Raw genomic sequence first — 70,573 nt, 5'->3', positions numbered from 1 at the left:
GTCTGGGATAGGTAAAACAGGGTGGGGACTAGAGAAGGAGGGTTGCTCTGTCACCAAGGCTGTGCCTGAGAGCAGAAGCCTGGGGGAGGCCAGGCGGAGCTCAGCACCGGAGGACGGGCATTGTACCCACAGTGAGAGAATGGCATTTGCAAGTGCTTCTCTGCCATCATCGGCCCCTGCTTCTGCAAAGGTCTAAGGGAGGTGTAGGTGCCTGGAGCGGGAAGTTCGTGTTAATGTGCACAGGTAGAGGGGGGAGGTCGGATCACGTGGGCCTTGCCCTGAGTGAGGCCTGGCCCTGAGAGCCCTGGAAATGGATCTGGGTCCGTGTGCCCTCTGGTGGCCGTATGGGGGACAGCCGGAGGCGAGGACTTGAAGCTAAAGCCCCCGCTACAGCATTTGTGTCCCATCACAGAGGCTGCCTGCTTACTATCCTGTCTTCCCCAGGGCCACGGGTCCCCTTCCCAACTCCACTCATTTCCAGGAAAACGGCAGTCACCTGCTAATCTCCACCGTGGATGACCTCAATAACACGATCTTTGTGTGCAAAGCCATCAATGCCCTAGGGTCTGGGCAGGGCCAAGTGACCATCCTAGTTAAAGGTGAGCAGTCCTCGGACAAGGAGGGGAGGTACGCGAGGATGGCCCCTTAGCAGTGGGATCTGGGTGGGGTGGCCAAGAATGATAGCAGTCACATACTTCACCAGCCCGGACTGGGGCAGGTGCGGGACACCTCTGACCAAGGAATGTAATAAGAAGTTTTCTGTAAGTCCGTCTTTTTCCTCTCAGCCCCAAACTCCTGTAAATAATGACTCAGAGACTCAAATATATTTACAAATGCCTAGGCCATATAGCTAGGCATGTTCCCCGACAGCTTTATAATTTAATAACCCCACTATTCTATTGTAAATTCTGCCGCGTGGCTGTTTACCTGGTCCTTAGTTACATACGCCATCGTCCTCTATGTCTGGGCCAATCCTCCCACACTTGGCTCTATCCCTGCTGGATGCCCCGCCTTCTAGTTCCTGCCTCAGCTCATTGGCCATAAGCTTGTTTATTGACAGGGGATGTTTATAAGAGATTCTCTCTACAGAGGGACTCAGAAGTCCAAGGGTCTTGGACATATTAAGCAAAGAAAATCTGAAAGGGCAGGAGGCACAGAAGCGGCTCAGCGGCTAAAGGGGCTTGCTGCCAAGCCTGATGGTCTGAGTTCGATCCCTGGCACATTCATCGGAAGGAGAGACCCAACTTCCACAAGTCGCCTTCCAACCTCCACTTACCTACTATGGCAAGGCACATGTACACACATCTGCAAACACATGCACATGAATAATTGTAATTCTTACTTGAAAAATAAGTTGGTGAAGGTGCAGCTTCAGGTATGGTTGGATCCGGGTGCCAGTCCAGGAATTTCTTTACATCTCTTATCTTGGAAGCCAGGCGTAGGGGCACACACCTCTCGGCCCCTGGCAGGGCTGACGAAGAAGGTCCAAAAGCCTGAGCGACCAGGGCCAAGGATACAGTTTATTTGGTAGAGTGCTTGCTTAACAGGCATGAGGCCCGGGTCCAAACCCTAGCATGTTATCTGCTGGGTGCTGTGGTACACACCTGTGATCACAGTGCTTGGGAGACAGAGAGGGAGGAGAAATGGGGTGGAAGGTTATCCCTGGCTACATAAAACGTTTGTGGTCAGCCTGGGCTACACGAGCCCCTATCTCAAAACAGAAAACTAAAACGAACAGTCCCGCTGTAATGACCAGAAAGGGTGGTCAACACCTAGACACTGTAAACTGAGCGAGGTGGAATTCGGGGAGTTGTTTCAAAGATGCAGAGGCAACATGAAAGCTCAATAACTGTCCTCACCTGCTTGCCCATTTTCCAGAGGCATCTGAGATTCTGCCGCCAAAGACAAGCTTAGGCACTGGCTACATCATTGCCATCGTCTTTTGTGTCCTGATCATCGGAGTAGTAGCAGGCATTGTATTCTGGAAATACAGGCGTGGTAAGTCTTTTCGTCCTTAGGACATTCCTTTACCCTCTTTTGAGAGCCACTTCAAGGAGCCCCACTCTGTGCAACCTTGGGTCCCAAGCATCCACGGGCACAGATCAACGGTACAGCCAGAGAGTTTTCGGATTTGGTTTTGAAGTATTAGAGATGGAATGTTGGGCTTTGTTTATATTAGGCAGGGGCTCTACCACTGAGCCACACCCCAGCCCCTCCCTGGGGATTCTAGGCAGGGGCTCTACCACTGAGCCACACCCCAGCCCCTCCCTGGGGATTCTAGGCAGGTGCTCTACCACTGAGTCACACCCCAACACCTCACTGGGGGATTCTAGGCAGGAGCTCTACCACTGAACCATGTCCCAAGCCCTTTGCTTTCCGTAGACCACACTGTCTAAGCACTAGGTCTGAATGCCAGTGTAGTCTGCACAGGGGCCTATGCTGTGTGGGGGAAGGGATGTGTGTTTTAACTGACCAACCTGGCTGCTGTAGCCACACAGAATGACTGGTTGGTCATAGAAGGCCATCCTTTGTGACTGATTTTTTTCTTCAAAACGTGAAATAAACCTGGCCCCCACCCTGTCCCCAGTCACCTGGCTTCTGCCTCCTCCTCTACAGAATCCCCTCTGACCTCTCACAGAGCAGATCAAGAGCTGTCTTCAGTCTCGCCCAGACCAGCCTTCCTCAGTCCTGGTGGTCACATATGTCACAGCCCTGTGTGGGGACGTGTGTATCTGTCCCAGTGGACTGTGAGCACAGAGGACTTGGCAGGAACTGTCAGGGTCAAAGGTATCTCCTGCTACATAGGTCAGCTTGGGCTACCTGGGACCTTTCCTCAAAAAAACAAAACGTGCCAGGCAATGGTGGCGCACACACCTTTAATCTCAGCACTTTGGAGGCTGAGACGGGATGATTGTGAGTTTAGAAGCCAACCTGGGCTAAATGTCAGGGCCTCTCCCTCCACCCTGAGATAAAGCTAAATCCTAGCCCTGTCTCAGTGGTTATATCCCGGGGGAGGAGCAACTTTGTCTCTGTGGATTGACATATACCAGAGCAGATGACATGGTTAGCACAGCCCTTGCCGCCTGAGAAGGCACGTGCTAGGGGGGTGCGTTAGCTATGGCCATCATTGGCTTTAGTAATAATTATCCTCACTATTAACTTCCAGAAAGGTGAGGCTGTCTGTCTCTTGGTCTCAGCTGTGTCTCCAATGTCTTCTTGTCACAAAAGAGACACCTTCCATTTACTGACTGACCCCTGCTGGAGAGTTGAGGGAACTCAGGCACACAGAGGTTAACTCACTAGCCCCAACGCCACACCAGCCCTAAAGGGTTAGAGAGAGAATTTTGGCTCTTGGACAAATTATTTTGTTTTGGAGACAGGCTCTCACTCCTTAGCCCAGGCTGGCCTGGAATCCAGTATATGGACCAGGGAACCCTTGAACTCACAGAGATCCACCTGCCTCTGCCTCCTGAGTGCTGGGATTGAAGGTGTGCACCACCATGCCTGGCTTTATATTTTGTTTTGTTTTTTGTTTTAACGTGGTATCATGGGTGCTTTATCTGCATTTATGTCTGCATAGTACATACATGCAGTGCCCACAGAAGCCAGAAGAGGGCGTCAGATGCCCTGGAACTGGAGTTACAGGTGGTTGTGAGGCACCATGTGGGTTCAAGGAACTCTATCCAGGTCCTCTGTAAAAATGGCCAGCGCTTTTTTTTTTTTTTTTTTTCCGGAGCTGGGGACAGAGCCCAGGGCCTTGCGCTTGCTAGGCAAGCGCTTTACCACTGAGCTAAATCCCCAACCCCATGGCCAGTGCTTTTAACCACTGAGCTATCTCCCCCGCCTCCCCCAACCCCCCCCCCTTTTTTTTTTCAGAGCTGGGGACCGAACCCAGGGCCTTGCGCTTGCTAGGCAAGCGCTCTACCACTGAGCTAAATCCCCAACCCCCCTTTTCTTTTTTTGAGACCGGGACTCATGTAGTCTAGGCTGGCCTCACATTCTATATGTAGCCAGAAATGACCTTAAAGCACTGGTCTACTTCTAAAGTGTGTGCACCACCATGGCTGGCTCTTCCCTGTCCTACACCAATGCAAAGACCAAAGAAGCCCAGATGCCCTCAGACATCCTCTTCCCATGATTCCAGAGTCTCAGACATCCTCTTCCCATGATTCCAGAGTCTCAGACATCCTCTTCCCATGATTCCAGTATCTCTTTCCTCCTGACAAGTTCTCTTGTTTCTCCAGGTTGTGGTCGGCAGTCCAGGACCTTAGACAGGGAGGTGAGTACAGAGGCACAAGGGAGGAGGATGAAGGGGTCTGAGTAGGCCACAGACCTATTTCTGGAACTTTCTCAAGAAGGGCAGGGCAGATAGCTACAGTGTGGCATTGGGAGTTGGGATTTTCCAGGTCCCCAGCTTGTGCCCCACTGGGAGGAAGATGGGACCTAGTGGGAGGAGGCTGGATTATTATTCTGAGTATGTCTTTAGAAGGAATTTTGAGAGCATACATCTGATTTTGAGATCAAGCTATCCTTTGAGTTCAATGTCTAGCCAAGGCTGGCCTTGAACTCTTGACCCACCTACCTCTATCTCCCTAGTGACTGGATTACAGGTGTGTGCCACTGCATCCAGCTCTCTGTTTGGTGGTGGGGGGTGGGGAAGACATGTCACTGTAGCCTAGGCTAGCCTCTGACAGTCCTGCCTCTGATGCCAGAGTGCCAAGGTTCTGAGGTCTGCCTACCTCCTAATCCCTGCCTATGGCCACTGCTTAGGGATCAGGTGGGCCAGCTCCTTGAGCACCTCACTTCACCGGGAAGACCGTTTACTTGAAAGAGGCCCTGACTGAAATGTGATGTCTGTTGTCCCCCATCCAGAACGTCCGCTATTCAGCAGCGAATGGCGTCTCTGTCCCAAACGTGGAGACGAACAACTTGAGGTGATGGTGCTGGGGTAGACAGAACTAAGGAACTTGAAGACATAACAACTGGAACCCTACTCCCACAAAAGAAAAAGCCTCCAGAGAGACTTGACTGTCCAGTGTGGCAAACATAGCAAGGTTGGGGGTCTCCTTGGCCGCTGCCGAATTCCGCATTGTCGAAAGGACTCATGGAACCCGGTGTGCTGACTCACACTTGACATCTCAGCAAGCGAGGGCCACATAAAGCAAGGTTGAGTCTAGCACGGCTGTAGAGAGAAGCCCTGTCTATACACAGGCAAGCTAAGGGGCTTTGAGACAGTCAGAAACTGAAGTCTTTCTTTGGGTAAGGTAAATCCTCTACCTCGTGTATGTGACAAACTTGAAAGACTTCTACCTCTGAGACTCAAGTGCGGACTCTCTTTATAAGCTGACTCAGTTGGGGCTAACCCCTCTCTCCTCTCTGGACAAGGTCTCAGAGTGTAGCCAAAGCTAGACTGAAACTCACAGAGGTCCGTCTGTCTCTACCTCCCAAGTGCTGCAGTTAAAGGTTTGTGTGTGCCACACTCCTTTGCTAGGTCTTTTTAATAAAGTAAAATATTTAATAAAGTAATATATTTATAAAAAAACTAGTTATAATATATATTTTTTGAGACAGTGTTTCCTGTAGCCCAGGCTGACCTCAAACTTACTATGTAGCCAAGAATGATAGTAAACTAATTTATTTTAATTTGTCTTCAAGTTTAAACATAGCCCAACCCCTGCTCCTTTCCCTCTCTTCTCTCAATCCATTTTCGTCTTCTTTTTCTTCCCAGACACTATTCTGATGTATGTCTTCATTGCAAACATTTTATTGACCTTCGTAAAAATGTGTGAACCACAGATAAAAAAAAGTTTTGTATTTGACAAAATTGTAGCTGTCTTTCTGAGGCTGACTTGACTTCTTTGATACCATTCTCTCCAGTTGTATCCGGTTTCTTTTTTTTTCTTTTTTCTTTTTTTTTCGGAGCTGGGGACCGAACCCAGGGCCTTGCGCTTGCTAGGCGAGCGCTCTACCACTGAGCTAAATCCCCAGCCCCTGTATCCAGTTTCTTGTAAGCAATGGAACTTTGTTCTTCTCAGAGGTTGAAAACCCCAACTGTGTGTGTGCACTTTCTTTACCTGTTCCTCTGTGGGCGGCCAGCTGGGTCGGGTCCATATCTGAGCTGCTGTGCACGGTCTTCTCTCTGTGGTGGCTCTAGTAAATCCCAGGGATGCTACAGCCCGTCCTGTGGTCTGGGCTGTTTGAACCTGGGGACAAGAGACTGAGGTGCTTGTTTTACATATTGAAGCAGACCTGGCCTCCTGGTTCTCCCAGCAACCCTCAGTCCTGACTTGGCATACCCTGTCCCCAACACTGAACCTCCCCAAAAGTTCTTCTCTTTATAATCCAGACATTTTGGTTCTCTCTCTCTCTCTCTCTCTCTCTCTCTCTCTCTCTCTCTCTCTCTCTCTCAATGGGCCATTTCTTTGATTCTCTTCCTCTTTCCCCCCCTCCCAATGGTGACTTCCCTGGCCTCAGTCCTTGGAGCCAATGAACTCACCCAAGAGTAGCTTCCCAATAAACCTGCATTTAGTAAAATCTAATCTGGCGTGAATTGGCTCATTTCACCAGTGGAGAAATGACTTACTATACATTCGAGTTTTTAGAGACAGTACATCAATAGTGTAAGGATGGCTATACCAGCACCAGCAGTTACATCATGCAAAGGTTCCCTTTTTCTGCAAAAGTGTTGTTTTCTCAATGACTACCATTCTGACTGGAATGAGGTAGAATCTCAGTGTGGTGCATGTGCGTGCGTGCGTGTGTGTGTGTGTGTGGTGTGTGTGTGTGTGTGTGTGTGTGTGTGTGTGTCCATGCACTCATGTGGGTGTATTGCTTGCAGAGGCCAGAAGAAGGCCCCAAATGTGGAACCAGGCTTACACGCCCTTGTGAGCAGCCTCCCGCCCGCCCCCCCCACACACACACACACTCACAGGTGCTAAGAACCCAGTTCGGCCTCTGCCAGAGCAACACATACGCTTAACCACTCAGCAGGTTTTTACTTTTTTAAATTACTAATTAATTTTTTTGCCTTTTGCTTTTTTTTTTTTTTTTTTTTTTTGAGGCAGATTTCTCTGTGTATCCCTGGCTGTTCTAGAACTCACTCTGTAGAACAGGCTGACCTCAAACTACTCAATATAGTTGTTTTTTTTTTTTTTTCTTTTTCTTTTTCTTTTTTTCAGAGCTGGGAACCAAACCCAGGGCCTTGCGCTTTCTAGGCAAGCGCTCTACCACTAAGCTAAATCCCCAACCCCAATATAGTTGTTTTTTTAAAAGATTTTTTCTGTTATATGTCTGAGTAACTGTCACTCTCTTCAGACACACAAGATGGTTGTGAGCCACCATGTGGTTGCTGGGATTTGAACTCAGGACCTCTGGAAGAGCAGTCGGTGCTCCTAACCACTGAGCCACCTCTCCAGCCCACTTATTTTATTTTTAAAGCATCTTTATAAAAACTAAGGAATCATTATCTGAGGAGAATGGCCCACACCTCCAATCCCAACACTCAAGAGGCAGAGGCAGGTAGATCTCTGAGTTCGAAGCCAGCCTGGTCTGCAGAGTGAGTTCCCGGACAGTCAGGGCTACACAGAGAAACCCCGTCTCCAAAACAAAAGAAATCAGCTGGCTATAGTTGCATGAATTGTTACTATTTTCTTGCCTTGTTTAGCCCAGGTTGTCCTTAAGGTCACTGTATATATAGCTGAGGCTAGCCTTGAGCTCTCAAGTCTTCTGCCTCCACCTTCCAAGTGCCAGACTTAGAGGGCACAGACTCGAACTTGTGGGGGCCGTCAGCTCAAACAGCCTTTTACCTAGCTTAAGTCCTGACAGAGGCCCTGCCTACTGTGGGTTGGCTGGAATTGACAGGTTTTAACTCATCTGTGGAGGGGCTCATGGAGCTCAAATGTGGCTGCAAGGAATACTTTTAAAAGACCCTTAGGCATGAGGAGTTGACTCGGGTCCCAGCGCACATGTAAAAACCACACTTTAATAAAAGCGTGTGTCTATATACCACTCTCCATGTGGTGGGTCTGCAAATACCAGGCAGGCAGAGTAATCATTCCCGAGAGGCAAGAGGGAAACCCTCTTCCACGGGGCTAAAACGTGGGTGTTGGTTCCAACATCCAGAGTCTGACCCCGGGCAGACTATTTGGAGCACACTTGAGTACAGTCTGGAAAAAGTGCCCTGGCTGGTGCCCCAGGCCAACCAGAAACCTGGAACCTCGACCTCATTTGCTTTCCGAGACGGGGTTTCCCTGGGTAGCCCTGGCTGGCTTGGAACTCACTCTGTAGACCAGGCTGGCCTCGAACTCAGAGATCTGCCTGCCTCTGCTTTCTGAGTGCTGGGATTAAAGGCATGCACCATCCACTGCCAGGCTAAATTCTTTAAACCCAAAATCTAGGATTCTCTTACCTCCAGAGATCCCAAATACAGAGACTAAGGTAGACTTAGCTTGAGGGGTAAGCTGGAGAGGGGTAGTCAGTTACTGAGGTCGAGGAACATCATCTCGGTGGCCTCCCGTAGGAACAATAGCCCTCACCCTTTCCTAGGAGGAGCCCCACCTCAGGGCTCGGGGGATCATCTCAGGGATGTTGGTAGGACCCCGAATGTTATGGGGTACCTAAAGAGAAACACCTGAGAGACCTGAATAAGTCAGACGGAGTCTTTGTGACCTTTAACCACTGGTGTTATTGCCCCAAGGAGATTTAGCAAGAATCAGCCTCAACCTCCGATTTGACTGAATTTTAAAGGTAACCCCCCACACACACACAATTGTGACATACAGGAGAGGTAGCTCTGGCCATGTGCAGCAGTCAGATTTGTTTCCAGAAACGGACAGACAGACAGCAGTCAAATGACCAGGCAATTCACCTGCTTTAGGGTCACATCGTATTGGAATTTATGGCTGATTCGACCAGAGACCAGAGACAAGTTTTACCCAAGACGGTTTTAGCTGGTAAACATTCTTAGGAATCCATTCATGGGATGGAATAAACTATGGTTCAGTTGTTCGCTTGGCCAGAAACCAAGGAGCGAATTTCACAGTTATTTGTATTACAGTGTGGCAGAGCTGTAGCCCTGGGATTTTGCTCAGCCAGGTGAACTACAGCCCCAGCATTTGTCAGGCAGAGGCAAGCAGGTCTCAGAGTTTAAGGCTAGCCTGCTCTACAGAGTTCCAGAAAAACAAAAAAAAAAAAAAAAAAAAAAAAAAAAGAAAGAAAAAAATTGTTTTTGCTTCTCTGAGGGTAGACCCCCAAGGGCGTGTCAGTTATGAAGGCCTCCACAGACACCGTGGCTGGCAAAGTAATGAGCTATGTAAGGAAGAAGGAAATCCTGTTCAGAGTGACTAAGTAGCCTGGGTTGGGTCAAACTTCTAGAGTGGGGCCCTGGGCAGTTTATTTTAAGCATGTTTATGTACAGTGCAGTTTTGGAAAAAAAGTTTCCTGATGTAACAAGATCCTGTGTACACAGGGAGGCATAATTACATCGAAACTCTCCTCAAAGTACAAGTAATTCTTCCATGAAGACAGGTTCAGGCTAGAGATGGCTCAGGGGTTAAGAGCATTGGCTGCTCTTCCAGAGACCCTGAGTTCAGTTCCTACAACCACATGGTGGCTCACAACCATCTGTAATGGGATCTGATGCCCTCTTCTGGTGTGTCTGAGGACAGCGACAGTGTACTCATATAAATAAAGTAAATAATTCTTTTTTTTTCTTTTTTTCGGAGCTGGGGACCGAACCCAGGGCCTTGCGCTTGCTAAGCAAGCGCTCTACCACTGAGCTAAATCCCCAACCACCCCCCCCCCTTTTTTTTAAAAGATAGGTTCTTAGACAGGTATCTCGGGTTACCTAGCAGGGAAGACAGCTTAGACATAGTATCTTAGTTAGGGTTTTACTGCTGTGAAGAGACACCAGGACCAAGACAACTGTTGTAAACGCAAACATTTAATTGGGGCTGGTTTACAGGTTCAGAGGTTCTGTCCATTATCATCATGGCAGGGAACCAGGCAGTATCCAGGCAGACATGGCTCTGGAGAAGAAGCTGAGAGTTCTACGTCTTGATCCCAAGGCAGCCAGGAGGAGACGTCTTCCGTAGACAACCAAGAGGAACATCGCTTCCGCACTGGGCAGAGCTTGTGCACTGGGAGCCCTCAAAGCTCCCCTGCACATTGATGCACTTCCTCCAACAAGGCCACGCCCATTCCATCAAAACCACGCCCCCTAATAGTGCCACTTCCCATGGGCCAAGCACATTCAAGCCCCCACACGTAGGTTTACATCTTTATACAAAAAGTCTTAATAAGCAGGTCGGGGGCTACACTGAATGCTCGGCATCCTGGCGTGGCCCCAAGCCTTTCTCGGAATGAACTTTCAATCACAAAATCACTTCACCTAACAAGAACAGTTAGCCAGAAGCAGAGCTACAGAAGCCAAAAATCCAGGATAGTACATTTAGAGGCTTTTCCCAGAACTGTGGACTTTGATTTTGGTTTTGCCTGTGGTGCTGAGTTTTGCAGCCTGAATGGGATTTCCATCATGGCGAGAGTTCTGCTAAGGTGGGTGCCTGTTGTATTCCCCACGGGTCTTAGTGAATGAGTCAAATCATGGACTCATCCTGTCCTAAAGAGGGATAGTTGGTCCTAAGGACCATTAATGTTACTGAACTGATACATAATTGAACATATAGTTTAAGATGCTGAACCCACCGTTAACCCAACCAGAATGAGAATTAAGGGCCAAGTCGGGGCTGAGAGCAGAGTTATTAGCCACGGGGAACAACAGAGCAGAGGCTGGTACCAATTATCTGATTTACAACTTTGTCTCTTTTTGAGATTTTCCCCAACCGTACATAACAAGATTTTCTCTAGTTACTTCTGATCAATTAACATAGAAACAACAGATTTCCCCTAAAGCTAGACTTAATTCCCCCTTATCTCATGAGAAGTAAGTCTAAACCTCTGGATTTGTAGGATCACATCTGTAAGGAAGTCTAACTGCTGTTTTCATTCAGAAATGGAAACTTTTATTTTGTCTTGTTTTTCAAGACAGGGTCTTCTGTGTAGCTCTGGCTGTAGTGGAACTCACTCTGTAGACCAGGCTGGTCTTGAACTCAGAGACCCACCTGCTCTGCCCCCTGGGTGCTGGCAGTAGAGGCATGAGCCACCACTACCAGGTCAGGAAAATGGAAACTTGTAAGGTCCTGATCAACCTGTCTACCTAGTTTCTTAAAGTTCTTACCTCCCATGATAAAAGCCAGTAAGCCATGACAGCTGAGCTGGCTTCTGCTCCGACCAGAGGAGGGAAAAGGACGGGGATAAGGTCTTTTTCCCTTGTGGTCCAGGGTGCAATTAAGCATACGTTTTCCCTTCTTCTCCATTATGTGGGTATACCTGGGGCACAATGTGTGCTCTGGTGCATCAAGATGGCTCTGGGCCATTACAGCATCAGAAGATGCACGTTTAGTCACAGCATTAGAACTTGCCCAGGGAGTATCTCGGGGCTGGGTAACACTGCTGTCTCCAGATGAGTTAACCCACAAGGCAGACTAGCGGGCAGCAGAATAGAGGAGGGGGGAGGGGGCGTTGGTAGCTCTGGTGACTGAATGGCTCCCAGCACTTTATTAAACTGCTGTGACTTAAAAAGTTGTGTGCGGTAAGGTTATTGGTGGGACCCAAGGAGAATGCTGGGTGGGACAGAATCACATGTGGATGAAAGACCACGGTGACAAGACAAATCAAGGCAGCAAGTTGAATAGTCAGACACCAGCAGAAGAATCAATCATATCTATATCCTTTTCAACATCCATGTTTATATATATACAGTACAAACATATATGTATGTATGTACACATGTATGTATATATGTATATGTATTTTGCCTTAGGGTTTCACCGTTGTGAACAGACACCATAACCAAAGTAACTCTTTTTTTTTTTTTTTTTTTTGGTACATAGCTCTGAATGTATTATTTGATTAAAGAAGGAAGGAATATTCTCTGGTCTCTCCCTCCCTCTCTCTTTTTTCTTTAAAGATTTATTTTATGTATGAGTACACTGTAGCTGTCTTCAGACACACCAGAAGAGGGCACCGGATCTCATTACAGATGGTTGTGAGCCACCACATGGTTGCTGGGATTTGAACTCAGGACCTCTGGAAGAGCAGTCAGTGCTCTTAACCACTGACCCATCTTTCCAGCCCCCAAAACAACTCTTATAAGAATAATATTTAATTGGGACTGGCTTACAGGTTCAGAGGTTCAGTCCATTATTATTAAGGCAGGAGCATGCAGCATCCAGGCAGGCATTGTGCAGGGGGAGCTGAGAATTCTACATCTTCATCTGAAGGCTGCTAGAAGAAGACTGACTTCTAAGGAGCTAGAAGGAGGGTCTTATAACCCATGACCACAGTGACACACCTACTCCAACAGAGCCACAGCTTCTAACAGTGCCATTCCTGGGCCAAGCACATACAAACCATCACGTATATGTATATGTATATGTATATGTATATGTATATGTATATGTATATGTATATGTATATGTATATGTATATGTATATGTATATGTATATGTATATGTATATGTATATGTGAGGAGAGAAGAGTTATGGCCTTAAGAATCTGGCCTTAAAAAGGCAGGTAGGCCAATGAACCCCTCAAACCCCTCAGAATGACTACACTGGCAGCACAGGGAAATCTAGGAAGGAAAGCACATATCTAGTTTTTGTTGGTAAGATTGGTTATTTTTGCTTTGCTTTTTTTGTTTTTTGGGGGAGAGTTGTTTGGGAGGTTGTTTTTGTTTTGCCTTGTTTTATGCCTTTTTTGTTTTTGTTTTTGTTTTTGTTTGGTTTGAGTTTGGGTTTGTTTTTTTTTTTTCCGGTGATGTGGGAGGTTTTCAGAAAGGCTCTCTCTGTGTAGCCGTGACTGTCCTGGAACTTACTCTGTAGAGCAGGCTGGCCTCGAACTCAGAAATCTGCCTGCCACTGCCTTCCTAGTGCTGGGATTAAAATCGTGCACCACCACTGTCCAGCTTGAAAGACAACTTTATATAAGATGGGACCATCTGGGGCTGGCAAGATGGCTCAGAAGGTAAAGATGCTTGCCTCTAAGCCTAAGGACCTGGGTTCAATTCCTGAGACCCAAATTCTGGAAGGAGAGAGCCAACTCCCCATCAGTTGGCCTGTGACCGCCACGCACGTGGTGTGGCAAGTGTGGGCACATACACAAAATGAATACATGTTGTTTTTAAAAAAAAAAAGGGAATGTGGTTTTCAAATGCTTCAACCACCCACCGCTGAAAGGGAGGCTGGGGATGACAGGAGCTGGGCTATCTGATTTGGCTATGGCACCGTGTGCAGCTCAGCCACCCGGACTACTCCTCATTCCTGTCTCCCTCCTGGTAATTACCTCAGGTTGATGCCAGCATGGTTGCTGCATTCCAGCTATGGTTTCAAGATTCCAACCCAGTGAAGAAACTTATCCCATGAGCCTCTGAAGACAGGAAGGGCCTCTGGGCAACATTAGCTCTCTGGTCTCATTGGCTTACCTCTTATTCTAGTATCATCATCTGAATGTTATAATGAACACTGGCACCTCCCTCCCCCACTCATTCATTCATTCATTCATTCATTCATTCATTCATTCATTTTGCGACAGGGTCTCCCTACATAGAGGGTTGCCCTGTAACTCAGGTCAGCCTGCCTCTGCATCCTGAGCGTAGGATTAAAGATGTGCGCTACCATACCTGGCTATCTGTCTTTATCATTTAATCGTTTTACAGGGACCCCTACTGGCCTGCTGGTCCCAATTCAGCTAGGCTGAGTAGGCGTCCAGCCCCAGGGATCCCAAACGCACACCACAGTACATGAATTTTTTTCCCCATGGGTCCAGGGTCTCGAACTCAGGTCTAAAGCTTGTGAAGGAAGCACCTTACCTCTCCCCAGCCTGACTGTGTGTAAGTTTCCAGATCAGTGGTTCTCAACCTTAGGGGGCCAAATAACAGCTATCCTACATATCAGATATATACATTACAAATCATAACAGTAGTAAACTTACAGTTATGAAGCAGCAACGAAAATAATTTCATGGTTGGGGCATCACCACAATGTGAGAAACGGTATCAAATGGTCCCAGCAATAGGAAAGTTAAGAAACACTGCTCTCCATTTGCAATAAAATTGCTACATTGTCTACACTCACTTGGTGGCAGACAGAAAAATAACAGGACTGTAGCAAGAAGGCTTGAGGGATGCCTGTAGACATCTCTGCTAGGCCCTCCAGGTATAGAGAAAATGAGGGTCTCTGGCTCTATGGGAGGGCTGGGCCTTGGGCGGAGGGCTGGTCCAAGTCAGCGACTCTAGGTTACTGCTACTGTGATTGCTACTACTCCAGGCACGAACACACGGGGGCGATGTGGATCCTCGTCTCTCAGAGGACCAGTTGGAGAGGCAGAAATGGGGGGCCACTTGGCAGCCAAGTGGGTAAGGAAAGGTGCCCAAGGCTCCAGGTAGGACTGCCCACCCAGCTCAGTGGGAGTGGGGGTGACTGTAGTCCAGGGATAAAAAGCCACAATTTCTGATTGTCCCAAAGTGGAGACTGAAGGGTTCTGCCCATCATCTGCCACCTCATGACAGAGACAGGCAAGCATGTTGCCAGGCAGAACTGGGGAACTTGCCTTTCCCACCAACTGGCCTCACACAGCCCTTCCCAGTGCCTCAGTGACCCAGATTTCACAGTTCCCATGATACTCTTGGGTGCTCAGCCCCACCCGCCCATCCTCCTTCCTTTGCATGAGCTGGGCAGTCTAGGGCACAGGCCCGCCCATCCCTTCTCTGCTGATTCCAAGTCTCTCACAATAGGTCCCTTCCTCCGGGGAGCTCTCCCTTCCCCTTAGGTTAGTCGGAGGCTCTCCTAGTCCTCCTTGGTTTTCATCTGTTCTCTGATCACAGCCTTGTCTGGTGGTGGGTCTGAAAGGGGGGGCTGTGATACGTAGAGGGCTGAAGGCAAAGAGGACACTTCTTAAGCCCCATCAGGTCACAAGCTGGGCAAAGGTCACGGTATTTAGTAGATGAGTACTTTAAAAACAAACAAACAAAAAAAAGTGGTTAAGAGCACTGACTGCTCTTCCAAAGGTCCTGAGTTCAAATCCCAGCAACCACATGGTGGCTTACAACCATCTGTAATGAGATCTGATGCCCTCTTCTGGTGTGTCTGAACAGCTACAAAAAACTAATCATGATAAGATAACTCAGAGGGTGCAAGCAATTGCTGCCAAGTCTGATAACCTGAGTTCGATTCCTGAGACCCACGTGGTGGAGGGAGGCACCCCACCCTCCGAAACACACGCATAACAATAAATAAATGTTAAAAGAAAAACTTAAGTGCTTTAGAGTGAACCTGCCCCAGATATTAAAAACCCTCTGTTACTCACTGACTTTCCCACCTCCCTGAACTTCAGTTTCTGGTCCTGGCTTCTAGGGGAGGTAGTGGGTGGGGGTGGGGGTATTGCTCAAACAGAAGCTGCCTCATTGTTTCCCCTTAGCCAGTCACAACGACTGGGAAGAGAATGGAGGGGCTGGGATGGAGGTCTGGGAAGACTGGTCTAACCAGTGTTCTGGCTTCATCTCAGGGCATGGGTGGAGCCCCGAGAGGCTGGGAGACCTTGGAAGGGGATGCTAGGACTCAGCAGAGCCTGGCTGTGTCCGGAGGCACCTGCTGGATGCTCCACTGTATTTCACACTTCAGAGAGAAAGAACCCACCCTGTGGTTCTCAGTGCCTTTGCTGTCTCTACAGGAAGCAAGATGGAGATTCAGACCTGGATGCCGGGCTGCTTCTCAAAGGGCCTCCTGTTCTCAGGTAAGGAGGAAACGGCCCCAGAGGGCTGAGGGACCAGATGGGGCAGGGTAGTGACATCACAGCTCCATCCCTATTTCATCCATGGAGTCTTCTAGAATGTCAGAACTATGAGGATAGGAATTAGTGTTTGCTTTTCCTCTGAGTTCTGGGGAGTGAGCGAGGGAGGGAAGGAACCAGAGACTGAGCCTGAAGCGGGGAGTCACACATAGACTCCCAGAGTTTGGAAGGTAGAAGGACACAGCCGGTTCGAGGTGAGCCTGGTCTACTTGAGACCTTGTTTCAAATAAAAAGCAAAAATCTAGGAACAAGTCAGGCACGGGGGTACGTATCTGTAATGGCAGAACTTTGGAGGCTGAGGCAGGAGGATCACAAATTGGAGCTGGACTTCAATAGTGAGTTCCAGGCAACCTTGACTCGAAGAAGGAGGAGGAGAAGGAAGAAGAGGAAGAGGAAGAAGAAGAGGAGGAGGAGGAGGAGGAGGAGGAGGAGGAGGAGGAGGAGGAGGAGGAGGAGAACCCAGGAGGTGGTGGCACATGACTTTGATCCCAGCACTCAGTAGGCAGGGGCAGGTGAATCTCTATGAATTTAAGGCCAGCCTGATCTACAGAGTGAGTTCCCAGACAGCCAGGGCTACACAGAGAAACCCTGTCTTGAAGAATAAGGAGGAGGAGGAGAAGGAGGAGGAGGAGGAAGAGGAGGAGGAGGAGGAGGAGGGAGAGGAAGAGGAAAAAGAGGAGGAGAAGACAAACCTAGATAATGTAATTGGCCTATAATCTAATGTAATAGATATACCTTTAAATATTGGTTGAATAAATAATTTCAGAGGGTCCAAGTGTTTAGGGATAGATCACATAGAATTTCAGGGCAGCAAACCTTTCTGCCAGCGGGGTGGCATATCTGTGGCATCTGTGCCTATATTCCTACTCCCAGGGCAGACATCACTAATCAATCTCATCGTCATTCCCACTGTGCAGCCCTTATGGTCTTTGCTTGCGGTTGACAGTCTGTAGAAAGGAGGGTTTTGTTACCTCTGCCCAACACTCGACCTCAGGCCTCCTCCATACTTTCCCACAGCTTTGTTCCTGGCCCTTCGGCTGCCCCAAGGCTCCCAGGCAGCCCTCCACATCCAGATGATTCCAGAGCAGCCTCAAAAGAACCAGGACCTTCTCCTGTCCCTTCATGGTGTCCCCAGCACTGTCCAGGACTTCATCTGGTACTTGGGGGAAGAGACATCTGGAGGCACAAGGCTGTTCTCTTACATCCCTGGACTACCACGACCCCAGAGGGATGGCAATGCCATGGGACAGCGAGACATTGTTGGCTTCCCGAATGGTTCCATGCTGCTTCGAGGTGCCCAACCTTCAGACAGCGGCACCTACCAGGTGGCTGCCACCGTGAACCCTGCCTGGACAATGAAGGCCAAGATTGACGTCCAGGTGGCTGGTAAGTGGAACAGCTATGGTGGGAGGGAGGCCAAGTGCAAACACCATTTCATTTGGCCTCATTCATTATGGACCATGTGCATTGATTGAGCACCTGCTGAGTACCAGACCCTAAGATATACCCTTTTTTATTAGTTCTCCCCATACAATAACTATTCCTATATTCATTGAGCATCTTTTATATGCATGACCCTGATGAATTGCTCAATTTTCTTAATCACAAGTCAAGTATTTGCTGATGCAGCCACTCCAGATAAAGGGCTAGGGGACAAGGTAGGAAACAACAGTGATATTCTTGAGAATCTTACCAGGCCAAGTATGAATCTAAATACTTTCCCTAGGTCACACTGATCATTAGAACTGGCTAATATCTTTGAGTAGAGGGCTGTGCATTTCATAGAAGTTTTATAGCCTCTCTGGTCTTGCGAGACATTACTAGCGCTTGCTGCTCACAAGAATCACATGCTAGGTTTTGACAAGTGTCTCCCAGAACCAGGGTCACCCCTGAATGAGGACCACCGCAATATAGTAACTATTTTGCTCTTAAAGAAGCTTCCTGAGGTGGTTGCAATTGTTATCTCCATTTTACAGATGGGGAAAACTGAGGCATGCTGGTGTAATAATTTGCCTGGCTCAGAAAATTAAACAGGCTAACATGACACAGGAGGGGAAGTCATCAGAGAGGTCTCCCCAAAGAAGATGCCCCTTAGTTAGGTATGGTGGAGTATAAATGTCACCCTCCACTGGGTAGATTAAGGAAAGTTAGTGAGGAATTCTCAGGCAGCCTAAGCCACATAATGAGTTCTAGGTCAGACAGGGCAACTGAACAGGAACGTCTTTCAAAAATGTCAGCAGGGTCAGTGAGATAGCTCAAGGGGTAAGGCATTTGCACCCAAGCATGATGGACTGATTTTGATCCACAGGACCAGAAAGAAAGCCATCTCCCAAAAGTTGTCCTCTGACCACCACTTGCTGGTATAGGCACACACAGGAATAAATAAATAAACTAATAAAGAAAACAAACAAACAGACAAAGAAATGCCAGGTGGTAGTGGTGCTTGCTTTTAATCCCAGCACTCAGGAGGCAGAGAAAGCAGATCTGTGAGTTCAGGGCCAAGGTCTACAGCGTAAGATCCAGAACCCTGCGAAACCCTATCTCAAAACACCAAGAAAAGATAAAACAAAGAAAAAGAAAGAAGAAAGATCATGCCCCCAGCCCTAACTGGGGGGATTCTGGGCAGGGGCCCTACCACTGAGCCATGCCCCAAGTCCCTCCCTGGAGGATTCTAGGTAGGGGCTCTACCACTGAGCAGTAATCCCTAGCTCCCTTAGCTGCTGCTAACTCTACCCTTGTCCCCATGCAGTGTCACTGATGTGCCATTTTTTTAATTACAAACCAGTCAGTATCCCACATTCAAAGAAGAGAGCTGAGGTAAGCGATGGTGGCACACACCTTTAATCCCAACACTCTGGAGGTAGAGCCAAGGGCAATCTCTGTGAACTCGAGGCCAGCCTGGTCTACAGAGTGAGTTCCAGGACAGCCAAGGCACCACAGAGAAACCCTGTCTGGAAAAACAAAAACAAACAAACAGAAAACCAAGAAGAGGGCTCTCAAGCTTGTTAGAATAACAACTCAGAGCACACAATGGAATGGGAGAGACACTGTTTCCTTTTGAGCTCTGGAAATTAAAATGTTTCACCTACTCAGCTGATAAACTCACTGTTTATGCTCAAGAAAAATAGTAACATGTTACCAGAGGGAGACAGTTCACTCGGAGACTGCTTCTGTCTGTTGGACAGCAATGCGGAAGTGATGAGTGACTCGCAACACTTCAAACACCATCAGCCCAGGGCCTTGGGCCCTGCCTGGGTTGAGATGCAAGCCCAGCCTCATGACGGACCCAGGAGGATGGAAAGTCCAAAGCCAGTCTGGGTAACTTATTAAAATCCTTCCTCAAAAGAAAAGAGGAAGGAGAGGAAGGGAAAATTGGGGGGGGGGGGATAAGGATTGATTTTTAAAAATGATTTACACGGCTCTGGGAGAGATTGCTCACAGTTAAGAACACTGGCTGCTCTTCCAGAAGATCCCAGTTTGGTTCCCAGCAACCACATGGCAGCTCACAACCACCTACAGCTCCAGTCTCCCTTCTTGTCTCTGCAAGCATGTGACACTCACATGGGACACAGACATACATGCAGGCAAAACACTCACACACATACAATAACATTAAAAAACAACAACAAAAAAAAAAACAAAAAAAACAGGGCTTGGAGATTTAGCTCAGTGGTAGAGCACTTGCCTAGCAAGCGCAAGGCCCTGGGTTCGGTCCCCAGCTCCAAAAAAAAGAATAAAAAAGCAAAAAACAAAAAAACAATTCACATAGGCTGTACATGTGGCTCAGTTACTGGCAGGGTGCTTGCCTGGCATACATGAAGCCCTAGGTTAAACCCCCAGCAACATATAAACTGCATGCGGTAGTGAACACTTGCAAGACCGGTCTGGGTCAGTCTCATAGGCAGGAGGATCCCTGACATTTGCTGGCCATCCAGCCTATCCAGCGGATGACTCCAGACTCAGTGAGAGACATGTCTCAAACACCAAGGTAGAAACTGATTGAGGAAGACACTTGACATCAACTTCCGGCTTCACCTGCTCTCTCTCTCTCTCTCTCTCTCTCTCTCTCTCTCTCTCTCTCTCACACACACACACACACACACACACACACACACACACACACTCATTGCAGGAATAGAAACATCCTTAGCTACATAGTTCAAGGTCACCCTTAGCTAAATGGTAAATGTGAGGCCTGCCTAGACTATAGGGGACCCTATCTCAAAATAACAATATTTTTAAAAAAATGATAACTTATAAGAGTGGGCTGAGATTTAGCTCAGCAACAGAACTCTTAACTAGAATCCCCCAGTAAGGGGCTGAGGGCGTGGCTCAGTGGTAGAGCCCCTGCCTAGAATCCCCCAGGAAGGGGCTGCGGCCGTGGCTCTGTGGTGGAATGGATCCCTAGCCTGCTTAGCAAGGCACTGAAAAGTTAGGAATTAGGTGAGGGCAGACAAAAGTCCTCCCTGAAACAACCCTCACTCCCAGATGCACGCAAGGTCTCCTCACTCCTCTCTGCCAATGCTGGGATCACAGCAGCCATCATCGTTGGGAGTCTTGCTGTCGGGTCACTGCTTTTATGTGGCATTGCATACCTCCTGGTCACTCGCCGCCATCGCCATCGGAAGGGCCAGAGCCCCAGGTACAGTTCCCAGAACTCCCTCTGGGTCTTTCATCCACTCTCTTTCTCCTCTAACTCTCCTGCCTTCCCTGGGCTGGGTGAGAATCAAGTCAATAGGTGGGAATCAGGGAGACAGAGTCTCCAGGATGTCGGGGTTCCTTTCCCCCACCCAAACATCTCAGGGTTCTTCTATGTACCCCTAGGAATACAGCCACAGAGAAGCCAGAGGTGAACATGAGTCCTGAATCTGGTAAGCCAGGAAAGAGAGTTTTTCCACCTAGCAATTCTGTGTCTCCCCCAGTTAAAGGCCTCCATTCCCATACATAGTCAGAGCCCTCGGGGACCCTTGATGCACTGAGGGGATCAGAGAGATTTTACTTTTTTTTTTTTTTTTTTTTTTTTTTTTTTTTTGGAGCTGGGGATCGAACCCAGGGCCTTGTGGTTGCTAGGCAAACGCTCTACCACTTGGCTAAATCCCCAACCCCGGGATCAGAGAGATTTAAGACCCCTCCTAAACCTCTAGGGTTAACATGTCTCCTGCTAATAAGCCTTCCGTAGCTCCCCCAGTGTCTTGGGGCAGACTTCTGTCTCCCTAGCATGACTCTGCAGAGTGGGCTCTCTTGCCACTGTAGGCTTCCCTCCTATCTCTGCCCAGTTCTCAGATGACCCCTCCTCCAGTTAGTCCTCCCTAACATCCAGGCTGGCCAGGCCTGTTTCTATGTTTCCACATCCCCCACTCCCAGCCCCAGCCTTAGGTTCTGGATTATCACTCTCTGGGGATGGGTCTCTCTTCTCCCAGGGGAATTTGAGTTCTAGAAAGGCGCGGCCTGGATTGTCTGGGCTACCACTGTGTCCCCAGAACACAGCTGGCAGGAGGAGGAATTTGCACAAATGCTAGTTGAGTGACTAAATGAGTGAAATGGACAGGCAGGCAGAGCGGTTCTACAGGAGTGAGTCATCTGCCCGTGGGACGCCCTTTCTCCTCTACTTCAGGTGACAGCAACATCTATGAAGTGATGCCATCTCCAGTCTTCCTGGTGTCTCCCATCAGTGACACGGAGCCAGGAAACCCACCCGTGGTGAGTGTTGTCCCCTTAGATCTTGCTTCTCACAAAACCCCAACCCGGAGTTAGCCATGGTACCTGGGCACCTGGAAGCCATGACTCTTCCTTTCTCTCTCCAGTCAACATATTCTGTCCTCCTCTCCTTCCTTTGTGTATGAGGGGTGTGAGGGAGGAGCACGAGCCATGATGTACACACACAATCACACACACGGCAAATACACGCATACACACACATAGCACAGACACACACAGCATAGATACATACACAGACCACACACACACACACACACACACACACACACACACACCAATAAAAATTAAAGAAATCTTTAAAAGATCAGGAAGACAAGGAGCCAGAGAGTGGCTGAGCAGGTAAAGGCATTTGCTCCACTAACCTGGGGACCTCAGCTCTGTCCTTGGGACCCACTTAAAAGTCAAAGAGAATTGATTCCCCGTACTCACCCTCAGACTTCCATATGTGGGTGCTGTCACAAACCCTGTACATACAATTGTTGTTGTTGTTGTTGTTGATTTGATTTGTATTTTTTTTTTCGGAGCTGGGGACCGAACCCAGGGCCTTGCGCTTCCTAGGCAAGCGCTCTACCACTGAGCTAAATCCCCAACCCCAGATTTGTATTTTCAAGACAGGGTTTCTCTGTGTAGCCCTGGCTGTCCCGGAACCCACACTGTAGACCAGGCTGGCCTTGATCTCTGAGGTCACCTGACTCTGCCTCCCAAGGGCTGGGATTAAAGGCGTGCACCACCACTGCCTGGCAATAATAATCTTTTTTGAAGGCTGACAGAGACAGAGAGAGAATGTAAAAAACAAAGGCAAATTGCTTAAACCCCGTGTTGGGAAGAAGCTAAGCACCTGAGGACACCAAGAGTCCTCACTGCTGGGCCCGTTGCCTAAGATGTGTTGACCCACACTAAGGGGCCTCATAACCAGAGGGCCCATGGGGACTCTGAATCCGGGCCCATAACACCAGGGTCAAAGATTGAAGGGCGCGAGGAACCCCCTCACCTGTACCTCTCCCTTGCAGAGCCTGCCTCCACCAGCATCCCAGGAGCCACAGCCAGAGAACCAGCACTATCAGGTATGGGCTGCTCCCCACCCCGATCCCAACCCCGCCCCACAAGAACCCTGTAGAACCATGATCTGGGAAGTCAGGTGGGTAGGGACAGGGCTATCTCCATCTTTTTCTCCTCAAGAAAGCTTCCCAGTGAAACCGGCTTCAGCTTCCTTGAGACTGGCCCACTGATCGAGCCCCTTGCCTTCCTGGGCCTGGGCTCCTCCTCTGTAGAAATGATCGAAAGCTTCAAGCCTGTATAGGATGAGCAAGGCTCAGAGAGGGAAAGGAAGTTGCTCAGGGTCACACAGCAGAGCAGGTCAGGTCTTTATGGAATCCCACTGCATGAAGGGACCCATTTCTGGATTGGGTATCAAGTCTGTCCCATCTTCTCCTGGGTGCCCCTCTTGTCTCCTCAGTCTATCTACACCCATGTGTGTTTCTCTGTTCTGGTCTTCCTCTCTCCCCTTTCTCTCTCTTAGTTTATTAGTATCTAATCCTTTCCTTTTTCCTGTCTGGCCTTGCCCCTGTTATTTTGGGTTCATCTCTTCTGCTCCCTAGTACACCCTAATTCTGGGGCTCACCCCCTTTCAGTCTCCTGGTCCCATTCTGTTTGTCATCTCCCCACCCCCACCCCCCAACCACCGTTGTCTCTCTCCCACCTCCACCTCTCCTGCCCTCACAGTTCCTGTGCCCTTCCTCCTAGGACCTACTAAACCCCGACCCAGCCCCATACTGCCAGCTAGTGCCAACTTCCTGATAGGTCCTGGGCCCAGCATGCACAGAAGACGGACTCTCAACTTCCAGACCCCACTCCTCAGACCCTCACACCTCACAGAAGGGACACACGTGGCACCCACAGGACAACACTGTGGAGAAACTGGCAAGATGGACTCTGCCGTAGACCCAGCATGACATGGGGCCAGTGCCCTGCGGGGCAGGAGACTGACAGCCCCAGATCCCCAGTGTCCCAACAATCTTCAGTCTGTGCCTCTTGGGTCATCTGCCTCTAAGAAACCAGGCTCCTGCCCCACAGAAGGCTGCCGGCCTCATCTAGGTATTTGAGGGATGGGAAGAAGGCCTTGGTTCTACCTCAACCAGTTACCCAGAAGCCAATGGAGCCGCCAGGGATTCTCAATCTGTGGGTCGCAACCCGTTTAGAGAGTCTAACTCTTTCATAGGGTTCGCCTAAGACCATCAGAAATGTCCGATATTTACACTATGATTCATAACAGCAGCAAAGTTACAGTTGTGAGGTAGCAACGAAATGATTTGAGGGGGGTGTCACCACAACAAGAGGCAGTGTTTTAAAGCGTCTCAACGATAGAAAGGTTGAAAGCCACTGCTCTCTTAGAGCTGAGCACTTGCCAGAAGATAACAGCCCCGGGCAAATAAACTGCCTGACCCCTGAGCTGCTTCAAAATCAGCCACGCAGAGGACTGAGACCATGGCACAGCTGTAAAGCGCCTGCCCAGAACCCACCAATGAGGGACTGAGAACATGGCTTAATAGACAGCCCTCGCAGGAGATCCACCCGTGAGGGATCGGGCACGGCTCTGCAGGTGGACTGCTGCCAAGCAGGAGAGAGGCCGGGGTTCAGTCCTCAGCCGCGGGGGACGAGACAATCATCATTAGTCACTGGGAAGACACAGCAAGCCTGGGAGAAGTCTCTGGAAGCTTGAAAGCTCAAGAAACTGCCCCACCCCAATCTTCCAGAAGCACCCAGCCCTGTGACCTCTGGGCGCTCCACTTTGGACTTCCAACATTTATGATTGTAAGGTGATAAATTCGTGTTGTTTTAAACCAGTCGTGACCTTTTTTAAAAAAAGATTTATTTATTTCATTTATATGAATACACTGTAGCTGTCTTCAGACACACCAGAAGACAGCATCTGATCCCATTACAGATGGTCGTGAGCCACCATGTGGTTTCTGGGAATTGAATTCAGGACCTCTGGAAGAGCAGTCAGTGCTCTTAACCGCTGAGCCATCTCTCTCCAGCCACCTGTTGAATAGCAGGTTGTTCCAGCAAACAGGAAATGGGGATGCTGAAGGATCCTAGGTAGGGGAAGTTACAGCCACAGCTGATTGGCAATATGCAAATGAACCTCTCTGAGGGACTTTCCCGGACCTTGATCTCATATGACCAGCGCACAGATGACTAAGGTGGCCACCCAGATCGATCATGTGACCTGAGGGCCAGAGCAGAATGAGTAAATGAAGCAGGGCTTAATTACGTCTTTTTAAAAATTATTTTTTGAGATAAAGTCTGTAGTTCTGGCTGTCCTGGAACTTGCTCTGTAGACCAGGCTGGCTTCAAACTCACAGAGATCCACCTGCCTCCGCCTTTTGATTGCTGGGTTAAAGGCGTGTACCACCACCAGCCGGCCAACCTTATAATTTTTTAAATTTTTTAAAATTTATTTTTATTTGTGTGTGTGTGTGTGTGTGTGTGTGTTGGGTTTGATCAGATGATGTTCGCACTGTGCTCTTGCTCCCTCTTCTAACCACATGTGGAATTGCACTTTCTTGGCCCCTAATTAGGACGCAAACGGTGACTTGCTCTGATTAATGAAGTGTGGGTATAATTAGTATCCAGTAGTCCAGGTGCGCCATCACTTTCCTTCCCTACTCCAGTCACAGTGACTAGCCCTGTCAGTCTGGTTCCTGAACAAGCTGGTTCCCACATAAAACTGAGTTCTCTTGATCCTTTTCATAGCTGTCTACCTGAGACAGAAGTGTCACAGAAGTGAGAAATAAACCCTAAATGAGCCCCACTGTAGGTAAAGCTTCTTATTAGTGAAGCATAGCCCAGCTCACTCTGACCACAGGTGAGGCAACCCAGTCTCTTCAACATAAAAACTACATTTCCCAGATGCCCTTGCAACTAGCTCTGGTTACCCCGTGGTTAAGTTCAGTATAATCAAAAATGGACAGAAGTTTTTTTTATAAACAGTTCACAGAGAGTTCTTCCCTGCAAGAAACAGAGCAAGTGAGAGAATTGGGGTGCTGGGGATGCTGTCAACAGATCCACCATGCCAAAACTCTCTAATTTATATGACTTCTTTGGGGAGTCCGTTATTCCCAGCTCTTTCTAAACACACTTTCAACCCATGGCCAAGCAGCATTTTCCAGATAAGGCCTCTGAGCCTAACCATTCCACTTTCACAGGACATTCTGGAGAATGAACTGCAGTAACCATAGCGTCCCTTTTGAATCAATGCATTAATTATATAGCAAGCCAAAGTAAAAAGAGTAAATAGTAGGGGCTGGGGATTTAGCTCAGTGGTAGAGCGCTTACCTAGGAAGCGCAAGGCCCTGGGTTCGGTCCCCAGCTCCAGAAAAAAAAAAAAAAAGAGTAAATAGCAAGTCAGGCATGGTGGCCCATGCCTTTGATCCCAGCATTCAGAAGGCAGAGAAGCAGGCAGATCTCTATGAGTTCAAGGCCAGCCTGGTCTATAGAGCAAGTTCCAGGACAGCCAGGGTGACACAGAATAAACCCTGTCTTGAAAAACCAAATAATAATAATAATAATAATAATAATAATAATAATAATAGAAAATAAATTAAAAGTAATAAATGGCGAGCAAAAGGTAGATAGCAAAACACCATCAAGGCAGATGCTCACACTATCCAGCAGGAACCTACCTACTGGGGACGGACATCAGGCAGCTTCTACATGGCTGAGCTCCTGGCACCTTCTCCGACTGCAGAGACCTTTATATCAGAGGACAAAGGATAACAGCTCAGCCATTAAGAGCATGCATCGCATCGTGTCTCTTCCTAGAGGACCTGAGCTCCGTTCCCAGCACACCTGCCTCTACTTCCAAAGTCAGAAACATTCTCACAATAAACAAATAAATAAGAGTATCTTCTAGCTGTTCCCAAAGACGGTATTTTTTCACTCCTGGGCTGTTTTGCTGTCTTTTCCTACCTGCCACTGAGGTGGGGATGTTGAGTCCTTCCCCAGACAAGGGCCTTGGGGACACTGAGGCAATGTGCTCTGGTTTGACATGGGGGCAAGTAACCCCGCCTCCGAGAACTTGACACACCGACAGCACGTGATTATTTGCCAACCTAATGTGCACTACATCCTGTCACCTCCCCACTTTGAGACAGGGGATTTTTTTTATATAGCTCAGGCTGGCCTCAAACTGGATATATACCTGAGACTTCCTTTGAAACCAGAATCCTCCTATCCCCAATTCCACAATGCTAGGAGAACAGGCTTGTACCACCACACCACTCTGGCCTCCTTACTGATAGAATGGTGTCGCTTCCTCATTATATGCCAAAGACCTACCCCAAATATGACAAAATTTGAAGTTCCCTGGGATCGGAGGGGTGGTTCAGTAGTGGAGTATGCTTGCTGCTCTCGCAGAGGAACAGAGTTCAATTCCCAGCACCTACATTGGGCATCTCACAACTGCCTGTGACCCCAGGTCCAGAGGATCCAGTGCCCTCTTGTCCTCCTCAGGTCCTACACTCGTGTGTACAACCCCACACAGAGGGACACACCTACTCATGAAAATAAATCCCTAAACCAGGCCTGGTGGCACACACTTTTAATCCCAGCACTGGGGAAATGGAGAAACCCTGTCTCTAAAAGACTGAAATAAATAAATAAACAAATCTTTAAAATCAACATATTCGGCGACAGGGATTTAGCTCATTGGTAGAGAGCACTTGCCTAGCAAGCGCAAGGCCCTGGGTTCAGTCCTCAGCTCTGAAAGAAAAAAACCAAAAACTCAACAAATTCAGAGACGACATCCTGTATTATTTATTACTATATATATATATATATACATACATACATACATACATACATATATATACATACTATATCATACAGTATTGTAAATTATATTATCTATTTTGTCGGGGGGGGGGGTCCATGACCTCTGACCTCAGATTTTCAAGAGTCTTAGTCTGTTATATTGTCACCTTGTGACTGGAGACACCGGGGCTTGAGAGTTGGTGGTCGTCTCAAGGCAGCATGCTGGCGATAGGAAAGGAAAGGGTGTTGTAATCAGGATAAGCTGGATTTTGCTGCAGTAACAATGGGCCCGGTGCTGTCCCCAGCTTGAAAAGCTTGTAAGATTTATTGTTCCCTTTTGTCTCAGGTGGATAGGAGTGACAAGGGTTTGGAGAACTCCGCTACCATGTGGACATCTTCAGAAACCAGGCGGACAGAGTTACTCATGGCAAGGAAAAGAAAAGCAGGGCGCGTGGGTGTGCACCCAGCGACTTTTAGAAACTCCGAGCTAGAACTAAGGCTTCCACTCACTTTCTATTGGCTGAATCAAGTCACGCGGTACAGAGTTCGCTAAGGACGGCAGACATGCAATTCTACTCTGACCAGAAGAGGGAGCCCAGGAGCACTGCACCAGAGAGAATCTTGAGAATTGAGCCCTGATCCAGCTCCTCTGACAGAACTAAGCAAGCCTGCCCTGCTTCGTTTATTTATTTATTTTTTTTCAGGGACATTCATCCGGCAGACACTGGACCAGAAGATAGAGGCTAGGGACAAACCGCAAGTGCCGATAGATGCGGCAGGGGTAACCTTGGCAGGGGCTGGTTGTAGACTGAAAAGGAGGCTTAGAAAGCAGAACGGGTGAAGAGAAACCCATCCAGTCATGAGTTCCACGCGTATTTATTGAGCACCTTCTGGATACAGCACTCTGTTTTAGGTCCCAAACAGAGACCTCGCTCTCCCTTGGAGAGCTGAACTCCCTGCAAGGAGACTACGGGACAATTAAAGGGGTGCGGACAAAACCACAGAGGTGACGTTGCTGGGAAGGGGAGCAATGGAACAAGTGTTCGGACCACTAAGATATTTGTGCTTAAGTATTTGTAAACTAAGAAACAGGCCAGCAAGATGGTTCAGTGGGTAAAGGGCCTTGCTTTTAAGCCTGATATCAGGCTTGAGTTTTGATCTCTGGTACCCACACACTGGAAGGAAGGAACCGACTCCCACAAGCCACTATTTAAGCTTCGACATACACACAATAATAAATAAGTGGGGGGTTTTTTTGTTTGGTTGGTTGGTTTTAATATAAAAAGGGGACGGGGAGGAGTGTGGAAAGCAGTCATTCTGGGATCTAGGACCCTTGCAGAGCCCACACGGTTTATTAAATAGGTGTCGGTGCTGAGCCAGCAGGAGGCAGCATAGGCCAACAGACAGGCCACCTAGCAGGACCTCTTCCACCGTCTGATACCCACCCCCACCCCCACCCCCACCCCCATCTCCCGCCCTGCTTTTGAGTACTCACAGTTCACTCGACTGCCTCAGGCCAAAACACCCAACCTTGATCAGCCTCTGCCTGCGGCAAGAATGCTATCAACTTCGCTTTCCCTGTCTCTACAGCCCAGCCCGGAGCAGGCAGCTTCCCTCCTCTCCACCCCAGCCTCTCCTGGTCTGTCTTTCCTCCTCACACAAAGCAGCCCAAGGAGCTTTGTGTGCTTCAAAATCGACCCTTCCCCTCCCTGTCGAGAACCAGCCAATGCCCCCAGTGCCTTTAAAGACAAACTTCTCAGGCCGGGTGTGAGGTGCACCCCTTTAACCCCAGCTCCGGGTTAGCGGGAGCCGGTGGATCCCTCTAGGAGGTCAAAGCCAATCTGATCTACATAGTGAGTTCCATGTCAACCAAGACTGCATAGAGAGACCCTGTCTCAAAAACCCAAGTCCCGGGGCTGGGGATTTAGCTCAGTGGTAGAGCGTTTACCTAGGAAGCGCAAGGCCCCGGGTTCGGTCCCCAGCTCCGAAAAAAAAAGAACCAAAAAAAAAAAAAAAAAAAAAAAAGCCCAAGTCCCAAACAAGCAAGCAAACAAAACCGGAAAAACCACAGCAGCAGTGTGTTGGCGCACACGTGTGATTCCAACAGGGGCCTCTTAGATTCTTTACCCTTTATCCCCACTTTGGGACCCCCAGGACTGGACTTCCTTCTGCTCCCCAAAACTCAGCCTGGGGTTCTCCTCTCCCTCTCCTTGGAGGAATGCAAACAAAAAAGAGAAGAACCCGAAATGTGACCAAAGCAGGTGTCAGTGACAATGGGATTCCAGACAGTGCGGCTCAGCCCAGTTCTGCCTGAGCTGGGTGTTTTTGATTGGAACTAGACAGTAGCAGGATCTTCCCACCAGGGGTCCCTGTCCCCCGCCCCAACCACTCCCAGGGTACATCCAGCTTCTAAGAGATAGTGTTGGCTCCTTGTTTGATAAATGAGGAAGTGGGCCTAGGGAAGGAAGTAGGCTGGGCTCTGGCCCACAGTCTAAATGATTCATGGGGAAAACCTTCTGTTCGGAAGCCACCTCTGTGGGCAAAAGGTCCTGTGCCCACTCAGCAGGGTCACAGGATCACCCAGCATAGACTGGTGACCGGAAGTGTAGACGCCCCTCGAAGCTCCCAACACAGCAGAACTCCAAGAATTCCCAAGGGTGCCAGGGACAGTGTGCAGGCCTCTGTAGGGTCCCAGGGCTGACCTCATCCTGCCCCTGTGGGAGGTGATAAGCTGAGATAGAGGTGGCCCTGGACCGGAGAGCATAGACCACCTGAATAGACTTCATCTGTCAGAGGCTATGGGCTCTACCGTTGGCCCACCCCATCTTTGAGAAAAGCGCTTATCGGCTCATAGCTTGCAATGCCAGGGTGCGGGCCTCCGTGGCAGGGAAGTGAAGGCTGGAACTGAAACAGCTATCCACAGCACACCACAATCAGGAAGAGAGAAACCAGTGCAAAGTTAGAGGTCAGGGAGGGACTTTCTGCTGTCTGTCTGTCTGTCTGTCTGCCTGCCTGCCTGCCTGCCTGCCTGCCTGCCTGCCTGTCTGCCTGTCTGCCTGTCTGCCTGTCTGCCTGCCTGCCTGCCTGTCTGCCTGCCTGTCTGTCTGTCTGTCTGCCTGTCTGCCTGCCTGCCTGTCTGCCTGTCTGTCTGCCTGCCTGCCTGTCTGCCTGTCTGCCTGTCTGTCTGCCTGCCTGCTGTCTGCCTGTCTGCCTGTCTGCCTGCCTGTCTGTCTGCCTGCCTGCCTGTCTGCCTGTCTGCCTGTCTGCCCGTCTGCCTGCCTGCCTGTCTGCCTGTCTGCCTGTCTGCCTGTCTGCCTGCCTGTCTGTCTGCCTGCCTGCCTGTCTGCCTGTCTGCCCGTCTGCCTGTCTGCCTGTCTGCCTGCCTGCCTGCCTGTCTCTGTCTCTAACAGCAGCTTACTTCATAGCCCTGGCTGACCTGGAACTCACTCTGTAGATCAAACTGGTTTAAACTCCCAGAGATTCTCCTGCCCCTGCCTCCCTCCCAGCGCTAAGATCAGAAGCACGGCCCATCATGGTTGGCTTTCTTTCCTCTCATACAATCCAGGGCCCCAGACCAGGGGATGGTGGCTCTCACTTTGAGGCTGGTCTTTCCCACATCCATTAACACAGTCAGACAATCCAGTCACAGACACGCCAGTCACGAAGCTGCCCTCAACTGTCCCTCACGGAGAGTCTTCCCAGGTGATTTTCAGGGTGTGTGAGGTTGAGAATTAGACCTAATCATCATGCTGGAGGATTCGAGGTGCTTCTCTACCTACAAAGTCAGCCTCCCCTGTTTGAAGTGAGATCCCCATACACACTTCCCAGGTCCCCAATTATACCCAATATATGCACGAGGGGCTGGGAGACGGTGGATGAATTCCAGTGAGAAACCCTGCCTCAGGGAACAAGTGGAGATGTGGCCGTCAGGGGCTGGGGGAGGGAGAAAACACACACATGACATGCAACACACACACCCCCAGAACACACAGAGAGAGAACACATACAGTAGAGAAAGTGCTTGTTCTTTGAGGAATGAGGGCCTGAGTTCAGATGCCTGGCACCAAGGTAAAAAGCCAAGTGTGGCAACTTGTGCCCAAACCCTAACACTGGGATGGACTGGGGTGGAGGGAGAGGTAATGGTGGAGGGAAGGGGAGGAGGAGGTAGTGGGGGAGGGGAGGAGGAGGGAGAAGGAGGGGTGTCCATGGAACTACCAGCCAGTCACCTCATGGAAATGGTGGACTCCAGAGTCAGTGAAGGACCTGTCTCAAAGGAAGGAAGGAAGGAAGGAAGGAAGGAAGGAAGGAAAGAAAGAAAGAAAGAAAGAAAGAAAGAAAGAGAGAGAGAGAGAAAGAAAAGAAAGAGGGCTGGGTATGGTAGTGCACACCTTTGACCTTTGTCCTTCAGAGACAGAGACAGGTTGATCTCTGTGAGTTTGGGGCCAGCCTGATCTACATAGAAAGGTCCGGGCCAGCCGGGGCTGCATAGTGAGAACCTACCTCAAAAAAAGAAAAAAAAAAAAAAAGAAAAAAAGAAATTAAAAAAAAAGAGAGAGAAGAAAATAAGGGCTGGAGAGATGGCTCAGCGGTTAAGAGCACTGACTGCTCTTCCAGAGATCCTGAGTTCAAATCCCAGCAACCACATGGTGGCTCACAACCATCTGTAATGAGATCTGATGCCCTCTTCTGGTGTGTCTGAAGACAGCTACAGTGTACTTCTATATAATAAATAAATAAAAAGAAAATAAAAGGGCAGGGTGGTCACTGGACATGGAGCTGTGGCACGGTGCTTACCTGGTCTGCAGGGGACCCCGAGTCCAACTCCTACTGCCACACACAAAATTGACAACAGCCGTGTGGGGCTGGAGAGACAGTGCCCACGCGGTGGCTCACGACCCTCTGCACCGCAGCTCCAGTCCTAGGGGGTCCGACATCCCGTCCTGACTATTTTAGGAACTACATACATGTGGAACACATGCATACATGGGTGCTAAAATACATTACACATACAATAAAAATAAAGGTTAGCAGTAACAATAATAATAATGGTGTGTTGATCAATTGTGGAAGACTCCTGACAGATGGACAGATAGACCCCTCTAGCTTCACAAGTACTGGTGTACAGACAGACAGACACATACACACACACACACACACACACACACACACACACACACACACCACGGAATCCTGTGTCTCTGATGAGCATGTGGCTCCTATTTTTTTTTAATTTATTTACTTTATTTATAGATGGTTGTGAGCCACCATATGGTTGCTGGGATTTGAACTCAGGACCTCTGGAAGAGCAGTCAGCGCTCTTAACCACTGAGCCATCTCTCCAGCCTGTGGCTCCCATTCTTGCTGTGGCTCCCGACAGTGGCAGTGTGACAGGGCAGCTGTACACGTGGGACAGCCTTTGGCATGCTGAGTTTTACAGAGATGGCTGAATGCACACCCAGGAGGCCCTGGAAGGTCTTGGGCCCATGCTCCTACTAATCAACATTGTCAGTATCTTGGGCTTGGGTAGCCATGGAGTTGACTCCAGATCCCGTCCAGAACCTTGTGCCTTCGATGGAGATGGGGGTGGGGGATATGACTGGCTCTGAGTGTGACGGGCACAGGAGTACGAGGACATAGTGATACTACCCTTCTACGGGGTAAAAAACATTTGATTTCCGTTATAATGTCCTTTTTATCACTTGAGATGTGTGTGTTTGTGTGCCCTTGGGGGCCAGGAGAGGGCATCAGATCAGAGTCCCTGGAGCTGGAGTTACCGATAGTTGTGAGCTGCCTGATGTGTGTGCTGGGAACTGAACTCAGGTCCTCTGCAAGAGCAGCGAGTGGAGGGGGGGGGGTGCACAGCTGTAAGTCCAGCATTGGAGGGGGCGGGGCTGAAGACAATGTCTAAAAATTATAATGGAAAACCTACAAACTCTTTCCTGCCTCAGGACCTTTGCACCTACTGGGTATGCATCGGGAAACACAACTTCCCCCTGTACCTGCAGGCTCCCTATCACCTCGGTCAGGCCTCAGCTTACTCCCTCAGATACCAGCTGACCTCCGGAGCTGAAAAAATGACCTGCGTCCTCCCTATCCTCCTGGCCTGCCTTGTCTTCCATCTCGAGGCACTATGACACTCATCTTTCTCTGACACTATAGGCTAAGCAGGGTTCGGTTTTATAAAATTACTGCTCGTGTCCTCCAGTAAGATTTAGCCACATAAGAGAACAGATCTGTCTGCCGTCTGTGTCCCCAGCGGTTTGGCATGGAGTCAGCGTTCAGTAAATATTTGCTAGGTGATTAAACGACTTGGAAACCCCCAAGCAAGGAGAAGAGCAGGGAGAGTGCCAAAAAGGTGGGGACGAGAGGCCTGTTTCTCCAACCCACCTGCTCCACTAGCTGAGAGGATGGTTTGTCATGTGTGTACATACATGTTTCTCTTTGTGTGTTTGTGTCTATGTTTTTAGGTGGAGCAAATCGAAGGTTTTGCATGTGATAACCAAGTTCTCTGCCACTGAGCCACGCCTCCAGCCCATCACTGGGGGATTCTAGGCAGGGGCTCTACCACTGAGCCACGCCCCCAGCCCATCACTGGGGGATTCTAGGCAGGAGCTCTACCACTGAGCCACGCCCCCAGCCCATCACTGGGGGATTCTAGGCAGGAGCTCTACCACTGAGCCACGCCTCCAGCCCCTCACTGGGGGATTCTAGGCAGGGGCTGCACCACTGAGGTATTTTTCTGCACCTCGTTTTTACTTTTTATTTTTGAGACAGGATTTTACTTAATTGTCCAGACTGACCTGGAATGTACAATATATGCTTCAGTCTCCCAAATAACTGGGAAGACAGGCTTGTGCCACCAGGCCTGACCCTTCACTCGATGCTGTGTACAGTGAGGAGTGAAGAGCACTTGAAGTCTTTCGAACAGTCTAACAGCCTCCATGGCCCAACTGGAATCTGTAGGATTTTGCCTTCCAGTCCTTTTTAGAGAGACACCCCCGCCCTGGTCAGGCTTACATAACTGCTGTCCTCAGCTCCCCCAGATGACTAACATGGGGAGGGGGCCTCTTCTCCTGCTTTACTGAGACAAGGGTCCTGCCGTGGAGCTTCCCAAACCCAATCCCCATTCCCAGAGTCTTGAGAGGTCAGGAGCAGGCAGTCGGCAGGGAGGGAGAAGGCTGCTCCACTTCCAGCCTTGAGCTCCCCAGGGAACTATCAAGGTGGCAGAGGAGATAAGAGGGCTTGGGAAGGGAGTCCCATAAAACGAGGCCACAGAATTGTGTCCTTAAATGGCCCCAGCAAGCAAGAGATTGGCCTGTTTGTGCTTTGTTTTGTATTGTTTTTTTTAATGTGGTTTTGAGAATATTTTGTTGATTTTGTCGTTTTTAAATTTTGTTACATTTTACCTATTGGGGGACTGCCCGTACCTTGGCACAGGTGTGGAGGTCAAAGGACAACTGTTCTCTCCTTTCACCATGTGGGGCCAACGATAATGCTGATGTCATCAGCCTTGGCAGCCAGGGCCATTGCCCAATAAGCCAGCTCACTGGCCCGGTTTCTGGGGTTTGGGGGTTTTGGTTGTTTTTGTTTTCGAGACAGAGAGTTGTTGTGTGCCTCAGGCTGACTTCAAACTGGCGGCAGTCATCTTGCTTCGGCCTCCCAAGTGCTGAGATTACAGATGTGAGCTACAGCGTCCTAGGCAATAGTTCTGCGTCTCATTCAACCTCATAGGATTTCGGGTGAGGCCAAAGGGATAAGGGGACAGTAAATGTGTCACCATTGCTGGCTCCAGTTCAAATGCTCACACAGGGGCAGGGATGGGCCTTTTCTTGGTACCTGCAGTTCCAGCTCCTTTAGAAACCTAGGCAGGAAACTGTCTCAGGTTCAAGGCCAGCCTAGGCTATGTAGCAAGATCCCCACGTAGCAGAAAGAAAATAGGCTGGTGTGGTGGCACAGATCTCTTGTCTTTGGTCCCAGGACTCCTGAAGCAGAGGCAGGTGGGTCTCTGTGAGCTCCAGGCCAGCCTGGTCTACATAGTCTGGTCCCAGGTTTAGACCCCATCTAAAGCAAAGAAAAACAAAGTCCAGGAACTCTGATCAGTTTGATAAAGTGTTTGCCTAGCACAAAACCTGGCGTTTGAGCTTCTGCATGGAGTAAACCGGGTGGGGCAGTGTGTGCCTGTAACCCCAGCATTCACAAGGTGGGAGACGAGAGGCAGTTCAAGGGTTCAAGGACACCCTCCAGCACACACACACACACACACACACACACACACACACACACACACACACACACACAGTGAGTTCCAGGCAGCCTGGGTTCCATGAGACTTTATTTCAAAAACAAAAACAAATTTAAAAAATACAGGATCTCCTTCTAATGTAACATTATAAGCCATCTGTGTATGTTGACTTCTCAGCCGGAAACTGAGCTGTGTGTTTGTTCTGTTCCAGGCTGGGACCCCCAGCTCACACACAGACAATGCTCACACACAGACAATGCTCACACACAGACAGACAATGTTCACACAGACAATGATCACACACAGACAATATTCACACAGACAATGCTCACACACAGACAGTGCTTACACACAGTCACTGCTCGGCCTGCAGCAGCAACCCAGGTACACCAGCTCTAACCTCAGAAGAGACAGGAGTCAAGGTTGTGGCCAGCCACTGCTCCCTTCAACAGAAGGGCTGAATGTGCACCCCTGGACCAAGCACATACCAAGTACACAAACAATGGCAACTTTTGCTTAGACTCAAAGGGTTCACGCAGGGGTCAGGGATGGGCCTTCGTTGGTAGGGTGTTTGGCCGAGGATGGATTCCCAACCCTGTATAAAAACCCCCTGTAATCCCAGCACCCAGGAAATGGAGACAGGAGGAGAAGGTTATCCTGGGCTACACAGTGAATTCAAGGCTAGCCTGGGCTACATAGACAACAGCTCAAAACCCCAAAAATGTTCATATTAGCAGAAGACCAGGGAGTGGAGAGGGAGCAGGGAGCAGGGAGCAGGGCAGAGATAGCAAGGACAGCAGACGGAGAAGGGTCATGTGATGCTTTGGGAACTTGAAGTCATGACACAGGTTAGGGACAAAAGGTAGCTCTGTCCAGTTTCCTGGGCCTCCCCGGAGACTCTCAGCTCTGTGTCATCCACACCTGGTGTCAACTTGCATAAACATTCTGAAGCACGCACAGGGCTGGGGACACTGTGAGGCACAGTGCAGGGAGGGGAGAGACACAGCCCTCAACAGTGAGAGCTGAGGGTGTCCAGGGCTCACAAGGAAGGCGGGAGCTAGAGTTATCCTGGGAAGACCTCCTGGAGGAGGCGGGAGGCTTGGATGTACATGGGGAGGATTCTGTATTCTGCAGTGGGCCCTGGGCAGCCCCAGCAGTCACTGTGCTAATGGAGTAAGGGAGTCATAAGGACTGAGACCCAGGTCCTTCTACCAGTCTCGGGAGTGGGGGTGGGAGGATTGCATCTTCCTGGATGAGAGCAGAGAAATGGAGCAGGTCGGGAAGATGGGAAGGTCAATTTGGGACAAGGTGAGTGAGTCAGAGGCGCCCAGGGACACTGGGGAACCATTCTGAACAACAATGGGAACCAGTCCCAGTACTTAGGCGATAGTGTGGGAGCAGGGCCAGACAGGGAGAGCAGGGTGAGGTAAGGGCACAGTTGAGTGGGGGCAAGAGGTGGCAAGCCCAGCCTCTGCCACCTCCCACCTTCCTTCTCCCTCCCTCTCAGCCCTCCTCCCCCTCTACACAGCCTGGCCTTTTTGAGGGCAGCCCAGGACACAGTGATACTCAGGAGGAACTGGGACAGGAGAGCTACAGGTATGGCCCCCTGCCCAGAAGTAGGCTGCAGGGCAGCTGAGGAGCCAGCACCCACAACTATGCCATCAACTACGCCATCGATGACAGCGTTTGTCACATGCTGACCCAAGACTCCGAGGTCACTGCCTGGCTATCCCCCCTCCACCCCAGTGCAAGGGGCAGACCTCCTTTCTGAATTTGCTTTCCCATTTGAAGTGAGGATTCTGTTTTTGTTTTTAGAGAGGGTCTCACTCTGTACCCTAGGCTGGCCTGGAACTCACAGTGATCCTCTTGCATCATGACACAAACCTAACCTTTAAGCTTTTCTGTTGTTTTGAGGCAGGGTCTCACATAGCGCAGGCTGACCTGAAAGTCCCTGGGAAGCTGAGGATGACCTCTGACCCTCCCGCCTCCAACTCCCGAGTGCTAGGAAGACAGGCATGAGCCACCAGGCCTGGTTTACGTAGTGCTGCTGTGTATTGAGCCCGGGGCCTTCATGCGCACAATGTACTCTACCAACTGAGCCCCAGCCCTAGCTGGTTCTACTTCTCTCATTGATCCTCGCCAAACACAGGGACTTAAATGATTTTTGGTAATTAAACTCTCTCAACATCTGTAACAAGGCCGGCACACAGTAGATACTCATCGATATTTGTGGAAGGAATGAGTTTGTCTTTTACTGAGCAGTTACTGTACGTCAGGCGTGGTCGTAAGCACCATGCATGCTTGTGCTACAGGGTGTGACAGGGGAGGCGGGACAGCTGCCCCTCATTACTTGGGATGGATACTGGTTCCAAGAGCCCCCTGAAGACGCCAACATTCACAGTTCCTCCAGGTCTTCCTATAAATGGCATCGAGTTTTAAACATCCTCAGTACGAGGATTCTACCCCTGAGCTACCCCCTAACCCCTCACTAGGGGATTCTAGGCAGGGGCTCCACCCCTGAGCCACACCCCCAGCCCCTCACTGGAGGATTCTAGGCAGGGGCTCTACCACTGAGCCACGCCTCCAGCCCCTCCCTGGGGGATTCTAGGCAAGGGCTCTACCACTGAGCCACGCCCCCAGCCCCTCACTGGGGGATTCTAGGCAGGGCTCTACCACTGAGCCACGCCCCCAGCCCCTCACTGGGGGATTCTAAGCAGGGGCTCTACCACTGAGCCACACTCCTGGCTTCATAGTTTAGGACTTTATTTTTAAGATTTATTTATTTATTTTATGTATGTGAGTACACTGTCCTCAGATGCACCAGAAGAGGACATCTGATCCCATTACAGATGGTTGTGAGCCACCATGTGGTTGCTGGGCATTGAACTCAGGACCTCTGGAAGAGCAGTCAGTGCTCTTAACCACTGACCCATCTTTCCAGCCCCATAGTTTTTATTTTTAATTACCAAAGGAGTATGAAGAGTTCGGGTCATCCAGAAATGTTTGTTCGCAAGGATCAATCAGCCTTACCTTCCAGAATTTTGCCAATTTCATTCTATTTATGGCATGATGTCAATCAAATTTATTTATTTAATAAAAAGCGTTCTGATCATCCTTGTGCCTCTAGTCACCTAGATGGTCATTATGCAAATGCTATGCAAAATGCTGTTGAAGAGAAGAGAGGGGGCTGGAGAGATGGCTCAGTGGTTAGAGCATTGGCTGCTTTCCAGAGGACCCAGGTTTGATTCCCAGCACCCGAATGGCAGCTGATGCCTATAACTCGTGTCTGAGGGGAGCTGATGTCCTCTCTGGCCTCTGTGGGCACTGCACATACATACATGCAGACGAAACAGCTATGCACATACAATAAAATTTTAACTTAAAAAAGAGAGAAGGGGCAAGAAAAAGACTAGGGGCTGAGAGATGGCTCAGCAGTTAAGAGCACTGACTGCTTGGGGCTGGGGATTTAGCTCAGTGGTAGAGCGCTTACCTAGGAAGCACAAGGCCCTGGGTTCGGTCCCCAGCTCCGAAAAAAAAAAAAAAAAAAAAGCACTGACTGCTCTTCCAGAGGTCCTGAGTTCAATTCCCAGCAACCATATGGTGGCTCACAGCCATCTGTAATGCGATCTGATGCCCTCTTCTGGTTTCTGAAGACAGCTATGGTGTACTTATATATAATAAATAAATAAAATCTTTAAAAAAAAAAGAAAAGAAAAGAAAAAGAAAAAGACTAAAGACATGGCTCAGTGGGCAAATGTACTTGTCACTTAGCCTGATAGCCGGGGTTCAGTTCCTGGAGCCCATATGACAGAGGGAGAGACTTGGCTCCTGCACGTTGTCCTCTGACCTCCACAAACCCACTGTGGAAGGGACATATTGTGCCTTCCCTTTGCCAAAAACTAATAAAATATGATAAATTAAAAAAATGGGTATAGTGGTGCATGCTTTTAATCCCAGCACTAGGGAGGCAGAGGCAGGGGGAGTTCTGTGAGTTCAAGGCTGGCCTCGTTTGTATAGTGAGTTCTAGGACAGCCAGGGCTACAGAGAAACCCTGTCTTGAAAAAGAATTTTTTGAGCCAGATGTGGTGGTTCACATCTGTAATTCCAGCCCTCAGAAGCTTTGGCAGGAGGCTTATGAGTTCCGAGCTTCTCTGGGCTATTGAATGGGCCGTGGGCCATCGATGCTCTGTAGTGAGACCTCGTGTCGAAACAGAAAGTGGGGCTCAGCTGTCAAATGTGTAAACTGCTCTTACAGAGGACCTGAGTTCAGTTCCCAGCACCCTAACTGGGAGGCTCACAACATCCTGTCACTGCAGAGGACCAAACACCTCTGTCCTTCATGGGCACCTGCACCCTCATGCCGAGAGACACACACAGACATTAATACACATGATTAAGAAATAAAAATACAGTGGTAGAGCGCTTGCCTAGCAAGCGCAAGGCCCTGGGTTCGGTCCCCAGCTCCGAAAAAAAAAAAAAAAAAAAAGAAAAGGAGAAAAAAAAGAAATAAAAATAACCAGTTTTTTGAAAAAGGGAAGAAATATCAGCGAGGTGGCTCAGTGGATAAAGCCACTTGCTGCCGAGCCTGGTGACCTGAATTTAATCCCTGGAAGCCACAGATAGAAGGAAGGAGACTCCCAAAGGCGTCCTCTCATCTCCAAAGGCATCCTCTGGCCTCTACATGCTTGTGATGGCACATGCCACCTACCTCACGTAATAATGATAAAATAAAGAAGGGACGGTGATAGGAGAGAAAAGAGAAGAAGGGGAGGGCAGAGCTTAGGTCAGACAATAGAGCAGTTACAGTGTATCCACGGGGCCCTGGGATCTGGCACCATGTAAGCCAGGCTTGGTGGCCAACATCTATAATTTGAACACTAAGGAGGTAGATGTGGGAAGACCAGGCATTCAAGGTCATCCTTGGATATACATTAAGTTCAAGTCTAGCCTGGGCTACATGGAACCCTGTTTTGTTGTTGTTCGTTTTTTGTTTTTGTTTTTGCTTTGTTTTTTAAAAAAGAGTCTTTTATTCCATCTTGATTTTTTGAGACTGGGTTTCACGGAGCCTGGACTGGTCTCCTAATCATTACCTGGCTGAGGAAGACTTTGACGTCAGGATTCTCCTGCCTCAACTTCCCAAGCAATTGCAAGTGTTAAAGATGCCCATCTCACAGAGCTGCTGTGCCATCCACTGTGGTTACACGTGTCACTCTCTGGCAGTACTGAGGGCTGGAGAAGCAGACGTCTCCAACATCTGCCCCTCAGTAACCCCACTGTACAGCAGGGAGACCACAAGCATGGTGGTCAAGAACTGCCTCAGAATTTCCCTGCATCCCTCTTCCCTCCTCCCTCCTCCCTGGCGACCTGGTTCTCCTCTCAGTACCAAATCTGGGCCTTTGGCACAAAGTGGATTAGGCAGCTGCCCCAGGAGGCCTGGCCGGGTCATGGCCCCTGGCCGGTGCCTGCCACACCCACCCTAGTGCCCAAACAGGGCCCCAGATCTTCTGTGACTCGATCCCTCCAAATTCCGGTGATCCGCCCCGGTTCCAAATTGCTGACCGATCCCAGGTCCAGTGGCAGACTGAGCCAAGCCTCAACCAGGAAGGGCCTCCGAGAGACCGGGACGCCATCACCACCAACCATCTCGGACCTCAGCCTGGGATGAAAATGCCATTGACCTGGGGCAGCTGGTTCCTCCTCATTGGTGAGCGAGAAGGGGTCCCCCACCTCACCAGCCAGCTCCCTGCACCTCCAAAAGCCTCCAGACAGAGAGGAAGGCCTCCCTGGGAGGTGTGAGCCTTCTCCAGGCCTGCACTATAAGGAAAGCAACTTTGCTTCTCTCTGGAGCAGTTAGCTCTTGAGAGGAGGCCTATAGGGCAGGCTGGAGACTGCCACTAAGAGATGTCAGCAGGGAGGCTTTAGAGCAGCCGGAGCAAAGCAAGCCACATAGTTGACTAGTGTCAGGGCTTCCAGACTCTTGTTGGTGGCTTGGTTTGGGGTGTCTTTGTGGTAAGGTCTTCTATAGCCCAGGTTAGCCTCTAACTTACTTTCTAGATGAAGATGACCTTGAACATCTGATTTGCCTGCCTCCTCTTCCCTAGTGCTGGAATTTCGGGTGTGTGTCATCATGCCAAGTTTATGGGGTGCCGGGGGGTTGAACCCAGGGTTTGACAGGCACTCTACAGACTAAGCTACATCCCGAGTACCTTTATGCCTCACTGTTGACCTGGCTAACCCGGAACTCTCTGTGTAGACCAGGCTGGCATTGAACTCACTGAGATCTGCCTGCCTCTGCCTCCTGAGTGCTGGGAATGAAGGTATGTGCCAGCATACCCAGCGATGGAGGCTGCTGTTGTGCTCTTGTTGTTGTTGAGACAGAATCTTGTTATGTAGCCCAGACTGGCCTCACACTTGAGACAATTGTCTTGACTCAGCTTCTTAGGTGTGACCACGGTGCCTGGTTTTTGCTACTTAGCCACAGCTCTCTTAACTATATATAAGTGGGCCTGGTTGGCGGTTTCAGCCAGAGGTCCTCAGACACAGGGTCGATTAGCATCTATTGTCTCCCTACTTCCGAGTCCTTTCTTCTAGTTAGCAACCACCGTGAGAAGGATGTTCACCTGAGGCCCGACTTCCTAGAGAGGAAACCCAGGGCTTGAAGAGGTGGCTTTCTGGCCAGAGACTCATAACGCAAATGGCAGAACTCTGCCTTAAGCCCAGAACCTGCCATTTCCATCTGCATTCTTTCAACTGGGAAGGGACTGAAAGCCAGGCCAAGTGTGCAAGTGTGTCTCCTGTGAGACGTGCCAGTGCCGAGGAGGTGTCAGACAAGGTGTCGAGAAGGAAGAGTGAGGACCAGCTCTGCTGGCCGGGACTTGTCCGTCTGTGGCGGTGAAGGGGTGGGGGAGGCTCGGAATGTGGCTCTGACTGTCAGGTGCTCCCCTAACACTGATGAAGCATTGGGTTTGATCAGCAACACTTCGTAAACTGGGTGTGGTGCTGTGAGCCCGGAATCTCACTGCTCAGCAAGCAGGTGAAGGCAGAGAGATCGGGAATTCAAGGTTATCCCAAGCCATGGGCCAAGCTTGAAGCAAGCCTTGACTATCTGGGGTCATAGACAGAGAGGGGCGGGAGGTAAGGGGACCAAAGGAAAGGATGGAAAGGAAAGAAAAAGAGAGCAAGGGGCTTCACATATCTGCTCTCGAGGCGAGGGTCCTCGACAGGCAGAAGGAGCACTCCAGGCTGGGGTGAAAGACTTGGACAGGCCCTGATGTTTGCGAGAGGTCACAGACACAGTCGGCTACATGAGCAGAGTAGCCGGTTTGAGTCTTAGCCTGGCGCCTCTCATGGAAAACTCTCTGTGTCCCACCTTGCTCTGCAGAGTAGTGGCTATGCCAAGCGTCAGGCCAGGTGGCAGGGGACGTAGAATTCTTTTTTTCATATCAACCTTGAGGAAATGGAAGTATGTGCAGAAAGAGACACGCTACACACAACATGTCTTTGTGAATGCCTCGCTTGCTGGTATATGCCAGAAACTGAGGAGACTGGGGCAGGAAGATCGGGAGCTCCAGACAAGCCTTCTCCATCGTATAGGAAAGTTCAGACTCCACTCCCTGCTCAAAATTAGGTGACCGAAATATTGAGGGTCAGAGAGCTACAGGTAGGAGGAGCTCAGAGTCAATAGCAGGGTATTTGCTTAGAATTCCCGGTGAGGGGCTGGGGGCGTGGCTCAGTGGTAGAGCTCCTGCCTAGAATCCCCCAGTGAGGGGCTGGGGGTGTGGCTCAGTGGTAGAGCCCCTGCTTAGAATCCCCCAATGAGGGGCTGGGGGCGTGGCTCAGTGGTAGAGCCCCTGCCTAGAACCCCCCAGTGAGGGGCTGGGGGCGTGGCTCAGTGGTAGAGCCCCTGCTTAGAATCCCCCAGTGAGGGGCTGGGGGCGCGTCTCAGTGGTAGAGTCCCTGCCTAGAATCCCCCAATGAGGGGCTGGGGGCGTGGCTCAGTGGTAGAGCTCCTGCCTAGAATCCCCCAATGAGGGGCTGGGGGCGTGGCTCAGTGGTAGAGCCCCTGCCTAGAATCCCCCAATGAGGGGCTGGGGGCGTGGCTCAGTGGTAGAGCCCCTGCCTAGAATCCTCCAGCAAGAGCCTCGGGTGAGCCTAGTATGGGTAAGGTTCTAGGTTTTATCCCAGGGGAAGTGTGGGTAAAGGAGGCACAACTCTTGATTTTGTCTGACCTTGTAGACACTGGGGATGTCACCCTCTGAGCTTTTCACCTCTTGTCAAATGAGGCGACAAGTCAATTCTGCCCCTTCTGTTCTTTCTCAGCCTGGATCCTGAACGCCGGGGCTGAGATCTCCATCACCCCCGAGCCTGCTCAACCTGCAGAGGGGGACAATGTCACGTTGGTAGTCCATGGGCTTTCTGGGGAACTGCTTGCCTACAATTGGTATGCAGGGCCTTCGATCAGCCTTACCTTCCTGGTGGCCAGTTACATTGTCAGCACTGGTGATGAGACCCCTGGACCAGCCCACACAGGGCGGGAAGCTGTGCGTCCCGATGGCAGCCTTGATATCCATGGTGCCCTACCTGGGCACACAGGCACCTACATCCTGCAAACTCTGAACAGGCAGTTTCAGACGGAGGTGGGCTACGGACACATGCAGGTCTATGGTGAGCCACCCCCTCTGCCATGTCCGGGACTTTCTACTCTCTTCCTCATCCTTACCCCTCCTTTGAGGAACAAAAGAAACAACAATTTATTCTTTAAAATAGCAGTGTGTGTGTGTGTGTGTGTGTGTGTGTGTGTGTGTGTGTGTGTGTGTGCGCGCGCGCGCGCGCGCGCGCATGCACGTGGAAGTCAGAGAACAACTTTGGAGAGTCAGTGCTTTCTTTCTACCCTGTGGAACCCAGGTCATCAGGTTTGGTGGCAAGCATTTTTCCCACTGACCCATCTTGCAAGTCCTTTTAAAGTAGGGTGTGGGTGTGGCTAAATCAACACAAAACGTGCTCACCTTCTCCATTCTGGCTTCCAGGATAATGTCTGTCTTCCAAAACCATTCTTTGTCACTATGGCTCGGGGTTCAGAAGTACAGCTTGGTGGTACTTCGGTGCCCCTCCCCTCCCCCTCTGTCTCTCGCTCCGCCCATAGAGATCCTGGCCCCTCCCACGGTCATGGCCAACGACACTGCGCTGGTGGAGCGTAGGGATACCCTTCGTCTCATCTGTAGCAGCCCCAGCCCTGCTGAGGTCCGCTGGTTCTTCAATGGTGACGCTCTGCCCGTCGCTGTCCGCTTGGGCCTGTCCCCTGATGGCAGGATGCTGACCCGGCATGGCGTCCGCAGGGAGGAGGCAGGCGCCTACCAGTGTGAGGTGTGGAACCCGGTCAGCGTCAGCCGCAGCGAGCCGCTGAACCTGACGGTATACTGTGAGTCTTCCAAGGCACCTGGTATCCATATCTCACAGACGGGGAAACTGAGGCCAGGAGAAGGACTCTACAGTCACATAGCAAGTCAGAAAGCAGGCTGGGGAAGGAGCCAGGGCCCCTCTTAGACTATACCTGACTTTATAGTGCAGGTTATGGCTGACAATGTTAGGTCGATGTAGGACCCTGTAGCTGAGAGAGGGAACACACACCAGCCATCCAAGGTATCCGGAGGTGGAGGGAAGATCATTATTCAGACCAGGCCACCGCATATGTCTGGCTTACACCAAACTCAATCTGCAGCACCACAAAAATGCTTATGTGAGTATATGGCGATCAGCCCAGTCCTAGAGAACTGGAGGCGGGATCCTGAGCTCCTGTCCTTGTCATCTGCATTTTAAGTTCAAGGTCAGCCCGGGCTACACGAAGGTCTGTCTGAAAAGAGATAGGAAAAAGGAAAGATGCCTAAAGAAACGGATAACTTGGGTTAACTGTCATTGGTCGCTGGAACTCTGGGCTCAGTGGGGACATCACAAAAGCTCATCACAAAAGCTCATCACAGAAGCGCGTAGTACTTCCTGTGCCAGCAGCTGTGTGCGTCAAATCCTAAGAATACAAATGACCAAGTTGTTCAGCTGTGGGAGTGGGGGTGGGGGTGGGCACCCAGGAGGCAGAGGCAAGCACACGGCTGTGAGGTCAAGTTCAACCGGGGCTTCATAATGAGGCTCTTTCTCAAAAAAATAAAAATAAAAAAAGGTAATAATAATAACAGTAATAATTTCAAAAATAAGGCTGGCATACAGAAACTAAAATTCTAGAATCCTACAACCAGAGGATTCAGGTACCAAAAACTCTAGACCCAGAGACGAAGCTATGGATGACTGCAAAGCCTAGGAACACTAGAAGTAGAGCCCTAGAATCAAGTTCTAACAACTGAGAGTCTAGAACCTTAGCTAGGGCCTGAGAAGCCTAGAATCTAAAAGCATGGATTCTTTTTGTTTGGTTGGTTTGATTTTTGGGTTTTTTGTTTGTTTGTTTTTGTTTTTTTGTTTTTGTTTTTCAAGACAGGGTTTCTCTATGTAGCCCTGGCTGTCTTGGAAATCACTCTGTAGACCAGACTGGTCTTGAACTCAGAGATCCACCTGCCTCTGCCTCCCAAGTGCTGGGACTAAAGGCCTGTGCTATCACTGCCCAGCTCCACACACTCTTTTTGACAGAAACAAAACAAAACAAAACAAAACACACAGACACAAACGAGTTCTCAGTGAAGGGCTAGTGAGTCTCAAGACTGCAGTGCTAGAAGTCAAGATGTGACAGAAACATTCAAGCGCTTTCTCCCCTCTGCTCAGCCCTGCCAGCCAGCCCCAGGGACCCAATCTGGTAGACAGAAGACCTGAGGTGCACTCCTGTGTCCCCTCCAACCCCACCCCACCCCTGCCCCTCCTGTGTCTCTCCCTCCTGCCCTACAGTCGGCCCTGAACGAGTGGCTATCCTCCAAGATTCTACCACCCGCACAGGCTGCACTATTAAAGTGGACTTCAACACGTCCCTCACCCTGTGGTGTGTGTCCCGGTCCTGCCCTGAGCCAGAGTATGTGTGGGCCTTCAATGGGAAGGCCTTGAAGAATGGTCAGGATCACCTGAACATCAGCTCCATGAGTGCAGACCACGAGGGCACGTACACGTGCATTGCTAAGAACTCCAAGACGCTGCTGTCTGGCTCTGCCTCAGTGGTGGTTAAGCTGTCTGGTGAGTTGGCCCCGGCCTGATAGCTACCTGCTCTCTAGAGAGTCCCAGCTGGCCTTTGCTGACTGGGCCACCATTTTCCCAGAAGATAAGTGGATTCCCAGCACACTCTTTGGCTATGTGTGAACAAGGTGGCATATCAGATCGTCCCCGTCTTGTCTAGGTTCGAAAAGAGGCAGGCAAAGCCCGTGGCATGGAAAAGAAATGGTGACTCATATCCTCTGCCTTGAGGTTAGACTGAGACAAACAAGCGTCCCCTTCTGTGAGGTGGCAGAGTCAACACCAGGGTCCATGTCCTTCCATGCAATTACCTCGCTTAGTAAAAAAGGCACCAGCTTTACCCCAAACCCAGGCACGTAGACCTGAACTTCTGCCAACTAGATTGTGTGTCAGTTAGTCCAGATAGGATGTGGGCATTCGCAAGTGCCCATGTCTAAGTGCCTATGCGTGTGCGCTCTCTCTCTCTCTCTCTCTCTCTCTCTCTCTCTCTCTCTCTCTCTCTCGTGTGTGTGTCTGTCTGTCTGTATGTATGTACGTATGTCTGTGTTTCTGTCTCTCTGTTTCTCTGTCTCTTTTTTTCTCTGTCTCTGTGTCTCTCTCTGTATCTCTATCTCTCTGTCTCTCTCTCACACATACACATCACATCTGTGTCTCTGTGTCTCTGTCTCTGTGTCTGTGTCTGTGTCTCTGTGTCTGTCTCTGTCTCTCTCTGTCTCTGTCTCTCTCTCCCTCTCTCTCTCTCTCTCTCTCTCTCTCACACACACACACACACACACACACAAACACACACACAAACACACACACACACCCCACAGCTGGAAAACCAGACAGTTGTGGAGAAGCACACGAGAAATACTGTCTTCACACCTCTCTTCCACACATGGTTGGGGGCGGGGGGCAGATCGAGGGACCTGCGGGAACAGAGTTCATGCCACAAGAAGATCAGGAGTTCAAGGCCATCCTCAGCTACGCAGACAGTTCAAAGTCAGCCTGGGCTACACAATACCTTGTCTCAAAAAAAAAAAAAAAAGTCTCATCAATTCTACCTGGGTTTCTTCTCAAATGGCCATTGTCCCTTGGGGACAGTGGGAATCGTCCACCCCCTCCTCCCTCCCTTCTTCCTCCACTAACAGGCTGGGTCTCATGCTCACGCAGAGCAAAGATGACTGTCACAAAGGTAAGTGTGCCTCCTGTCCTTCCTGTGAGGGACCTTTGCTGGAGACAGGGTGGACGAGATGACCTCAGGGCCAACATGGGAGGTATCCAAGGTCCGCAGGTAGGTGCAGGGTGTACCTAATATAACATTCCCCAAACTGCTTCTCCACAAGATGTCAGAAATCCTGTGGCAGGTGCTGAGATCGAGACAGAGAGACATGGCTGTTATCCCGCCTTGGAAACAAGCTGTTGTGATGGAGGAGGCATGGTCTTTCTCTGACCTCAGAGGGATCAGTGAAGCTGCCAGTCAAAGAGAAGAGGGAATGCCTCAACTCTGGGCACTGGTGTGGTAGACATAAAACCCTCTAGTGAAAGGGAGGAGGCACAGCCTGGAAGAATTTCCAGGTCATTAGGAAACATGACACTACTTTAAATTTCCTAGTCTGATGGGGGAGACACAAATCCCATTTTGGGAACCTGCCAAATCTGATGGGGGAGTATAATGTCCCCACTTTTTATTAAAATTTTCTATAGAACAGAGACAATTATTCCCAACTTTGGAGGTCTCCAACCTGATCAGAATGTTTCACTCCCAATAATCTACAATTTCTCAGTCTGATGGAGGAGACAGAAGCTCCCACCTTCTAGGGAATCTTAAGCCAATGGAATAGTCTTCCCAGCTTCTTGGGTCCCAAACTTGATTGAAAAAATCTAGAATGTCCCAATCTGATGGAGGAGACAAAATCTACACTTTGTGAGAATTTTCCTTGTGATATAGGATGTACAGCTTCATCTCTCCTAGAGTCTTCCAATCTGATGGAGGAGTCTTGGGTCTGCTGCTCTCACAGAAAAGACACTGTGTGGGAGGAGAAGTTCCAATCATCTGATGGGGGAGACACAGCCCCATATTCTAGGATTTCCAATCTGATAGGGGAGGCATGGCCCCCCAGAGTTTAGAATTCTCTACCCTGATGGAGGAGACATGGCCAGACCCTGTGGGGTCTTCCAATTTATTACATAGGACCTGCATCATTATCCAAGGCTGAAATCCAAACAGGGGAGATGTCTTTCTGGCAAGTACCACTGAGAAAGAGTCTATGTGATCACCTTAGAAATCACCTCCATCCTCTGCCTCCTCCCCAGCACCTCATGAGGAGCACCATCTGTGGGGGAGCTGGCCAAGGGATGGGGAGGACTCCACACCACACTCAGCGCAGTCCTGACTGACAGTGGTGGTGGTTCTCTCCCCAGCCGCAGCTGTAGCCATGATGATTGTCCCTGTACCAACTAAGCCAATGGAAGGTCAGGACGTGACCCTGACTGTCCAGGGCTACCCCAAGGACCTGCTAGTCTACGCCTGGTACCGTGGACCTGCCTCAGAACCCAACCGACTGCTAAGCCAGCTGCCATCAGGGAACTGGATCGCCGGCCCAGCGCACACAGGCCGGGAGGTGGGCTTTGCCAATTGCTCACTGCTGGTGCAAAAGCTGAACCTCACAGATGCCGGACGCTACACACTCAAGACCGTCACACTGCAGGGCAAGACCGACACTCTGGAGGTGGAGCTACAGGTGGCCCGTGAGTGAGCGGCATGGGGTGGGGGTGCACCCAAAGATGTCTTCCTCCTCCCTCGCATGTCTGTGGGACACAGGCATGTGTCTCTTCCATCTGACCCGAGTGTCCCATGTGAGCTCTTGCCTCTCAAACGGTCACATCCACCGAGGTATACGCCATATGGATATAGAGCCATAAAGAGGGGTGTCATGTGAGGGTGGGCATCTTTTCTCCTTAGTTCAGTGGAAACTAAACCATGGGGATCCAGCCTCTTCCACCATACTGGGGAATCGGGGTGAATGCAGGTGTTTTCCTCCCCCATTAGACATGGCATGAGGGCAAGAAGTTTCCGCCTTCAGACACCAGAGCTCTCCCAACCTGAATGTGCACTAGGATGCAGGCTGCTAGGTGTGTCTCCTCCATCAGACAGAGTTCTCTGTTGGGAACCACCTCTCCCCCATCAAACTGGGGGGCTCCCACAGTAGAAAACCATGTCTTTCTCATCAGACTGAAAATTGTGTCTCCTCCATCAGACTGGGAGCTCCCAGAATCAGGGACTGTGCCTCCTCCGTCAGACTGGGAGCTCCCAGAGTCAGAGACCATGTCTCCTCTATCAGACTGGGGACTCCCAGAGTCAGGGACCATGCCTCCTCTATCAGATTGGGAGCTCCCAGAATCAGGGACCATGTCTCCTCCATCAGACTGGGAGCTCCCAAAGTCAGGAACCAGGTTTCCTCCATTAGACTGGGGGCTCCCAGAGTCAGGGACCATGCTTTCTCCATCAGACTGGGAGCTCCCAGAATCAGGAACCATGTCTCTTCCATCAGACTGGGGGCTCCCAGAGTCAGGACCATGTCTCCTCCATCAGACTGGGACCTTATCTCCTCCATCAGGCTAGAAGCTCCCAGTCAGGAACCATGCTCTTATAGTCCAAGGCTATGTCTTCTCCATGAAACTGGTATCACCCAGTGTCCAAGGCCATGTCGTCTCCATCAGATTGGTATCTCCCAGAGTCAAAGGCCATGTTTCTTCCATCAGACTAGGAATTCCCAGAGATCTTCAAGACCTTGTTACTAGGGCAGGTGCTCTGGACAGGTGCTCCCAGACGAAGAACAAGAGTCTGGAGTCTTGCCTGTTGCATCAGACTAGACTCTCAAGTCAAATTTCCGGAGCCAGGACCAGTCTGGACCCAGCCACCAGATGTCTGGGTTCTCACAGGCGCACTGCTAAGCCTGTGTGCCTGGGGATTCCTTTCCAGACTCCTTTGTCACAGTCCAGCTGGAGGACCAGTCTACCTTCATGCAGCACCAGACCCCAGATCATGGCACAGGCTGAGCGGGGCAGGAGGGGCCTGCGGGAGGCGCGGTGGGCGGGGCCGCGGGAAGGTCCTCCTGTTGACTGACAACCTCCTCCTCGTCCCCGCCCCGGTTCTCCTGCACAGCCCTGGAGTAGCCACCGCCACCTCTTCAGTAGCAGCGCAGGCCGCTGAGACCTGGAGAGAATCGTGCCCTTGCAGCATCTCCCTGCATCCGCCCCTGAGCCCAGGACCGCTCACCTGCAGCACGGATGCGGGCCGTGGTCCCGCCATGCTGCCTCCATCTAGACTTAGCGCCGAACTGTGGGAGAGCTGCCCAGTCCATAAACGTCCCAATGAATGCACGTGGTTGTCAGCCTTTCCTTCCACCGCCGCCAGCCTGGCCAAGCGCAGCTTGCTTTGGTACCCAGCCCACAGCATGCCCAGGCTGGGCGCATGCGCATCTAGGGACGCTTGACCCACGCCCTCTCAGCTCCCGGGCAGGGCCTGGCGCCCTTGCATAGGTGTGCAGTTCACACGGAAGTGTAACCCGTTCCTCAGGGAGCTTAGGATCCGACCTCTCCAAAACGTGTGGAGTAGAAAAAGACCCGCCTCACTGGGTAACTCCTGCCTTCACCCAAGCCTAAGGCAGGGTTACTTCCCCTCAGAGAATAGTGTTTCTCAAGGGACTGTCCAGCACTTTCTGGGTCTCATCCATTACATCAAGAACGCAACTGAACGAGGTGGTGCATGTCTGCAATGCCATCAGAGCCGGAGGCAGGAAGGTTAGGAGTTCAGGGCATAGCCCAGTCTCCCCAATGAAGTTTAAGACCAGCCTGGCTTACAGGAGACAGTATCTCAAAAAAAAAAATTTTTTTTTAAAGGTATAGAGAAACTAAATAGAGTTGACATTGTAAAAGTATCTTATATGAATCTAGGATTTTATATATATATATATATATATATATACATATATATATATATATTTAAATGCTCAGAAGTTCATTGTTGAGAGTAGAGTGGAGTCCCCACGATGTCTTCAGCAATAGACTTCTATCTTCCTCAGCCCAGGGCTTTCAGTTTCTCAATCACATCAAGTACCTTAATGGCTGCCGGGTTCTCCCCCACACCCACCCACCCCCACACTTGCAAGGGACTCTGAGAAGTGTGGTCTTTCTTTTGGGTCTGCTGTTGCCTCTGGTCAGAGAGAATAGTTCCAAAGTGAGAAGCTGGCAACCTCTGCTATGATGAGTTGAAAATTCTGCCTCCCCAGCTAGACAAAATGGACTCTTTCACATGCAGCCACTGCGTTAAGAGGCACAGCCAGATCCCAGAAAACCTGGGGAACCAGGGATGCCACCCGAGGCTGTGCAGATGGGACTCTGTATGAGGGCTGGATGTTTGATTAGGCCAGCAGGAGAGGGAGAGGGAGGAAACCTCTAGAGATTCTAGGTCAAGCTAGATTCTGTATCCTTAGTACAGGGAATCTCAGGTGTCCCCACAACCAAGCCACACATCCCTCTGGGCATCTCTAGGCGCCATCTCAAGCCAGTATAAGTCTCCTTCATTTACAGTCCATGAAAGAAACAATAATCACCGTGAGATATTAACAGTTCTTGTAGTCAGGGTTGGTGGTGAAAAGCACTTAGCTCGGGTTCCAAACCCCCAAGAGAGCGATAATGAGAATAATGTGGGTAGTTTTATTTTTCATTTCTGAGGATTGAACCTAGGACCTGGTCAAGACTAGAAAAGCTACCACTGAACCACGCCTCCAGCCCCTCACTGGGGGATTCTAGGCAGGGGCTCTACCACTGACCACGCCCCCAGCCCCTCACTGGGGGATTCTAGGCAGGGGCTCTACCACTGAACTAAGCCTCCAACCTGCCCACCATTTCCTTTGTTTTTATTGAGGCAGGTTCTTACCATGTAGATCAAGCTGGCACAGAACTTTTGATTCTGCCACCTATATCCCCTCTAGTGTCAGGATTCTGGGTTCGTGCCACATAACCAGGTTACTTTTGTCCTTTTATGTCATCAATTCCTATAACATGTTATGCATAGTTACTGCCAGTTCTGTCTTTCACAAGTGAGGAAACTAAGTTTTCAGAGTGCTGTAAATTTTACTCCAGCTATTGTAGTTCTCAAGCCTGCCAGAAGAGGGCGCAGTTCGTGTTTCTGAACAGGCAATACTAAACATCTGCTCTTTGCACTTCTTCATCTGTAACACACACCATCATAGTACTTGCCTCTTAAGACTGAAGAAGCTATGAATATGCAGGAAGAAACCTGCCCCGAGTGTTGTCAATAATGCTCATGACCCACAACAAGGAATTTGCCTTTAGTCACAGACAGATAGAAAACAAACACATTTATTTAAGGCTAAGGTGTAGCTCCTAGTGTTAGAGCTATTACAATTCCTCAGTGAAGAGCAAAAAATGTGGCTCAGTTGTAGAGCCCCTGCCTAGAATCCCCCAGTGAGGGGCTGGGACATGGCTCTTGGCTAGGATGACGAGTCCCTGGGTTCCATCCTCAGTAGTTGGTGGAAAAAACAACAGCAATGTGTTTCTGTGGGGCATCATCCCACACGTGTGGGTCTTTCTCGTTTTGTGTAAAACTTAATAGGCGTGTTGTGAAAATAATTTATTCTACCTTCCGGCATAACCCTGTGCCAGTGTAAGTTCATGCAACCACAATATCACTTCCAACAGCATCTAGGCCCTGTGATATGCATGAAGTGTCTGAGGCTCCCCTCTAAGATTCACCTTGAAAGGAGCTTCAGTTCCCAAAGCTCCTAAATGTTTATTTAAAATACACACATCAATCTCTGTGAATCTGAGGCCAGCCCGATCTACAGAGCTGTTTCCAGGACAGCCAGGCAGAGCCAGGGCTACACAAAGACACCCTGTCTCAAAAGACCAACACACACACACACACCCATACACACACACACCCATACACATACACACAAACACACATACACACACAAACACACATACACACACACAAACACACATACACACACACATACACACACAAACACACATACACACACACAAACACACATACACACACACAAACACACATACACACACATACATACACACACATACACACACACACACACACACCGTAGCTAGATGAGTCGGGGTAATCCCAACTCTCAAGATACTGAGGCAGGGGGATTGTTTTAAATTTGAAGCCACACAGGGTTACAGAGCAAGAACCTCTGCCTGAGAAATAAAAAGAGGAGTGGGAGATTTGCTGTATTGGTGGAATGCTAGCCTACGGTGCATGGAGCCCTGGGTTTGTCCCTGGCACCACATAAACCCAGTAAGGTGGCCTCCGATTGTAACCCTAAATTTCTGGAGGTGGAGGCAGCAGGGAGGTCAGAAGCTCCAGTTCATTCTTAGCTCCATATCGATCAAGATCCAAGCCAGTCTGAGGTACAGAAGACCCTGCCTTTGGCCAGGTATGGTGGTGCACACCTTTAATCCCAGAATGAACATGGAAAGCAGACACAGGAGGATCTCCGTGAGTTTGAGGCCAGATTGGTCTACTTATGTGGGTTCCAGGACAGCCAGGGTTACACAGTGAGAGCCTGTGCAAAACAAGACAAAACAAAGCAACCCAAAGAAAGCACGCAGAGGGGGAAGAGATGGCTCAGCGGTTAAGAGCACCATCTGTTCGTCCAGAGGTCCTGAGTTCAATTCCCAGCAACCATATGGTGACTCACAAGTATCTATCCTGGGATCTGATGCCCTCTTTTGGCATGCAGATGTATACATACAGATAAGGTACTCATATACATAAAATAAATACAGAAATTTTGAAGAAGAAAGAAAAAGAAGAAGAGGAAGAGGAGGAGGAGGAAGAGGAAGAGGAAGAGGAGGAGGAAGACAGACAGACAGACAGGAACCAAGCAGAGAAGGGGAGAGGCAGTTTGTCCCAATTTTAAATTAAGAAGTAGGACCACACAGGATACCTCAGGCTGAGGCCTCCACCCAGACAGGTCACTGGTTCTCCACCACCAGTGAGGCCACCAAGCCTTCTGATTCTACAGCACAGGAGGAGGGTCAGGGAGTGGGGGGAGCACCTCCAACACATCTCTAGCTCCTTCTGCCCTGTCCCCAGATGCTCTTTCTCAAGCATGTGCATAGGTGGACTTGGGCTGGACAGGGAATGACCTTGAGGCCACACACACAATGGCCCAGTTGCCTGTGGAGACCAGCCAGGAAAAGGAAGGAAGCCTGACCCCATTTTTTTTTTCTCTGCAGACTGGAGCGCCAACGTGGGGAGGGAATAGGACAAGGAGGGGGCCTGGAGAGGAGAGGGAGGAGCCTGCAGGGGAGGGGAGGGGCCTGCAGGGAAGGGGAGGGGCCTGCAGGGGAGGGGTGGGGCCTGCAGGGGAGGGGAGGGGCCTGGCGCCCGGCTGCCACTGTTCACCTTTCAGAGCCAAGACAGGTATTTCACCCATGCATCCCATTCTAATCTCCAGTGAGGGGGCCACACAGCAGCTGCCAACAACTGGTGGGAGCTCTTGTTCAACCTCCCTCTCTCTCTCTGTCTCTCTCTCTCTGTCTCTCTCTCTCTCTCTCTCTCTCTCTCTTTCACACACACACACACACACACACACACACACACACACACACACACACACACAAACACCTCACAGGAGAAAATCAAAGCCTCTAGAGCTAAGGTTTCTTCTCCCTTCGGTCGATTGACAGCACTGGACCTTTCTTGAATGTCCGTGGGTTTGTTTTGTGCTCTGGGGGCAGAGTTTTGCTACACAGCCCAGGCTGACTTGGAAGGGCCTCCTGAATGCCGGCAGGACAGGTGTTCCTGGGGCACCCAGCTTCAGAGTCCTTCCTAAGGCGGAAATGCCTCCCTCTCTTCACACTTCTCCCACTCCCTCCTTTACGTCCCAGAACCCCAGAGGAGTAAAGCAAATAAATAAACATAAGAATTGGGCTGGTGGGGGTTGCTGGACAGCAAGGTGGCTTCTGGGTACACACATTGGCTCTGGAACCTGATGATCTGTATTCCATTGCCTACATGCCATGACATGAGCACACACCCACATAAATGAAAGAAAGAAAGAAAGAAGGAAAGAAAGGAAGGAAGGAAGGAAGAAAGCCCAAGAATTGAGCTGGAGGATACAGCACAGCTTGTCGAATGCCTGCCGAGTATGCACAAAGCCAACACCACATAAACCAGGAAAGGGGATGCACACCTATATTCCAGTGGAGGAGAAGGCCGGAGGTTTTAATTGAGCCCCGGGCTAACCTGGACTACAGAGTGAGACCCTGAAATAAAAGACCCACTTTCTTTGGCTGGGGCACACCTGCAATCCCAGCACTCCAGAAATGAAGCTGTAGGCTCACAAGTTTCAAAGTCATCCTCGGCTACAAAACAAATTTGAGGCTAGCCTGGGCTGCCAAAGAAACTATCTCCAAAAAGCAAGAATTAACAGAATGGCCAAGTAAGGCTGGAAGTGGGTCTTTGGTCACAGGAATGTCCATAGCCAAAGGTGGCCAACTTGAGGTTCATCAAGGCACAGAGAACTGCGTGAGTGGTTCAGTATGCCAGAAGTCTAAGACCAAGACACTGGTGAAGGAGATCGCACCCTGAGGACTTCCTGTCTGGGCTGGTAGGCAGCCATCTTGCTTTGGCCTCACAGGAGTCTCTTCTCTGAGATACACAGAGAGAGATACACAGAGGCAGATGGGACAGAACTCAGGCTCTCTGATAAAGGTGCAAACCTTACCAAGCCAGAGCCCCACTTTTATTTAGATTTATTAATTTACTTACTTACTTAATGGAGACAGGGCTTCTCTTTGTAGCCCTGGGTGTCCTGGAACTCATTCTGCAGACCAAGCTGGCCTTGAACTCAGAGAGCAACCTGCCTCTGACTCCCAAGTACTGAGATTAAAGATGTGTGCCACTGCCCAGTAGAGCTTCTCTTTTATGAGCCCACTTAGCCTTAGTTATGCTTTTATGGGTTCTGTCCCTAAGGTGCAGTTTCTTTAAGGGGTTAGAGTACATGGGAGTGGGAAGCACACACTGTCCCCACCTGCGTTGCCCACCTTCAAGGACAGTGCCAGGAAAACAACTGGTGCTCCTCAGACACTTGATAAAGTGAGCGAGTGAGTGAGCGGGCAAGCAAGCACCTTGGACCTGCATGTGGGCCGTGCAGTCTGTATGGGAGCTGTAAAGTTTAAGGGTGAGTATTGAAGAGGGCAACAGGGTCTCCAGCCTCAGCAGCCCAAATAAGAAGCAGAGAATTAGGGAAGTCTGTAGACAAGTCATTACAGTGATATCTTGAAAGCCGTGAACAAAGAAACACAAGAACATGGAATTTAGATAGGAGATGAGAAGCAGCCTCCCAGCCAAGGACATTCAAAATATGCATTAGAGGGTGGGTGTGGCTCAGTGGTAGAGCCCCTGCCTAGAATCCCCAGTGAGGGGCTGGGGGCGTGGCTCAGTGGTAGAACCCCTGCCTAGAATCCCCAGTGAGGGGCTGGGGGCGTGGCTCAGTGGTAGAGCCCCTGCCTAGAATCCCCAGTGAGGGGCTGGGGGCGTGGCTCAGTGGTAGAACCCCTGCCTAGAATCCCCAGTGAGGGGCTGGGGGCGTGGCTCAGTGGTAGAGCCCCTGCCTAGAATCCCCAGTGAGGGGCTGGAGGGTGTGGCTCTGTGGTAGAGCCCCTGCCTAGAATCCCCCAGTGAGGGGCTGGGGGCGTGGCTCAGTGGTAGAGCCCTTGCCTAGTACTATGAGTCCCTGAGTTCAATCTCTAACATTTTAGTACAATGGAAAAATTACAAATCGGGCTGGCATGATGGCTCCACTGACAGAAGAATTTACAGCAAAAGGCAAAAGACCTGAGTCCAGTCCCTAGAACTGAATCTGAAAGAAGAGAACCAAATCCTGAAAGTTTCCCTCTGACCTCCACATGGCAGTTTTGGCATACAAAGCAGCACGCAATGTGTGTGTGCAGACACAGTACTGCTGCTGCTGCTGCTGCTGCTGCTGCTGCTACTACTACTACTACTACTACTACTACTAATAATAATAATAATAATAATAATAACAACAACAACAACAAGAACAACAATAATGACAGAATTAGGTGTACGTGAGTTTCCTGCTGCTGCTGTAACATATAACCACAAATTTGGTGACTTAAGATATGTCCCCTACAGCTAAAACTAAGACATTCCCTGAGATGCCCTCTCAGGGCTCCAGAGAAGAAATTCTGCCTCTCACTCCATTCTTGGAAGCTGCCAGTCAGTGGTCCTCTGACCTGTGGGGCCTCTAAGAGCAGAGGTAAGTCCGCAAGGAAGCCCGTTACCGACAGAGGGCGCTGCATGTGCCACGGCTAGGAGGAGACTGGTGGGGGTCACAGCCAGTATGTCCCAGGGGAGAAAACAAGAGGAATATCAAGGAGGGTGGAACAGAGGAGGGTGAAACAGGGGTGGGAGTCATGACAATTGGTCGGTCGCCCGAGGAAGGTGGGAACTGTGGAGAGCTCTGGGCAGAGAACAGACCAGCTATGACTTGGATGCCACCCGCTCCCCTGCAGTCGCCTGTGAAGACCAGCCTCACAGGAAGGGAAGAAAAGAGGCAGGGGCATGTCAAACTTTGAGGCCCAACAACTACCAGACAAAGCAGAAAAGCAGGTGAGGGGGGACCAGAGAACAGAGTAAGACACACATCCCCTGGACCCTGAGACACAGGGGCTCCGGAGGGAAGTGGATGTCAAGTGGGCTGTGGTTTTTCACCCATCTGTGAAGAAGCCTTGTTTTCTCTCCGACTTCCCCTCCCGCCCCGCAGAGCTGCCTTGTTTGTTTCCCCATCCTTCGTTTATGATGGGAAAGGTTGGATTTCCCCTAACCCAGCAGACACCTCTTCCCTCTGCCTAGCCCTACCCTCCCACCTCGGGAAGCCCCGTGTGGCCTCCCAGAATGTCCCAAAAGGATGAGTGTGCTGACATACCCTCTGTTACCCATTCATCCAGCCAGCCAGGCCCCCAAAAGAGGAAGGAGGTCACCCGCAGTCACCCAGCATGTGGCCAGCTGGGAACATCAGGACTTCACCTTCTTATGCCCCTCCCAGAACCCCAAGACACTCATGTGAGAAACAGGTCTATAAGGAGATTCTAACAACAGAGGCAGTCTGGATTCAAACCCACGTCTCTGAAGGATGGTTTTGCTGTAAGCTTAGAGGCAAAGGCCTCTAAGATGAATAGGATCTGGCTCTATCACCCGACTTATGGCTCGGAAGACAAACCTGTCCCCCCAGATAATCATGGCCCAGCACATAGGGAAGTTCAGGAAGCAGTAGGAGCTGAGAGTAGTCAGGAAGGGCTTCCTGGAGGAGGGGTACAGCTCTCTAAGGCTCTCTTAAGTATGGGATGAATCAGCCTACATGTTCCCTAGAGATGGAAGGGTATATATGAAGGCCCAGGGCTAAGGAGAATCCTGAGGTGTTGTAATTACACCCACTGCTCTTCTGGTTAAAGTGTAAACAGTTCGGCACAACGTGCATTCATTCATTCATTCATTCACTCATTCATTCATTCAATAAGCACTTCCAGGAGTGGGGACATATGTGGAGAGAGAGTGGTGATTACCATGTCTCATTGGATCGTGACCTTGACCTGGGAATCAGAGAGGGTTCTGGAAGAAGTGCGTAGAAAACGAGAAGGGAAAAAGAAGAAAGGATGTTCCAAGCAGAAGGAATAGCCTCTGCAAAGTCTGAAAGTAGCTTCTCAGAGTGACGCGGTTTACCATCTGCCCGTAGTTCCTGAAGCTTGGAGTCGTTACTCAGAGAGGCCATCCCTGTGACCCATTGAGAACTCCTCCCTAAGGCACAGGGAGCCACAGAAAAATGAACACAGGGCACAATAGGTTGTGCCTCGGAAGTGAGCCTCCTCGATGCCTACCGGGTTGAACACAGCGAAGCCACTAGATTTTGTGCATAGGTCGCAGGAAGTGGGTCCAGAGGCCTTTCTTCAGTCCCGGCCTGTGGTTGGGAGGTTGGCTCGTAGCTGCCTCCAGGTGGCGCCAGTGAGCCGCCTGCCGAGCCTCTTCCGCTACAAAGGTGGTTCTGATCTGAGCAGGGCATTGCGGTCTCCCCAGTCGCGTGCCCATGCTCCCTGACCTGTTAGAGGACAGGGATCTGTTCCCTTTTGCATGGGGCACTTTTCTTCTTACTCAGACTATAAGAAGCCCATGGTGTCACCACCAGACCTCCCCATACTCCTGTGAAACCCTCCTGGGCTGGAGCTGTAAGGGGGCATTGGGGGGAGAGGGGGTCTCATATCCAGGGTAGGAAGCACGCCTGTTTTATAAAGAGGGAAACGGAAGCACGGGAAAGCGAAGCCCTGCCACCCCACCGAGCTGCAGATGAAGCCGCAGGCGCCTCTGTGCCCAGTTGACCCCCTGTCTGCACCTGCCTCCCAGCCCCACACCCTGGGTAACTCCCCTGGCACAAGGACCAGGGGAATTTCTGCCCCGACGGCCTCTGGGCCACTTGCCTGCCCTTCCCGGCGCCAACCCCAGCCGGAGGTTAAAGTCCGGAGCCAAGCCTGCGGCTCCTGGCAGATAGGAAGAGAGACGAGCCTCAAGTCTCTGCGGGGACTCCCCTGCTACCATAGGTCTCACACCCATCCTTGGGAGGCAGCATCAGCTCCAGGAATTCTTTTCCCGTTACTGATTCTATGGCCTTAAACGTGGAGCTTCACCCCTCCCCTTACTCCAGACTCAGTTCCCTCCAGCACTGAGCTCCAGGGTGCAAGAGAAAGAGAGACTGCACTGTGGATGATGAGTTCTGCGAACGCTGTGTGAGATCCTGAACCAGCCAGCCCATTGCTCCTTGCCTCAATTTCCCCAGCTGTGGAGTGAGGACATCTGGTTTGGTAATGGTTAAGGCTCCAGGTCGGGAAGAGACAGCTTGCACTTGGCCTCCCCTGCACAGAATGTTCCGTCCTAAGTATCTGTAATTTTTTTTCTTTTCTTTCCTTTTCTTTCTTTCTTTTTTTTTTTTCAAGACAGGGTTTCTCCGTGGCCTGGCTGTCCTGGAACTCTCTCTAGAGACCAGGCTGGCCTCGGACATCTGCCGCCTCTGCCTCCCACCACAGCCTGGCCTTTGCATTTTTATTTTTTAAGCTTATTTTTGTTGTTTTGTTTTGTTCTGTAGGACTGTCTCACTATGTAGCCCTGGCTTGCCTAGAACTCACAGAGATCCCCCTGCCTCTGCCTCTGCCTCCGGAGAGCTGAGATGAAAGGCCAGTATCATATTGGGCTGTTTTCCTCTTTGTCTTGTTGCAGTTCTGGGGATTGAATCCAAAGCCTCCCACTTGCTAGTCAAAGGTTCTACTATCCAACCCCTCTCCCATCCGCTCATTGGTGGATTCTAGAAAAGCCTATTACCACCAAATTGGACTCCTGTCCAGTACCGCAGCAGCAGTGCTCAACGTGTGGGCCTCGATTCCCACAGGGGCCGCACATCAGATATCCTGTACACCAGATGACTTCCATTCTGATTCATAACAGTAGCAAAATTACAGTTATGAAGTAGCAATGAAAATAGTTTTATGGTTCAGAGATTCATCACAATGTGAGGAACTGTATTAAAGGGCCACAATGTTAGGAAAGACGAGAGCCACTGCACGTAGTCCACTTCGGGATACTTAGGAAACCGAGGCAGGAAGAACACAGATCAAGGTGAACCCTGGTGAGCCTGTCACAAAATAAACAGTGGGCACTGTGTTGATGACTCAGTGGGTAAAGTTCATGCTGTATAAACACAGAGACCCGAGATCGTATCCTGAGCACCTACAGAAAAGCAGGGTATAGCAGCGAACACATGTTAGACCAGTGCTGGGGCAGGCACGTGAGGACGGACTCCCGGGACTTACTAGCCTGCCAGCCTAGCAGAAACAGCTCTGGTTTTAGAAAGAATCTCAAAATAGAACACAGAAGCCAGGCATGTTGGCAGAAGCATTTGTTCCCAGTACTTGGGAGGCAGAGGCAGTCGGATCTCTGTGAGTTTGAGGCCAGCCTGGTCTACTACAGAACAGGTTCCAGGACAGCTGAAGCCAGGAAGAAATAGGAACCAAGTCCAAAGATACAAGGGGACATGAGGGGACACGAGGGGCCCAGAGGGGCTTCTTTCTTTCTCTTCCCATTACCCCTTAGCCTTCCCTTTTGAATCTTCCTCTTTTTCAATAAAGGGCTTCTCTGTGTGGCCCAGGCTGTCCCAGAACTCTCTATGTAGACCAGGCTAGTCTCCAACTCAGAGATCCCCTTGTCTCTGTCTCTCAAGTGCTGGGATTAAAGGCGTAATCCACTGCATTTCTGTTGCGTTTGTTTGTTTTTTAGTTTAGTTTGTCTGGCCGGTTTTACTTTATTTTATTATTATTTTTAGAGACAGAGTTCCGTGTAGTCCATGCTAGCCTCAAAACTTACTAAGTCACCAAGAATAACCTTTGACCTGTGACCCTCCTGTGAGCACCACCACACTGTGTCTTGGGGTGCTGGGAACTGAACTCTGTGGTTACAGTGTCTACACGAGCGCCCTACCAAAGGACTACATCCCCAGACCATTGGGGGGGGCTGGACTCAGACTCATTATGTAGCCCAGGCTAGCTTTGGGTTTCTGATCCTTCTGCCTCCACCTCCCAAGTGCTGAGATCCCTGCTGTGACATCCTCACTGTGCCCAGCTCAAGTGCACTTTTATTTATTTTCGCTTGTCCTTTTACATGTTTGGAGTCACAGGGTCTGAAATCTGGAGCTATTCTGAGTCTCAGCCGCAGAGCTGATAGCTTGGCTACCCCTCTCTCCCACCAGGACTGTGACCCTTTGGTATATCTTGGTCTTCTCAGAATCTTGGCTAAGGAGAGGAGGGCGTGGGCGGCACAGATGTCTCAAGTGTCCTGTAGATCTGTCCAGGACATATGTCCAAACCAAACAGAAGAGCCTTGTGAGTTTTTAGGGCGGAACTGTCCACAGAGCCCAGAGCAGCTGCCACCCATTCCTGGGAGGCAGGGGTGGGACCTGAGCCTGCACCTGTGCCTGGCACTGCCGGGCCCCAGCTGCTTCCTTGTACTCCTTCGGTGACCTGGGAAAGTGAAGAGCCATCCTGGGTCACACTGGGTGGCATCAGGCCACAGTTAAAGAGTATTATTTTGTAAACCAAGCATGGTGGCACATACCTCTAGTCCTAGCATGCAAGAGGTCTCTGTGAGTTCAAGGCCAGCCTGGTCTTCAGTGAGTTCTGGGACAGCCGGGGCTACACAGAGAAACCCTGTCATGAAAAACAAAAAAACAGGAGGATTGATGTGTGTTGCTGCTTTAATTTTTTTTTTAACATTTATTTACTGGTTAGAGGAGGTTAGATCACACAAAGGGCATGCGGTGTCAAAAGAGAGCTTCCAGGAGTCCATTCCCTCCGTCATAGAAGTTTCAGGAATCGAACTCACGCCCTTGGCCTTGGTGGCAGGCGCCTTTATCTGCTTAGCCTTGACCTAGTCAAGGGCACTTAAGAAGGCTTGTTAAGGGGGCTGGAGAGATGGCTCAGTGGTTAAGAGCACTGACTGCTCTTCCAGAGGTCCTGAGTTCAAGTCCCAACAACCACATGGTGGCTCACAGCCATCTGTAATGAGATCTGATGCCCTCTTCTGGTGTGTCTGAAGACAGTGAGGGTACTCACATAAAATAAATGAATAAATTAAAAAAAAAAGGCTTTTTTAATAGTCTGACAGACACAGTCTACATTTCTGCCGTTTTGTTTTTTTTTTGTTGTTGTTGTTTTTTTGTGTTTTTTTTGGTTCTGGAGCTTTTGTTTGCTTTCTGCTGTTTTCTTTTTTGTTTAATGTTTTGATAGTTATTTCACTTGGCTCTTTCTTTCTTGGTTTTATTTATTGATGTATTTATTTATTTATTCATTTTGAGATAGGGTTTCTTTGTGTGTCCCTGGCTGCTTTGAAACTTTCTCTGTAGACCAGGCTGGCCTTGAACTCAGAGATCCGCCTGCCTCTGCCTCCGAAGGCTGGGATTAAAGATGTGAGCCACCACTGGTCTCAGATGTAGCTGAGGATGATCCTGAACTCCTGCTTCTCCTCCAGGACTGCTGGGGTTAGAGGCTAGCAGCACTACAGCAGTGTATGGAGTGCCAAGGGTGGAACCCAGGGCTTTATGCGCTAGGCAAACACCCTACCACTGAGCCATGTGCTCTGCTTTTGAGGCTGAAGTCAAGGGGTGTGGATGGGTTGGCAAAGAGAAGAGGCCTCAGCTAAGAGTCCAAGCAGAGGTAGGTGTCTGATGCTACAGTATGGATGGGAGTATGCACGTTCTCTGGCTGTCTATCGGGGTCAGGGCAGCTATCTTACAATCCATCCTTGTGGGCAGGGAAGCCCAGGCAGGCAGGAGCCAGGTGAGACCAGGAGTGAGGACAGCCCGAGGACAGTGGAAGCAAGAGTGGCTAGGGCACAAGAGGAAAGTAGACCAGAAGTCCAGCCTGTGCCCTCACATCTCAGATTCCACACCCACCGAGGAGGCCAGACCTATGAAGTTTCTTTGTTTACCAAGTTCAAGATCATGATAAGTCTGATGTTCACACACAAGAAATCTGGATCATTCCTACCTTTTTGAGATATTTTTGTTTTATTCAATGTTAGGGTACACTGGGATTCTAGGCAGGGGCTCTACCACTGAGCCACATCCCCAGCCCCTCACTGGGGATTCTAGGCAGGGGCTCTACCACTGAGCCACATCCCCAGCCCCTCACTGGGGGATTCTAGGCAGGGGCTCTACCACTGAGCCACGCCCCCACCCCCTCACTGGGGGATTCTAGGCAGGAGCTCTACCACTGAGCCACGCCCCCAGCCCCTCACTAGGGAATTCTAGACAGAGGTTCTCTTCATTAACAGTTCTAACTTAGAATAAGATCTTACTCTATAGCCTAGGCAAACCTTGATCTTTTGATCCTCCTGCCTCAGCCTCTGGGGTTGCTGGGGTGACAGGTCTGTACCTCAGCACCTGATCAAGCCTAATACTTTTTTTTGGTTCTTTTTTTCGGAGCTGGGGACCGAACCCAGGGCCTTGCGCTTCCTAGGCAAGCGCTCTACCACTGAGCTAAATCCCCAGCCCCAGCCTAATACTTTTTTTAGAAATAAAATTTAGTTTTTTAGTATGCATACTTGTATATCTGTGTGTGGATTGGTGCCTGAGAGTGGAGTATCATCAGAGGCCAGAAGAAAGCATTGGAAACCTCAGGGCTGAAGTTACAAATAGTTGTGAACTGCATGAAGTGGGTGCTGGGAATCTATGTCTTGTCCCATGCAAAAGCCGTCTTCATTTTTAACCAATGAGCCATTTCTTTTGCTCTGCATATGACAATCTTAAAAACAAAGAATTCTAGAATCCAAGACTTTTAGTTACATGGATTCCAGCATTCTGGTTCTCTGTTTTCTTTGAGGGATGAAAGTCTAGCTTAGAGAAGGATTCAGAGTAGGAGTTCTGGATTTTGTTCTCCACTGCATTTGCTACTTAGAACAAAACAGGATGAAGACAAGTAAATGAATTTCTGGATGCAGGGATCATAGAGAGCTGTGTTTGCATAGACAGGCATGGGGCAGTTGGGAAGTATGGCTCAGTGGTAGAGCTCCTGCCTAGGATCCCCCAGTGAGGGGCTGGGGATGTGGCTCAGTGGTAGAGCCCCTGCCTAGGATCCCCCAGTGAGGGGCTGGGGGCGTGTCTCAGTGGTAGAGCCCCTGCCTAGGATCCCCCCAGTGAGGGGCTGTGGCTCTCTGACAGAGCACCTGCCTAGTTTGCCCAAGGCTCTAGATTTACTTCTCATTGCCAAGCTTCCCATTGGCTTTGTTTAACTGGACCTACTGGAAAAGGTGTTCAGTGTTCTCAGTGATCTAGGAAATGCTCCTTATACCTCTGGGAAAATTCTGACACACATACTCATATGCTAACACTAAGATGACTCACAGATCTGAAGGATCCAGAGCTAGCAAGGATGTGAAGCAATCATAAGTCCCAGGAGACACTGGAGATCAAAGTATAGCCTGACTCCACCCTGTGAGAACACTGGCAGATAAGCCAGTAGCTTGACAACGTGGTGTCCAGCAAGTTCACCGTGGGTAATGTAGAAGAATGCCTGTTAGCAGGTGAATGATGGCTCATGCCAGACCCATGTGGAGGAAGACACCAGCTCAGCACATTGTTTTCTGACCTCCCCACAAAGGACATAGATCACCCACTCTCAGGGACCCAGACACACAGGTACACACAAATAAAAAACAGCCTTTATAAAAATATGTGGCCAGGCAATCATGGCACATACCTTTAATTCCAGCACTCAGGAGGCAGATCCCTGTGAGTTGGAGGCCAGCCTGGTCTACAGAATGAGTTCTTGCACAGCCTGAGCTACAGAGAGAAACTCTGTCTTGAAAAAAATGTGTGGACTGTAGGAAACATACTCAGCCCTGGTCAAATGTCAGGAACTAAAAACAAACCATAAGCCCATCAGCTTGTGAATTAACTAATTAATGGGTTAATAAATATGAACATGTCTGTGTAAGAGAATATTACCCTGCAGTGAAAAAGGATTATACTGAAGCTGATGATAGGAGATAAGGAGCTTAGGGGACCAGAGGGATGGCTCAGTAGTTATCAGCACTGGCTGCTCTTGCAGAGGACCCAGGTTCAATTCCCAGCACCCACACAGAGACTCACAACCCTCTAGAACTCCAGTTCCAGAGAATCCATCATCCCTTTTGGCCTCTGTGGGCGCTGTAGAAATGTGATGTACATGGACACATGCAGCCAAATACTTATAGAACATATATGAACCATCCCAGATGTAAAATTCAGTCCACGGAATGAAACGAGAGTGGTACAGTCATAGATGGGCTGTTTTGTTTTTTTAAGATTTATTTGTTTATTATACATAAGTACACTGTCACTGTCTTCAGATGCACCAGAAGAGGGCTTTGGATCCCATTACAGATGGTTGTGAGTCACCATGTGGTTGCTGGGAATTGAACTTAGGACCTCTGGAAGAGAAGTCGGTGCTCTTAACCTCTGAGCCATCTCTTCAGCCCAAGGGTTTTTTCCAAGGCAAGGTTTCTCTGTGTAGCCCTGGCCATCCTGGAATTTGCTCTGTAGACCAGGCTGGCTTTGAATTCAGAAATTCTTCCTATCTCTGCCCCCATCAACACCTGGCTAAAATATTTTTTATTACAATTTTTTTCAAAAGAGAGTTTCTCTGTGAAGCCCTAGTTGTCCTGGAACTCACTCTGTAGACCAGGCTGGCCTTGAACTCAGAGGTCTGCCTGCCTCTGCCTTCCAAGTGCTGGGATTAAAGGCGTGAGCCAGCTGTCTTGACTAAATTTCCTTTTTATGTAACATATTTTGGTCATATTTCCTATCTCCTTAGCCTTCTAAGATTGTGCCCCCCCTTCCTACCTACCTAACTTCATTCCCCTTCTCTCAAAACAAAAAATCCAAAACCAATAAAACCCCCAATATGTCAAAAATACATAAACAAAACAAGAAATCTTGGATCCCTTTTGTGTTGGCCAACTCTCCCCAGGAGTGGAGCTTGCCTGGAATGTGGTCGCTGTACCTAGTGACAGTCCTCTGGAGAAAACCCATTTTTTCTCTCCCAGCAGGCATCAATTGGAAATAACTGCTTGGTTAGGGGTGGGGCTTTGTGCCCACTTCCCTTTCTCAGTGCTGGGTTTGGTTTTGTCTGGTTTAACCCTGTGTGGGTCTTGTGTGTGCTGTCACTGCCCCGTTGTGTCCGGAAGACACTATTTCCTTGGAGTCATCTGCTATCTCCATCTCTATCTTTCTTTCTTTCTTTTTTTATTGGATATATTTTTCTTTACATTTCAAATGTTATCCCCTTTCCCGGTTTCCTGTCCATAAGCTCCCTATCCCCTCCACCTCCCCCTGCTTCTGTGAAGGTGTTCCCCCACCCATCCACCCACCCCTTCCCGCCTCCCCCCCTCTGACATTCTCCTACACTGGGGGAGGGGGAGGTTCAGCCTTGGCAGGGACGAGGGCTTCTCCTCCCATTGGTGCCCAACAAGGCCATCCTCTGCTACATATGCAGCATGAGTCTGCCCATGTGTAGTCTTTGGATGGTGGTTTGTCCCTGGAAGCACTGTTTGGTTGGTATTGTTCTTACTAGGTTGCAAACCCCTACAGCTCCTTCAATCCTTTTTCTAACTCCTCCAATTGGGACCCCGTTCTCAGTTCAGTGGTTGGCTGCGAGCATCTGCCTCTATATTTGTCATGGTCTGGTACAGCCTCTCAAGAGACATCTTTCCATCTCCTCTTCCTCATAGATCCCCAAGCCTTGAGCAGAGGGGTTGGATGGAGACTTCGAAATTAAGGATTAGTGCTCCACGGTCTCTCACTGTGGACCAGTCATGGATCTCTGTGATAGCTTCCAACTACTGCAAGAAGAAACTTCTCTGATGAGAGCTGAGCTATGCTGTGATCTCATGCAAGTGCGGTAAGCTGGTCCTCTACCACTGAGCCACGCCCCCAGTCCCTCACTGGGGATTCTAGGCAGGGGCTCTACCACTGAGCCACGCCCCCAGCCCCTCAATGAGGATTCTAGGCAGTGCTCTACCACTGAGCCACGTCCCCAGACCCTCACTGGGGGATTCTAGGCATGGGTTCTTCTGCTTAGCCACATCCCTTTCGGTGTTTCTGGGTTTTGTTTGTTTGTTTGTCTTCCTGTTTTGCCTTGTCTCCCTGTGTGGCTCCTTAGCCTGTCTTCCAAGTGCTGGAATAACAGTTTTCCACTACAACGCTTTTTTACTGAAACTTAGACTGTTCCAGGCCTGCCATGAGAGGCTGAGCCCTCTTTTTTTTTTTTTTTTTTTTCTTTTTTTCGGAGCTGGGGACCGATCTACCCACTTTGCAAGTGAGGAAGCTGAAGCTCAGGGAAGGTAAGTAGCTGTCCCCACTTCCCGTACAGTGTCCCATGGGGGCTTTTAGGGATCAGTGAGATGTCTCAACAGATAAAAATGCTTACCTTCAAGCGTAGGAACCTGAATTCCCACCTTGGTCCTCATAGAGTGGAAGGAGAGAACGGACCCCCAGTTTGCCCTCTGACCTCCCCGCCATACACAGACACACACATACCCTAAATAAATGTTATTTAAAACACAAGTTTAGGGTTGGGGATTTAGCTCAGCGGTAGAGCACTTGCCTAGAGAGCGCAAGGCCCTGGGTTCGGTCCCCAGCTCCGAAAAAAAGAAAAGGAAAACAAACAAACAAAAAAACAAAACAAAAAAAACACAAGTTTAAAGAGGGGTCTCCCCAGGACTGGAAAGATGGCTAAACAGTTAGAAGCACTTGCTGCTCTTGCACAGGACCCATGTTTGATTCCCAGTACCCACTTGGCAGCTTAAAACCATCCAGCAACAACTTCCGTTCCAGGCGATCTGGTGCCCTCTTCAGATCACCAAGGGTTTTGTACACATGTGGTATTCATCCATAGACACATCTAGGTTTTAAAAAAAAAAAAAAAAAAAAAAAAAAAGAGCTATTCTGAGTCTCAGCCTAGAAAAATAAAATCTAGATTAAAAATAAATATTAAAAATAAATCTAGAAGAAAGGAAGGGAAAGGGCTGGGGATTTAGCTCAGTGGTAGAGCGCTTACCTAGGAAGCGCAAGGCCCTGGGTTCGGTCCCCAGCTCCGAAAAAAAAGAACCAAAAAAAAAAAAAAAAAAAAAAAAAAGAAAGGAAGGGAAAAGGGCTCCTAGTCTAATGGTGGAGCCTTGCCTCACTTCATGAATGGCCAGACTGGTGGCAGACATGTTTCCTCAAATCAAGGCTTAAAAAGTAACCATTGGGCAGTGGAAAGTTGGTAGAGCCTGCTCTGCACCGGGTCAAGGGTTCCCGCCCCAGAACCGTCCTAAACTGGCTGTGGTTGCTCAAACATGTTATCCTAGCACCAGGAATATGGAAGCAGAGGAATCAGAAGTTCAATGGCATCCTCAAATCCTTGCCCTATTCTGGGGATAAAACTTGGACATGCTCTCACAGGCTCTGATGGAGGAGTCAAACAGTACAACCCTGTGAGTTCGAATTTGATGAGAGACTCAAGACCCAGACTGACCGCTGGGGAAGCGCGCTCACTCTCTTCCAGATCTCATAGTTTACCTTCATCCTCTTGTGTTCTCTCTCTCTCTCTCTCCCTCTCTCCTTCTCCCCTCCCCCTTTTTCCTTTCAAATAGCTGTCCCATCACTCACTTTGTAGCCCAGGTTAGCCTTAAAGAAGTCATAGCAATGCTTCTGCCTTAGTTTCCACGTGCTAGGGTTACTCGTATAAGCCCTAACCACCCAGTTCCTCTCTCCTCTCTCTCTCTCTCTCTCTCTCTCTCTCTCTCTCTCTCTCTCTCTCTCTGTAGTCCAGGCTAGCCTCACACTCACCATGTCTAGTCCTACCTCGCCTCCCGAGTACTGGTATTTCAGGCACCACCAGGCCTGGCTCTAATTCATTTTAGGGGAACGTAGGGGAACTGAGACACAATCTTGCTATGTGGCCTGGGCTGGCCTCAGACTTCTAGCAACCCTCCTCAACTTCCTGAGGGCCAGAATGACAGACAGGTCTATGTCCCCAGTGGGCCAGAACCAACTTTCCTTTTTCAAAAAGATTTTTGTCAGGCGTAGTGGTGCACACTTTGAGGCAGGTGG

At 49.8% G+C, this 70,573-nt stretch overlaps 3 protein-coding genes across 5 annotated transcripts in view; all 3 read left to right on the top strand.

Annotated features, from left to right (window-relative positions):
• The window catches only part of Pvr (PVR cell adhesion molecule), a 15,368-nt gene extending 9,826 nt beyond the window's left edge, over positions 1-5,542 (top strand). Inside the window, 4 exon segments of the mRNA NM_017076.2 lie at positions 445-599; positions 1,879-1,998; positions 4,245-4,279; positions 4,873-5,542. Of these exon segments, the coding sequence (NP_058772.2) occupies positions 445-599; positions 1,879-1,998; positions 4,245-4,279; positions 4,873-4,938 (376 nt within the window). The 3' untranslated portion in view covers positions 4,939-5,542.
• A 10,097-nt stretch (positions 5,543-15,639) lies between these two features.
• Positions 15,640-24,465, top strand: Ceacam19 (CEA cell adhesion molecule 19). Of its 3 annotated transcripts, none has more exons than XM_087589205.1 (7): positions 15,640-15,847; positions 16,922-17,290; positions 20,393-20,546; positions 20,729-20,775; positions 21,519-21,604; positions 22,633-22,686; positions 23,366-24,465. In XM_087589205.1, the coding sequence occupies exons 1-7, from the start codon at positions 15,793-15,795 to the stop codon at positions 23,417-23,419; spliced, it is 819 nt and encodes a 272-aa protein (XP_087445331.1). In that variant the 5' UTR covers positions 15,640-15,792; the 3' UTR covers positions 23,420-24,465.
• Positions 24,466-41,212: 16,747 nt separating this feature from the next.
• On the top strand, positions 41,213-51,206 carry Ceacam16 (CEA cell adhesion molecule 16, tectorial membrane component). Its single transcript, NM_001169579.1, is given in 6 exon segments — positions 41,213-41,382; positions 43,998-44,342; positions 44,821-45,096; positions 46,563-46,841; positions 49,245-49,571; positions 50,989-51,206. Coding segments are annotated over 6 exon segments (1,281 nt in total). The 5' UTR covers positions 41,213-41,339; the 3' UTR covers positions 51,000-51,206.
• The last annotated feature ends 19,367 nt before the right edge of the window (positions 51,207-70,573 follow it).

Source organism: Rattus norvegicus, chromosome 1 (genome assembly GCF_021556685.1).
Source record: "Rattus norvegicus strain SHRSP/BbbUtx chromosome 1, alternate assembly SHRSP_T2T, whole genome shotgun sequence".
In the NCBI taxonomy this organism is placed as follows: Eukaryota; Metazoa; Chordata; class Mammalia; order Rodentia; family Muridae; genus Rattus; species Rattus norvegicus.
Note: the sequence above shows the minus strand (reverse complement) of the source record. Positions and strands in the feature narration are given on the sequence as shown.

Excerpts from the sequence above, each read along its gene's own strand:
- Ceacam19 (XM_087589205.1), top strand. The coding sequence starts at position 15,793 with ATGGAGATTCAGACCTGGATGCCGGGCTGCTTCTCAAAGGGCCTCCTG. Across the intron at positions 15,848-16,921 it reads AAAGGGCCTCCTGTTCTCAG|CTTTGTTCCTGGCCCTTCGG; the intron begins GTAAGGAGGAAA and ends ACTTTCCCACAG. Across the intron at positions 20,776-21,518 it reads GAACATGAGTCCTGAATCTG|GTGACAGCAACATCTATGAA; the intron begins GTAAGCCAGGAA and ends CCTCTACTTCAG.